General features: G+C 32.8%; 5 protein-coding genes, 1 long non-coding RNA gene and 1 pseudogene across 6 annotated transcripts; 4 read left to right on the forward strand and 3 right to left on the reverse strand.

Moving 5' to 3' along the window:
- The first annotated feature begins 731 nt into the window (after positions 1-731).
- LOC148207766 (vacuolar protein sorting-associated protein 45 homolog) lies at positions 732-2,669 on the forward strand. The gene is made up of 4 exons (XM_088118291.1): positions 732-955; positions 1,050-1,171; positions 1,675-1,806; positions 2,236-2,669. The coding sequence occupies exons 1-4, from the start codon at positions 836-838 to the stop codon at positions 2,294-2,296; spliced, it is 435 nt and encodes a 144-aa protein (XP_087974417.1). The 5' UTR covers positions 732-835; the 3' UTR covers positions 2,297-2,669.
- Positions 2,670-3,848: 1,179 nt separating this feature from the next.
- On the forward strand, positions 3,849-10,450 carry LOC148207767 (protein LAZ1 homolog 1-like). Its single transcript, XM_088118293.1, is given in 11 exon segments — positions 3,849-4,011; positions 4,642-4,762; positions 5,139-5,376; positions 5,829-5,885; positions 6,847-6,955; positions 7,420-7,604; positions 7,699-7,787; positions 7,985-8,076; positions 8,079-8,239; positions 9,382-9,639; positions 9,724-10,450. Coding segments are annotated over 10 exon segments (1,500 nt in total). The 5' UTR covers positions 3,849-4,011; positions 4,642-4,745; the 3' UTR covers positions 10,018-10,450.
- Positions 10,451-12,260: 1,810 nt separating this feature from the next.
- LOC111011793 (pathogen-related protein) lies at positions 12,261-13,517 on the forward strand. The gene is made up of 4 exons (XM_022285687.2): positions 12,261-12,449; positions 12,564-12,696; positions 12,766-13,064; positions 13,145-13,517. Exons 1-4 carry the CDS (start codon positions 12,276-12,278, stop codon positions 13,286-13,288), a joined length of 750 nt encoding a protein of 249 aa, XP_022141379.1. The 5' UTR covers positions 12,261-12,275; the 3' UTR covers positions 13,289-13,517.
- A 2,710-nt stretch (positions 13,518-16,227) lies between these two features.
- On the forward strand, positions 16,228-18,355 carry LOC148207768 (uncharacterized). The gene is made up of 2 exons (XR_015787674.1): positions 16,228-16,342; positions 16,477-18,355. It is a non-coding gene; the product is annotated as an uncharacterized LOC148207768 (long non-coding RNA).
- Positions 17,619-19,319, reverse strand: LOC148207769 (glycolipid transfer protein 3-like). The gene is given in 7 exon segments (XM_088118292.1): positions 17,619-17,654; positions 17,734-17,814; positions 17,816-17,878; positions 18,115-18,250; positions 18,762-18,892; positions 19,005-19,060; positions 19,163-19,319. Coding segments are annotated over 7 exon segments (660 nt in total).
- Positions 19,320-27,228: 7,909 nt separating this feature from the next.
- Positions 27,229-28,557, reverse strand: LOC148207770 (dof zinc finger protein DOF1.2-like). The gene has a single exon (XM_088118290.1). The coding sequence runs from the start codon at positions 28,187-28,189 to the stop codon at positions 27,452-27,454; it is 738 nt and encodes a 245-aa protein (XP_087974416.1). The 5' UTR covers positions 28,190-28,557; the 3' UTR covers positions 27,229-27,451.
- A 17,662-nt stretch (positions 28,558-46,219) lies between these two features.
- On the reverse strand, positions 46,220-48,377 carry LOC148207771 (L-type lectin-domain containing receptor kinase S.6 pseudogene; annotated as a pseudogene).
- Positions 48,378-50,541: the final 2,164 nt, after the last annotated feature.

The raw sequence follows: 50,541 nt of genomic DNA on the forward strand, positions 1-50,541 counted from the left end.
TTTTCATTTTTCTCAATGGAAGTGTAAGTTTTTGAGCATGTTAAACTTTTATGGGCCTCAAGGGTAACTGATTGACAAGGGTTTGAGGTCTCTTAGTCATACTAGCCTAGAGGTCTCAAGTTCGAACCTTTCAGTGAGCTTAACATAAAAAATCCTTGATGTCTCCTAGGTCCGGGCCTTGGGCGGGTGTGGGTGCCCCTGGGTATAGGGGAGCAAAGCATCATTTTCAGCTAGGTGTTAATTCTTTTGGATTAGTTCTTTTCTTAATGGGCGTCTTCTTGCAAGGCTATTTTTTTTTGTGTGCCCTTCTTGTTCTTATTTTCATTTTTTCTCCATGAAAGCGCGGTTTCTCATATAAAAAAACATTTAAACATCATTTTTATTAATTTTTCAAACTTCTACTTCTCTATTTAAAGCTTTTGACTATTTTAATCGGCCCTAAGGGGTAGCCTGATCGGCTAGAGCTTGGGGTCTCTTAGTCATACTAGTCTAGGGTTCTTTAGTTCGAATCTTTCGGTGAACTTTAATACCAAAAATCTTGATGTCTCCGAGGTCCGGGTCTTGGGGCGGGTGTGGGTGCCCCTAGGTGCAAGGGAGCAAAGCCCAGACTCCCATTTAACAAAAAGAGAAAAAAACTATTTTATGGGTATTATTCATAGACTCTGCATCCATGATATCCATCTTTCTCCTAGGATTTGAAAAGATTTGTTTCTTCATATCGTTTTTTTTGGTTAGGGACTAGTCGTTCTTTGGCAGACTGTTATAGCAATGTAGTTCAAACTTCTATGTTATATTTAGTGGTTTAGACTTCAATTATCTTGATGTGCTCAACAACATGATATGGCAGCTTGTTCAGTTTCTTTTAAAACAAGCTGGTATTGATAAGCGAACAGGCGATCTTTATGGGAATCGAGATCTTTTGAATATTGCTCGTAACATGGCCCGTGGATTAAAGGTATGCTGGAAACTTATATAAAAAGAAATTCAAATTTTCTTCTAGTTTGGTTTTAGGGTGCTTATATATTGTTCTCTCTTTACTTCTGCTCCAGGGGTTTGAGAATGTGTACACTCAGCATCAACCTCTTGTGGTCCAAACCATGGAAAGTATAACTAAGGGAAGATTGAGAGATGTAGACTACCCGTTTGTGGGGAATCACTTTCAGCAAGGAAGGTTTGTTGCTAGTGTGTGTCTCAGTGTCTCCTTTTTTCATATGTGGAACCACTGCTATTAAGAAGTAAAAAGCCTCTAAAATTGTGATTTTATTTTAGCTTCAAAGATATTGGGACTATGGACGTTTCATTTGTTTGCATTTGTTATTTGTCAATTGTATTGATCTTTCATTTTGTTGTTATGTTTGAATATTGATGGTTCTGATGCCTATAGCATATAGTAACTTGTTATGAACAATGATTTTTTATGAGGCGAATATTCAAAAAGGCATATTTGCATACAATCTTAAAGTATTCTTTACAAGAAAATTTGATATGCTGCTGCTTTTGAAATTGTTTCTTTCACCAAAAAAGATATGCCGCTTTTGAAATCGACCATTTTAGTGGTTTTCTTTGTGTATATATATATATTTTTAATTTAAAAACAATAGTATGTTTTATTTTTTAGAAAGAAACTTGAGTTAAAATTTATGAATTTAACTTGGCTACTCCGTTATGAAGCAGGCCACAAGAAGTTATCATTTTTATTGTAGGTGGGACAACATATGAGGAGTCGCGTGCTGTTGCTTTACAAAACGCAGCTACTTCTGGCACACGTTTTATACTGGGTGGTTCTGTGGTTCTAAATTCTAAGAGGTAAGCAATATTGGTTATTTGATTTCATGATATTGGCAATTTCCTAAATGAATTCAAGATGGGAAACGTGTTAATATTTTATTTTATTTATTTTTTACCAAGGGATATTGTCACACTCTGTTTCTTCTGTGTCTACATGACTAGATTTATGTCTACTCATGGTTATAAATCTTATTGATATAATTTAATAATTGTTCCTATCTGATAAGTTAGATGAGGTGATTGCAAGAGGTAATTAGTGGAAATTCCTACAAGTAGTAACTCCCAAGTCACAAATCTCCAACCACTCGAAAAAGGAACAAGGACAAGGCAGAAGAAATCTCCCATCACACAAGTTTTATTAGTTTCCATATTGGAAACCTACTATATATCCCTTTGCAAACACTTTGAGCAAGTCGTTATTGTCATGATTTCCCCATTTGGTTGCAGGTTTTTGAAGGACTTGGAAGAAGCTCAGCGGATATCTCGTTCGACCGCAACTGTGATATGAATGAAGCTCAACAGCCACCCTGCAAAGTAACAACTTTCCTTTATGGGAGATTTCCATTTGGTTGCAGCCAGCCACCACATGATTTGCAGAGAATAGAAGGAGAGCGGGTTACAGGAACGTAGTTTGCTAATAGAACCCCGAGAGCCGCCTGGCCTCAGTCTCATCGATGTCGTTATTTGTTACCAATCTGCACAAGTGGTAGCAAGTCAGTTAAGTTTGTAGCTCAAATGTCCCATCTGTCGCATACATATAGATAAGCTGTCATTCTTTTTGTATATTTGGAAACATGAAACTGAAACTCATGCCAGATGTAGTACTACTTCTCCTTAAGAGTTTTGCAGTATAAGAAAAGCCAATGTACTCTTCCACACCACACCACACCCAACCAGTTGGTAAAAATAATTGATATGTTTAGCATTTAGACATGTAGATTATGGAATGTTAGCTAATACATTTTTGTTACTCATAATCCGAGTTGTATTATTTCTCTGGTTTTCCTCCATTGCCACTTCTTTTTCTCCTCCTGTTCTTTGTTGGAACTGAAGAACTCTTGTTGTAATGGAAATAAAATTTCTTTCAGCATGTTAGTTGTTAGGTGTCTTTGCTTGAACAAGAGATGGACACGTTTAGAAGTTGTTTCTATTTCTGGAGATTTGGAGCGGTAGAACGAGGAGAGTTTTCTTTTGTGTTTATTGAACTTTTTCCAAAATTTATATTATTAAATTAATAAATAAATTAACTTAAATAAAAGCCTAAGTATATATTATATTAGTGGAATTATGATTTTTTTTTGGTTGACAATAAATATCGAATTAACCGAATGGATAATAAGTGTTTTTTAGTTATGAGAATGGTTTTTTTAAAATAATATTCCAAATAAAAAAGAAGAATTTTGAACTTAAATAAATTAAAGTACAAGAAATTTATTATTATTAAAGTTTAAATTAACCAAAATATCTATTTAATTCGTAAATTTTTAAATTTTGATTTTATGATAGACGTTAAGAAAACTATTTTAGTCTTTAGCTTTGAAAGTATATGTAATAAGTCATATTTTTAAATATTTAGAATAAAATAGAATATTCTTGAAATTTATAAAATTGAACCATATTATTATTATTATTCCTTTTTTTTGAACAAAATCCTGTTATAGAGAAAAATAAAATACATGATTTTTGTTAGTTAAAAGTTTAAACCCATTAATTAAAGGAGGTTGGTCTGTCAAAATTTATAAATAATTTCCTTTTGGACCCCACGTCCGTAGGTAGGTGACAACTCCGATCCTACTTTGTCTTACTCAATGATGACGTGGAATTACAAATAATTCCATGCAGCCACGTCACACGTTGGCGGCTTGCCTCGTAACGCCGTTGCAAATAAAGCGAAGAGGCCGTCAAACTCTAAGCCTCGGAGTCGAAGGTTGACAAGAACGGCAAGGCAACGTTTTCCCACCCTCACCGCAGGTGACAGACAGCCCCTCGGCGCCCTCCTCATCTCCTGTGGGACCCGGGGTAGCCGTCAATCAACGGCTGAAAACGCTACTGTGCTCATCGATTTCTCACCGACTCCGTCGCTTTAGTCGGTTCATTTCATTTCATTTTACTTCGTGGAACACGTTTCCGACTGCCGAAGCAATTTCCGATTTCCTTATCGCTTCGTCGTACTCTGGTACCATCAGCTGATATTTCCTCCGCCGATTGAAATCTCCTCTGCAGGTTCCAATGGATAATCTATCTCTTTATCTTCTTCTTTTTTCTGTATAATGTTTGTTGTACTTTGTTTCCTTGTATTTCTCTCCTCTATTCGATTTAGTTTTGGTGTTTATGGTTGTTATTTGCTGTGTGATTGGAGTTTTAGGGTTTAACACCTGTGTAGACTTTTGAAATTTGGATGTGATTACCTGTGTGCGCGGGCAGGCAATTATCCTTTAAGTTTCAGTTCTTGTGAAGTGTAACTTGAAGCATCTTTTGTCTCTGAGGTGGATTGTTCCATTAGTTGGCACTAGCAGTAATTGGATTCTTCTTTTGTCATGTTTGAACTTGTGGAGTTCATGCTGTATAAGATTGCTAGCTTTCGTGTAATCTTGTTGAGGAATTCATCTCTTTATTGACTTGATGGTCATATGCAATGTCGAAACGCGCTTTTTTCTCACAGAGGTTTGTATCACTTCTGATTGTTACTAAAAATGTCATATGCTAATCTAATCTGTGAGGGACGATTGCATTTGCTGTTCACTAACGACTGTCTTAAGTGATCGATTACCTTGATCATATTATGAACTGAACATATTAATTTACTTTCCTCGGGAATCTTCTAAGTCTGCCCAACCACTGCATTCCTTATAGGTGAGGAGGACCATACTGGTTTAGAAGTGGAGGGGAAATAGTGATCGGAAGAACTCTATACTGATTAAATATATGCATTTTGGGAGTTGATATTACTTCAAAACATGTGTCAGTGTAGCCTGTGAGTCTAACAAATTTATATTAGTTTCCTCTCCACTGTTTTTTTTTTTCTCTCTCATCCTAGGCGTCTTTTTCGTTCTCTTAAGTATGAGGCCTCAATGGCTGCTCATTCCTGATGTTTATTTCAGAACATTTTGACTTAATAGGTCTCGAGTATATTGTTTTGTGGGGTTCTTCAATCCTTAGACTTCTGTATCTTCATTCTTAGAAGTTAGAAGTTCAATATCTTTTTTTCATAGACGTGCTAAACTCTCAAGATAATTTGTTCCACGCGAATCTGTATTTTTTTTTACCCCGCAAGGGCTTTATAGAAGAATGAGACATTGCAAGGTTGATTTATTAGTTGGTTTTGATCGAGCATATTACCATTTAACCAGATTTTTTCAAGAGTTTTGCTTGATGGGATGGAGGATGTTCTTCTACTCTCTGTTTATTCTCCTCAATGTGGTTGAATCCTCCAGTAGATCAGGGAAAATGTGGTTACTAAACCAGAGTTCCGAAGCAACATCTGACTTCAGCTGGACAATACTCAGTGCTGGTGTATTTGTCCTTGTCGCAGTTGTTCTTTCCGTGTATCTCATCATTGAGCATTTAGCTTATTATAATCAACCAGAGGTTTGTTGCATTCCTTCACTTGATTGGAACTCAAAGGACTAGTTATATTATCTTTCTTGAAGCTTTTGTTACTTATTTGAACTCTTCTACTTTGCTGCTTGGATGGGAAGAGATGCCTATGTCCAATCATACTTATTGTTAAAGCATCGTGTTAGCCTTGGTGGATTTTGTTTTGATGTCTAATATGTATCTGGTATTAGTTTAGATGATTATCTATGATTACTCTCACACGAAAAATGTTAACTGTGGTTACATAGATGTCTAACAAAATATCAAGTGTGTAGAGTGAAGCTAGTTAGTAGTTGGAGTTTTACTCTGTTGATTTCTTAGTGTGGGCTGTATGTCAACTTGTGCATTTTCCCACTTTTGCTTATTTTGGGAGATTATACTACCACACTTCTTTATTTCTATTGACACCATGTAGATTGACAGGGTATCTTCCCTTATTTCAGGAACAGAAGTTTCTGATTGGTATTATATTGATGGTTCCTGTTTACTCTCTAGAATCGGTGAGAGAAATACTACTTTCCCTATTCTTTTCATTATTCATTCTTTTTTATTTTATTTTAGTTGCTCGTATATGGTTGGGAATCTTTATTTATGGTGTCTTGAACACATAGCGTCCCATTCCTAGTTTTTTTTTTTTTTTGACAAAGTCCCATTCCTAGTTAAAATAGGGCTTAAAAAATTCTGCAGGTTTGTTTATTTTAAGTAACATGCTTTCCTTGTGGTGGCGTTATTAAGTGACCCATTCTTGTGTGTCCCAAGAGATATATTTTTTCAGGTTCAAATTTGAAGATAAATGTCATTTTGTCCTGGAGTATACTTTAAAGAACCCAATGGGCAACTGAAAATTAAGCAACTCTTACCCAAAAAAAAAAAAGCCAACCTAACAAAAACCCAAACTTTAATAATCTAACTTAGAGCTTAAGATATTAAACACAACAATGAGCAAAACTGAAAATTAAACAACTCTTACAAGACACCAACCGAACCAACCCACCACCCAATCTTTAATAATCTAACCCAGACTTAAAGATGTTAAACACAAGACAAAATCCAAGGAAGGCATTCTAATTGGTCTCCCACAGCAGTTGCTTCATGTGCAAAAAGGATTTTGAATCTCAACGTCATCGTTCTTGCCAGTTTACTACACAGTTTTGGGACTTAGTTTCCAGTCTTCCCTTAAAACACGAACAGACTCCCTATGGATATCTTTCATGGCATTCTTTTGGAAGAGACAAGATGATTTTGTGGTTGAATTTCATTAGAGCTCTCTTTGTGCCAATTCAGTGTGTTTTTCTTTTGTAATTTCATTTATCTGACGAAGTTCGTTTCTTATTATTTTTAAAAAGAGGTTCTGTCTTATGTGGATATGAGAAAAGTTTCTGAATGCATTTAATTTGTATTTGGCGTATTTCTACATTTTGTGCCGCTAATTTATTTATTTATTTAATTTTTTGGCTTCAGTTCCTGTCGTTGTTAAATTCAGATGGCGCCTTCAACTGTGAAGTGATACGGGACTGCTATGAGGCTTTTGCATTATATTGCTTTGAAAGATACCTGATTGCTTGCTTGGGTACGTTATTAGTATTATTGCAGTGATGTTTGTAGGAGTATATTGGTTTTTTTGTTGTCTTGGTGCAGGTTGTCCAAACATTTTTGTAGCTATGACTTTTCCTCTGTTAATTATATTGCTTTGAAGTCAACTCCATCTTCCTCTCAGAATAAAAAGGATGATTATAATTTAATGAAGATAAAATGTTAATATTTCCTTCTCTCTTTCCCTGCTTGTTATATGTCCAAGTTTGTAAATCAGCAGAAATAGCAGTCCGTGATATTCCTCAATGGAAGTTGACGTTCTCACCCACCTCCTGGGGGGGGGGGATTCTGCTGAGCACCCTCTTCTTTGTTGCATGTGTTAGTTGTATGCATGTTTTATGAGATGCTAAAATGTTTTGATGAGTGATTAATTCATCTTACAAGCTTCGTTTAATGCCCTCAAATTATGGTGAAAATTTAACATTTTTATATGGTTGAAAGGTGGTGAGAAACGAACAGTTGAATTCATGGAAAGTGAGACTGTTGTTGACTCTAGCACACCTCTTTTGAAGGAAAAATATGCATATGGGGTTGTAGAACATCCTTTTCCCTTAAATTGCTTCATAAGGGATTGGTATCTTGGCTCTGACTTCTATCATGCGGTGAAAATTGGTATTGTTCAATATGTATGTGATCATCTTTTTGCTCTTTCTTTCTTTTGAAGTAAGTATTATTTTGTCAAATTCATTTCATGATTTTGGTTCTTGCTTAACGTCTCAGATGATATTGAAGATGATATGTGCGCTCCTAGCTATGATTTTGGAAAGTTTCGGGGTTTATGGAGAAGGAAAGTTTGACGGGAGATATGGGTATGTGTCGAAATTTATTGTGTGGATCTTTTAGAATTTTTAACATCACAGGTACCCTATGACGTTGGTTGTCTATAATATTGACAAAAGTAGTCAAACCTCTCTGCAGGGTTTAGGTGTTAGAGCTTTTAAGTTCTAACATACTTTTGCTGGTCTTTGTTATTTTATTTTGACCTGTCTTTCTTATATTCTTACAGTTATCCCTACTTGGCGGTTGTACTTAATTTTAGTCAATCGTGGGCCCTATATTGCCTTCTCCAATTCTATTCCGTCACGAAGGACAAACTGGAACCATTAAACCATTGGCAAAGTTTCTTGTTTTCAAGTCAATCGTTTTCCTCACTTGGTGGCAAGGTGTTGCCGTTGCCTTTCTTTTCTCAATAGGAGCTTTTAAAGGGTCCTTGGCTCTGGAGCTGAAGACACGTATACAAGATTACCTAATATGTATTGAGGTAAGCTGAGACTACATTTCTTTACCTTTTGATTCATTTATGATTTATCTTACAGTAGTGCCTAGAACTTTTTTACAAGCCAAAACGCCAAACTTTCATTCAAAAAGGCACCAACTAGGCCGAAACAGCCCAAGGGATAAAAGGGACAAGACCTCTCTTTCCAAGAAAATGAGGGGTTACGGCTCACCAATCTAAATTGATGGGCAAGTTCCAAAAGTGCTTGTGTTGAGCACTCCAATTAGCCGCGAACCATTCAAGGTCACAAAAATAATAAAAGGAATTAGACTTAGCCACATAATAGCTTTGGAAGCGTTAGACCACAACATTTTGGCTTTTTTCTATAAACCACCACCAGATAGCACTTCTGAAAGCCATCCTTAAAGTTGGATACGTCTGCACCATTGAGATAGAAGTGCTTATAGGCATCTCTTTTCATTGAGATGATTGATTAGTTCAAACTTTGCAATCTGTTCTTGGGATGGTTGAGATGTCATCAAAGTTAAACTTATGTCCAAGTGTTGTATGGGCATTGGCTAAAAATTGATTGGGATGTTTGGATGTTATTTTCTGTTGGTACAATTGTGTAGATTGAGGTGGCTTCGGTAAGTTGGTTCTATTGCAGAAGTGTGAACCATCTCTGTTTTCAAGGGGAAGATGGTAACCTTTTTAAGGGTTGTTTGAGAACTTTTTTTTTTAAAAAATAATAGCTCTCTGTTTTTTAGGACAAATTCTGTAAAAACACGTTTGAATGCCTGCTTAATATATGCATAACAGCCCCATGTTTTGACCATCTGGATCATTACCATTATATGTATGGGGGAGCTTTTTGAAAGATATCAAACAATAAGACTTTTACAAGGCAATTACAAGGGACGGCAGGATGAGTACTTCAAGTTTGGTCAAATTATTCTTTGCAACTGTGACATGGAATTTTTTCTTGGTTGTTATTCCTTATGGCCAGATGGCTGACACTCCCCATGTGGTCTGAAATTAAACGAGTTTGATTGTTAAGAGTGTCAAATCTCTCATTGTATTATATTGTGAAAACTTTTTTTTTGTTCTCTGCCATCCTTTTGTAAGTTTGAATTTCATTTGCGGATCCTCGCAAGGGTTATAAATTAAAATTATTGCATCTCATTCAGATGGGAATTGCCGCTGTTGCACATCTTTATGCTTTCCCAGCAGTACCTTATAAACGTGGAGAAAGATGTGTTCGCAATGTTGCTGTGCTGACTGACTATGCATCGCTAGGAGCACCACCTGATCCAGAGGAAGTTAGAGACTGCGAACGGAGAACTAAAATACGCTTGGGTCAAAACTTTGGTCGCCATGACGAGAGAGAGAAGCGTTTGAATTTTCCCCAGAGTGTTCGAGATGTTGTTATTGGAAGTGGTGAAATTGTAAGACCCCTTATTCTTTCAATCCTCTTCTAATTTATTTCTGGTATTGAGAACTGACAAGTCCGTGATTCGTTCCCCCATCAGATTGTTGATGACATGAGGTATACAGTCACACACGTGGTAGAACCAGTGGAGAGGGGGATTGCAAAACTTAACAAAACAATCCATCGGATTTCTGAAAATGTTAAACGGCACGAAGAGCGGCGGAAGAGTGCCAAGGATGACAGTCATCTGGTTCCTTTGAATTCCTGGTCAAGAGATTTTCCTGAACTCGAAGAAAATCTTACTCAAGGCAGCTTAAGTGACAGTGGAATATCCAACGGTAAGAGACAGCATTCCCAATCTAAAGCCGCAGCTTCTCGTATTAGAACCGGCTGATAACATGGCATCTGTGTATTAGGAATGTAAATCACGAAAACTCAAATGTTGGCATGATTATTAACCATGCTGATATATACTTAGCTTAGAAATGTGAATGGTGGGACGTTAACTGGCATAAAGTTCTGGTCCCCATGTAGAGAGCTAACCCATAACCAAAACTCGTGAAATTAGCCAATTAGGTACAAACAAAGGAAACAGAAGGGGAATCCACAGTGGTTTTGGATTTATCTTCTGTTGGAATGATCTGGTGACTTTGAGGTTTGAGCCATCACTTAAAAAGAATGAAAAAACTCCACTCTTTCCACTGAACAATTGTTTGGAGGGGATGTAAATGGCTGCCAAATGTCCCTCATGTGTAACTCTACGTTTACTGTATTTTTTATCGACTTATGAACAGGAAACTTACCACAAATACGATCTTCTCTCTCTCTCTCGCGTTCTCTGATTTATTTTTCTGTCGTCTTTGGATTATATAAATGCAATTGATATAAAGTTGGGCAACACTGAAATGATTAGTAGGTTGTAGGTACGAATCTTATATTTAAAACAATGGAGTATTGGTGACTTTACGGTTTTTTTTACTCGTTATATGGTCGTACGATTAGTTTAAACTTTAAAGAACAATGCTTTATTGAATATTTTGATAAATATGGAAAACAAGGGAGAGTGATTATTATTAATTGTCATGAAGTGGAGAAAAATTAACAAATACACTCGTCACATGATTATTGATGCATTGAAGAGAGCCATATAATTAGAAAAAGTCAAATGCATTTTAATATTGAACTATTCTGTTAGTCATAATTTTCCCAGTAAACAAATCTACATTCAAAATAGTGTTGGATAATTTAATCTAATTCCTTGAAAGTGCCTTGTACCTAACAACCCTTTGGTTTACTAATAATAATAATAATAAAAAGCCCTTTGGTTAAATTTAAGGGGAAATAAAAAAGACTCAGATATCTATTTTTGAAACAGGAATTAAAAGTAGTAGATCTTTTAGCCTCTTATCGTCTTGGAGGAAATTTAAGGTGATGTCTTGGAAAATTTAAGGTCATTTCTTCAATTTGCTCTCCATTTCTAAGTTCGTAGCCTTTGTAGTAACAAGGTTGTTTAAAAGGGTAATCTTTAGTGGGTTTTTTGTCGAAATGGAATGGCCTTGGCGGTCCCGTTTATGGGGTCAAATCAATATGTTCAAAGAAGAAAGAGCCCTTTGGTTAAATTTAAGGAAAAAAAAAGACTCGGATGGTATTTGGTTCATATGCATGGCCTGGGAATTAGGATGAAATATTTAGTATATGAGATTTTTTTATTCAAGATATACGTTTGTTGATTTCATGTGCCATACAAATTTTAAGTTACATGAATTTTAGATTTATAAAGCACATATTTTGTATAGTCAAGAATGTTCACGAAGTAATTTTAAATTATGTGATTCGAAATCCGAAAAATGATTTAAAATTTTTTGTCTTGTTTGAGACGAGAATTATTTGAAATGAATATAATTAAATTTCTTTGTTTGGACGTTAGTTGGAAAAGAGAAAAAAATAAAAAGTTTAATAGATTTTTGATATAAATTTATTAATTAGAAATTAAAATACAACAAAAGTATTTTACTTCCAAATCCTAAGAAATTCTATAAAATTCGACCATTTTGATTAGAATTTTCTTTTTACACAACTGGTAAGATTTCAAATCATTTTAACAACAAAATTCATTTGAAATCACTCAAAATAAAAAAATTAAATAAATAAGACTATTAATCTCTATTAACTTTTTCTTGGGCACAATCCAAATACATCATACAAATCTAAACTTTTTAACCCCACCCTCTAAATTTCGAACCAAACATTATTTCCAAACTGTATTTAGAGCAGTTCGAGCCTAGTTTAAGTAATCAGATAATGGATGGTAAATTCGAATCCTTTGAAAGAGTATCATACATCTAATTATTTGTCATCATTCTCTTAGTCATAACAACTTCAATTACTCTCGAGAAATCGAGACAAATCCATTAAAAAAAAAAGAAATAGAAACGTAATATCCACTAATCTCTGTTGGTAGTTGATCATAATCTTTGGTTGGTTGGTGAGTACAAAACTAAAATTAACAATGGAGGTTCAAACTTCAAAGTGTTGCAATGTGGCCAACCGATTATGTCAGTGATGATCTCAAGAACACCGCCATTGGAAACCAATACCCATCTTTCATTTTCTTTTCCTCCTATATAAGACTCCAATTCCATCATACCCAGAATGCAATTCCACCCCCAAAATCTCGATTCCCTCTTAATACACAAAGATTTCACTATGGAGAAGTATCGTTCTCTTTTGAATGAAGATGAAGAGATCAAAAACACCCAGTGGAGATTTGGCGTTCCTCCTAATTATGCTGTTGTCAACAAGCTCTTTGAAGAAGAGAGGACTAATGTAATTTATCTGTCTCTCTTTGATTTCTGGTTGCAAATTTATTATTTTTGCACTTAGATTGCAAAAGGGTTAATCCCTTTTAAGATTTTTGACTAAAAAATCTTACTTTGGAAGGTATGGGCTGTTGGGTCACTTGAAGAGAGAGTGCAGAGCCTAGTGAAGAATTTTGAAATGGAATTGTTCCATAAGGTTTCAAGCAGTGACTTCAAAACAATAGATTTAAGCAAGTTTACTTTCTGTCTCAATGGTAAGCAACCAAATCCCGAATGCTTGATGTGTTATTTCATTATGTTGATGATGAACAAACATTTCTCAGGAAGAGAGGCTTTAACTATTGAAGAAGTTAAAAAACTTGGGGGTTACAATCCCTTCCTTCAGACCTCCCTCCCTGAGGAATACAGGTACTACAATGCTGCAAATGAGACGGCGGAATCGTCTCACCGCGCATTCACGACGACGTTCCCTCGAGGATTTGCTCTTGAGATTGTCCAAGTTTATGCAGGGCCCCCTGACATTGTGTTCAAGTTCAGGCACTGGGGCTACATGGAGGGGCCTTTCAAAGGCCATGCCCCCACGGGGGAGAGAGTTGAATTCTATGGAGTAGCCAATTTTAAGGTGGGATTCAACATCAGTTCTTGTTTGTATTTTGCCCCCTTTCTTTGCTTTTCATTACTGAGATCTTTTTGATGAATCAGGTGGATGAGGAAGGTAAAATTGTGAAGGTGGAGTTCTTTTTTGATGCAGGGGAATTGCTTGGAAAACTCATGAGAGGTCCTGGCTTGGATGGCTCGGCGGAAGAGGCGGCTTCGAGCTGCCCTGTGTTGAGAAACACAGGGTAGTTTTTTTTTTCCTTCCTCTTGAGTACAGTAACGTAGGGATATGGAAAATTGAACCTCTAATCTTAAAGAAAGGAGTATATCCCAATTACCGTTGAACTATGTTTATGTTGGCAAACACTGCATAGAATTTTAAGTTATGAATCCTGTAGTATTGTATTGGCTGAGATTACAAGTTTAATCATGAAATAATGAAGCAAACGTATGAACAGCATCTGTTTCTTGGGTTAAAGCTTGATCTTTTTCTTTCTTTTTGCAGATTCTCTTGTTAAAACTTTAAGCTATTCTTTTCCTTTCCAACTCAAGTATTGAAACTATGATCACCATTTTGTACCAAAAATCAATAGAAACTAACCATGGAGATAAACCAGTACAATAACACTCTACAAGTATTTCAAGAGACGAGAAATGACTTGATGAATCGTTCTGTTCACCACACAGACCATTTACTTATTGACTAAAGAAGTCAAAATCTTAGAGTTGGAAACACTTTTTATGGTCCGAGAATAAGTTAATATCATTAATCTTCCATTCAACTACAAAAGTAACATTTTTTTTTTAATTGGATTAAACTTCAAATCTAATTGCTTGAGCACGTTGTCTTGTTTGATTGAGGTGTTGCATTTTCATAAGTTTAGGTAACTTAATGGGGCCTGCACATAGAAACAACCTTAAGTCAAATCACCAGGCCATCTAAATCATCCAAATAATTGGTTGAAAACTTGGAAAATCCAAATCATTTTCAAGGGTCTGTTATGGGTTTTCTGCATGATGGTAGAAGAGGGAAAAAATCTAGGCCATGGTGTATTTAGATCATTAATACAGTCTCCTGATCGATCTTTATTTATGAACTTTCTAGTACAGAACTGATTGCTTCTTCTTCATCTTGAACATCCGAGATTGTTCCTTGTACACGTCTTATCCTTTTCGACGTAGGTATCAAATCACTGCTAAACTCAAAAGGTTAAGTGGATTAATTAGGATATACTTAGCTTTTTGTTCAACCTCTTAAATCACAGTCCTCACACTTGTGGTCTTAGAATTCAACACGAGAAGGGAATAATATTTGATATCATATTAAATCCCTACTAAATTCAAAATTTTAAATTTTAAGTTGATAATGAGAGATTAGATTCTATATTTAATCTTTTGGTGGTAAGAGTGATTCATTCTCCTGACTCCTGAGGTTTTAAGCTATAATTGAAAGCTATGATAAGCATACCTAATGGAGAGTTAGGAAATGGAGCTGTGCGTAAAATATGTAATTACGGCTTCATAACATTTGGCCGAACAAATTTGATTTTCATTCATAACATAAATACTTGCATAAATCTATTGAAACTCATATGGGATATGATTAATTTAATTCTACAGAGATAACCAAATCTTCTAACATCAGTATTGAAGAACCAAAAAGGGTAAATGTAGGCTATTATATTTGCAAATTGAGTTTTTTATTTTTTATTTTTATTATTTTTTTTTTAAGATTGAGTTGCTATTGCAGGTAACAATTATCGAAAATAAGATGTTTGAAAATAAAAAATAATTTTACTTGGTTATTCATGAGAATGTTATTGTGAGAATAAATGTTAGTATGCAATTTTTTTTAATAGAATTGGTCTAAAAAATGTTATTTAATTACGATACATTCATGAATGAATTAACCAAAATTAATGCAAAGAAATAAGTATAAATTAATCGATTATATAATCAATAAATAATTTTAATTGAACAATTAATTATAGTTATTGAAAAATTAATTCTTATATTAAATTAACTTAACCAATAAAAATTAATTAATTAAATATATTATTAATGAATTAATATTTTCAGTAAATATTCAATTGCATTAATTAATTTAATTTACTAAGCTAAACATAGAATTAAAAACATGTATTGTTCGGACCAGAAATTCAACAAAGAAAAACCTCGAATTAATGAACTTGATTTGTATCAAATCTATGTAGTGCTACAATCGGCGTATTGAATAATCTTTAAAGTTTTCAATTAAGAATCTTTAGTTTCTGGCGGCCGATTTTTTGATGGAGTCTGAAGAGTCTTGTTGGTTCTGGATGTTTCCCATGATTGGAAATGACTCCGAATTCTCTGAATCTCCAATACTTCTAGATATTCCCGAATTTCACAAATGAGAGACAACCTCTCTATTTATAGAATTTTAATGGGTCTTATGGGTCATGAGCTTAATGAGTCAGAGGTTTTGGCCCAATCTTTTTATGTGTATGGTTCAATCTCTTTATGGATTTAATCCAATTAGTTGATTTTATGAGACGATCTTAAGGGTGACACATGATATAATTTGATTCATCAATTTTAAAATTAATTTAGGATACATGTAAATTTAGGATCGATCTTAAATATAATTTTAGATTGATGACGTGGCATTTAATCATTGACCAAATTTTATCATTCAACATATACATCCAAAGATTATTATGATTTTATCATTAACATATACATCCAAAGATTATTATGAATTTGAATCTCCGCTCCGAGATGCATTAAATTTTTTAAGAACGTAAATTTAAATACATTTTATCAATAAAAATGTACTAAATATATTTTTCAATCAATCAATAAATTAATTATATTTATTTCATCTAATTAATTAATAGTATTAATATATATTTAACTTCATTAATTTAATTTATTTTATCAATCAAAATGATTTTTTTTGAGACACTCAATCAAAATAAATTAAGTAAATATTTCAATCAGTAAATTGATATTATTATTAATTTATTCTAGTAGATAATTTTTTTATGTTCCTTTGCAAAAACAAAAAATGTGAGTATCAATTAAAAAAAATGAATTTATGTATTATAATATTTTATTATTGAAATTTGACTTCTAATTAATTTTAATGTAGTTTTGTATTTAATAAATTTAGCTTAAATATATTAAGTAATTTAAAGTACTTAAATAATATAAATCTAAAGAGAAGAAAGAAATAAAAGAGCGAAGAAAAGCTACCTCTCCAGAGTTCATGTTTTCATCGCTCAACTGGATGAAAACTGAATCTTCTATGGAATTTTAAAGGTTACGATCCAACTTCATCTCTTAATATTTTAATTCCTTTCATAATTTATCCCAGTTGCCCTTGGTTTGGTTAGCAACTTTTAACTCATATCTGCTTTTTTCCTGATATATTGAATTGTTGAAACTTTCCGCAGGCCACGCATGTCGAGCAGAATTTGGTAGAACAACATAAGCAAATCTGTATAAGGTAATTGTTACTGCTTTTTTAATGAGGTAATATGACAATTGACAAACAAATGTGAACCCAGGATGAAGCATGAGTGATCGATGTTGAGCAAGCACGGAATCTGTTACCTGGAATATTAAGGGTGTGTTTAATTGAGAGTGATGGTAGGACTAGTGATTTTGAAAAAAGAGATTTAAGTATAATTAGTTTTCAAAATCACCCTCTAACTCATACCTTAAAAATCAATTTAAAGCGATTTTAAGTTTTCTGATATCAATTTTCTAATTTGTCAAACATGATTAATAGACGGGGAAGTGATTTTGACAATGACACTCCGAAACACACCCTAATAAGACTTCTAGCTCCTTTTTATGTAATTAAAACTTCTCATAAAACAAATTTAATCAATACTTTAAAGACTGTTGATACCCTAGTTATCAAGTTTGAATTGACATCCTTCCTGTGATTAACAGATATAGAATATGAATATGAAACTATGTATATTGAGATATCCTGCTAATTTTTCTTTGATGGCAGTCTGTTTTCAATTCTGTATACACTGGTTTGTTAGTTTTGTGACATACAATTTTGCTCAGAAACAAAGATTACAGACTGCACTTTTGGGAGAATCTGCTTGTTTGAAAATTAAGCAGAATTTGGTAGCATAACATAAGCAAGCCTTTATGGGGCACATAAGACTGTTTTTTTTGGTGATACAATGTTGCTTGGAAACAGAGATTGCAGATTGAAGATAAAAAGCACTTTTTGGCTAGTGTTCAATAACAACTTTCTGTATCATTCAGATAAAAGATATTTGCTTTGTTGATATTGACTAAACATAGCACACCATATTATATGCAGTAAAAGATTGCAGACTCGACACAAGGCTTAGAAATTCTACTAGTTACATTACAAGCCTAACCTTTTACATCAGAAATGTATGCATACACAGTAGCTGCAGTAAGTTTGGATGGAAAAGAGGGAAACTTTCCTGTGATAGCTATCTTTAGGCAGTGTATTTACATGTTTTCTGTATAGAAGAAAATGCAAATGAAACAAAGGGAACTCAAAACTGGAGGATCTGTTCTTCTTTTGTCCATTCATCTTTCTTTATGCAGACTTTAAGCGATCTAACCGGTACAGTCTCTGAAACAATAAGAACATGTCCATTAGGTAATCTGTGATTGAATGGGCTATAGTGCTGAAAGTAATACTAGAGTTTTACCAGAATTGAATGAATATCTTCAAGAAAAGGCGAGAGCATCAAAATGAAGGAGTCTATTTCCTCCACAAGGGTGTCGTTTTTTTTCATCTTTGGCCATTAGGAGATTGGCAAAGGTTTCAGTATCCGGCACGAGTTTCAGAGCTATCTGCAAGAACCATACTACTTTTTGTTTATACAGATGTATCATGATTATCAGATCAAAGAGAGTCAAATGAATACAACCCATTGAAACTATTTGGTTGGATGAAAGACTTAAATCCTTGTTTGATTATATTGGGAACTGATATAGGAATTCTGTTGACAGAAGTGGATTGGAAAATTGGGCAACTGATTGTGTGGTTATTTGGTTAGTTAAATAGTTTGATGAACAAGTAGAAATACTTTGAAAGCAGCAGATGAAATCCATCCATGCCATGGCTTTAAAGTAAGGTTGTAAGCATCCTCTACTGCTTGCTCCATGCTCAGCCTAGGTTCTTCTTTTGACTTCTGTAATAAGGCCACTGTAAAATCCAGGGTCCTATATCACAGTAAAACTCCATTATCAGTGTTATATATACTCTCTTTTATCTGTTATTCACAGGTGAAACAAAGGTTAAAATGGCCATTAAATTTATTCAGCTCCTCCTAGAAGGCAGACGCAAAACAATATACAAATTAGCCTCTTTATTAACTTTAGCTTTGTTTTCCTCCTTGTTTTCATTCATATTACAAAAACAACTTTAGGTTGCTTTATGTGTATCCCAACCATAAATCAACTCATTAAAAGAATATAATCAAAGCTAATTTCAACAACTCCACCGAGAGAGAGAGAGATGATATACAAAGCAAATAGATATTTTCTTGTCTTCTTCAGAGAATGATTGAACAGAAAACAACAAAAACAGCCAGAACAGAAAACAACACAACAAAAGCTGAGGAACCAGTTAACTTGAATCACAACCAGTTAGCAGTTGTTAAGGAAGGAGAAATAACATATAACAACATCACAACTGTTGGATTGGATGAATGAACATATAACATATTTTTACCTTGTCAGCCACAGAAAGGCTCTACTACAGCTAGTGAGCTTCCTTGCATTTCCTTCATTTGTCTCTTTCTTCAGAATTTCTACCACATTTGAATATACTGAAGGATCAGACTCATACATGCTCTCCAACCTCTAAATTTTATACCACCATTTGTAGAATAGACACAGAAAATCATCAGTATGAGAATGAAAAAGAGAAAAAGAGAGAGAGATATGCCATTTCAGTGTTGTTTATTTATAATACCTGAATATTCTGATGAATGTCTTGTCTCAGAACAGTCATTGTTGGTCCTACCTTATCTGCAACAAAAAAGGACCAAACCAATCTCATGTAACAGGAACATTACCTTTCAACAGTTCTCAACACAGCCACAGAGAAAAAAACAGAGAAGAAACAGGTACCAAGAAATTGAAGGATCCAATTACAGAGTGAGAGAAAGGGCTTTGTGGGGATGTGGGAAGCAGCTTGATCAACAGCTTTGAACTTGGCCAACTTACAAAGTTCTGAAGTTGCAGACATCATTTCAGATTCCTTATCCACTTCTCTCTTCCTCTTCATATATTTCGAAACCCCTTTTTCCTTTGAATTTCAAATCTGCTCATAAAGGAGGGACCTTCCCTTCTCCTCCCCAGTTTTTCTGCTTCTGCTTCTGCCTCTCTGTTGCTTAAATCTTCCCACTTCACAGTGAAGTTCTCTCCTTTATATTTTTCTTTTGTTAAATGAGAAAGCTAAGTTTAAGAAATGTTGATGGGGACTACAGATTTGACCTCAATTCTCCTCACTTACCTCCCTCCCCGCTTAAATAATTGCTTGAATCTATAAACAGGGTTTTTAATGCTAATAAATCCATCCACTTCAGCAAGTAGATAAGAATAAAGTTTCAGAAAATTTTATATTCCCATGAAAATATACTGTTTATAATAGTCTATCTAGTATTGTCCAGTTCCTATAGAATCTATTATTAAAATATCACGAGGGAGAATAGCGGTAAGTCGAGAAAAAATGATTTTCCATTTGATTGTAACCTGTTTGATAACTTTTTCATTTTTTACCCGTTTTCGTAACTTAGTTATCAAACCCATATCTTTTAAGTTATTTATCACTTATGTAAGATTCAATTCATGGTTAAAACAAAATGGAACTAATTTGTACCTTTATTGATATGAGAATAGATTATTGTTTGTGAATTGTGATAATGTTAGAAATGGTAAAGGTGGAAGAAAGTAGTAATAAAGCATGTTCTAAAAAAAAAGCAGCCAAATCATATCGTCTCCAAAAAGATGATGCTGCTAAATGCTCTAATGTTTATGGATGTATCGATCAATATTCTCATAACCCGAATAATTCTCTTAAAATGTCAATAAAATATTATTAAAAAAATATCGAAGAAAATATCACTATTGTAAATATTAATTACTAATAAAAAATATTTATGACTTATTTAAAAATGTTAAAAATATATATTTATTAATTTAATTAATTTGTTTTGAGTTTCTTCAATTTTCATGATTTGTTATGAGCATATTCTAAGTTGACATTTTCCATAAAATTGAGACAATTTAACCATTCACGGCCAGCTCCATGGAAAAGGAAAAAAAGGAAAAAAAGTTTAAATCTGGTTTGAATCTTAAATTTTTAAAAGAGGCTATTTTAATCTTTAAAATGTCAAAAAATAATCATTTTGGTTCTGGGAAAAACATCCTGGAGGAAACTCTTCTTGAATTCTATGTGGTCCAGTAATATATAGACAAATGTTTTTTTTTTTAATTTTTCATAATTTCTATGTAGTCTACTTGTCTATATGTTATTGGACCAATTCAGGAGGAGCTTTTTACTGAAGATCCGGAGGGAAGTTTTACCTTTGGTTTTTTCCATAAATTTAGTGACAACCTCCTCACTTCTTTGGAAATTATATCCTAATTTTTTAGTACAATAACACATGAGGATAGAGATTCGAACCATGACATTTTGGTCGAGAATATATGTCTTCACTAGTTGAACTTTGCTCAAGTTGACATAAAATCGACCTTAATTGATATAATAACAATCTTTATTCTTTTTAGCAATAATTAGGTCACATTTATACACTTCAATACTTGTTTTAGCTAGCTAGTTTATATGACTTTAATTCATGTCCACCGTGGTACATTAATGATTCATGTATATATATCTACGACCAAGAGATGTGTGAGAGGCTAAGAGCTTGGTCCACGCCGAGTTTGTGAACCAACTAAAATCAGCACATTTTTAGTTAAAATAAAATTTAATGTAATTAATTTGTGCTAAATCTTACTTTTTAAGGAAAAAACTTTGAAAAGAAGGTTAAAAGTTTCCAATATCTATCTCACAGAGGAAAAAAGGGATGAATTAACAAATAATTATTTTGAAACATGTTACATTAAAAAAATAAGATTCCAATGAGTTCATTGATGTCTAATTTCTCGAATAATTTTCATATCCAAACACTCAAAGAATTAGACTGAGTTTTTTTTTTTTAATAATCAATTATGTAAGTATTTTAATGGAAGTTAAACCTTCAATTTGTATTAGAAAATGAAACAATTACATACGCATATACGTTGCTAATGACGAAGTGATTCGCCATATTTTTACATTATTATTTCATTAATTATTATTTTTTTATTTTTTTAGGTGATGTAATGGCAAGAGATAATTTATTTATTAAATTTTAGTTTTAAGTCCAACACATTGCTAACCGGAACGAATATCAGGTGCCACGTAATATTTTAAATAAATAATAAAGTTATATTAGAGACCAATTACAAACTTACACGTATTTTTAAATTAGTTTTAAAATCGATGAATCAAACATGTCACATGTCTTCCTCCCGATAACATTAGAGATCAGCCCATGTAGTGAGTTGGCTCAAGACCCACTAGAGTGTATAGATAGAGGACGTCATGGTCACCACTCATTTTAAGGGAGATCCGAATTCAGAGACAAGTAGAAGATTCACTACCAGCATTCAAAATCATTCACAGTCACTCGGAGCTAAATAAAACATCCAAGAGTTGAAGACTTGAAAAATTGAAGACTCAAAAATTAAAGACTACCAAACTTCAAGAATTAGATTGTCTCTTCATTAAGCTACTAGTTGAAGAACTTCGTCAAACTACAAGTCGAAAAATTTCGTTAGACTGCAAGTCAAAGAGCTTCATAAAACCACAAGTCGAATAGACTTTATCAAATTACAAGCTGAAGATTTTATGAAGCTACAAATCGAAAACTTCGTCAAGTTAAGTCGAAAATCTCAAAAGATTTTCAACAAGTTCAAAACGGAAAACTTCATGTTTTTCAACAAGCTTAAGGTATCAACCTCCTTGATCCAAGAAAAGGCTCACTAGCTATTGAATCAAAGTTTACTTCCAAGAAAAACATCATAGGATTATATATTAGGGTATTGTAACACTCATGCATAAATACAAATCCAGTTCAATAAATTCAAATTTTTCTTTCTCAAAATTTTTGTTGCAAACACACTGTTTATTTAAAAATAATAATTACAACAAAGAATATTTTCATAATAATAATAATAATAATAAAAAGAAAATCAAGTGTACATGAATTGATAGACATCGAATGTAATTCAAATTTATTGGTGCTCGAAGAAAATTATATTTTATGATTTTAAAAAGTAGAAAAGTTATAAAAACTTTGAAACTCAAAAATCAGGAAAAGTCATATAAGTAATTATAATTAAAGATAAAATATTTTAAGAATGTTAACACAACTTTCTATATCCAACCTCTTTAAGGCTAAATTAATTAAGCATTTGTCTTATTTTTTTATAAAATAAAATATAAACACGTCAAAGTTAGTTTTAACAAATTATTAATGTATTTTTAATTAGAAATAAATTATTAATTAATTAAAGAGATAGAGAAAATAATTAATTGGTTATAATTAATTAATAGTGACATGCCTAGTAATTTAGAAATTAAGAGAGGACCATATTAGTTTAAAAACAATTTTTTAAAGATTTTTTATTTTAATATATTATAGATTATAAATATATATAATTGGGATATAGAGTAAGCTAATGTTGATTAATTCTCTCACTACCAACAAGCTTGGATGTTCTGGGAATATTCTTCTACTCAAAATGGATAGAGCCTAATATAATTTTCAGAAAAAAATTTAAAAACCACCCTGAATTATATTTACTTATAACAATAATCTTATCTCAAAATTTTAATGTAATCAATTATCCCCTCCCCCAACTTAAAGAAAATTGCTAAACATGAGACTCTAACTATTTGTTGGATACGAATTATGGCTTGCCACGTGTCAGGTTCGAAGAGGCGAGTTAAATCAACGTGCACGTAAAATATAAGGATCGAATCCAAAACACTCAGGTCGGCAGTCAGAGTATGAGTTAAGAGACCGAGCCGACCAATGACAAAGTCCGTAATGCGGTCTCTTCCGAACCCGACAACACGCCGTGTTTTTAGGGTGTGTCAGAGTTCCTGTCGGGCCTGGTTTCTATAAATAGAAACCATGACCTTAAATGCAAGGTATGCAATCCTAGATAGACTCGGCACGTTAGCTCGGACTAGAACTAACTTGTTCATCGGAGTGCTAACTTTATTTTGCAGGTCTCGCGAATGTTCTGGAAAGGTGTTGAACTGTGAGTCATAGCTCATCCTGTACCATCCGAGTTCAGCGATTTCGAGCTCAAACACTATTCTTAATCACCATTAACTTCATCTCTCTGCATATTTAGCTTTGGAGAATTCCCATTTAATGGTTGTTCAAGAAGAATTTTCTCTAAATTTGTTCAATAAAAAAAAAAGATTAAGATTGTGGATAGAAGATATACGTTTCTACACCATTCCAATTTATTAACGCATTTCTACTTTTCTTCGTGAGTACTAGAAAAAAGTTAGGCGAGGTGGAATCAGAAGTTTAAGGAGAACATATTTTTTTTTCAGCTTTACTAATATTAATATTCATCCCTCAGGATCATGATTCTTTTGGTTCATGGATCCTATAGCACATCAATATTCACGAGGTTCTATTTCAAAATCAATTGACAAAGAGAAGAGTAGCTCATGTCTATTATAAACCATTATTGTTAAGTCTCTTATCTTTTCAACGTGAGACCTTTAACAAGTTCTATACTTCATAAACTCAAATATGTTAAAATTAAGAGTAGAAGATTCCATTATAATTATAATAAGTATAAAATAATGTTAGATATATGTGTATATATTCAGCAAAATGTTGCTTTCTGGCATATCAAGTTGGGCAGCAGCACACAACTTGACTAAATTTAACTGGGTTGTTTTCGATTAAATTAAATCATTTTAAAATAATTTTTGGAAGTGTGAACTGAATTGATACTCCTAGTAAACAAGCATTTCTGGAACATGGTAAATACAATGCTGCGGATCTAGATAATTAATGTGCAGGGAAGGTGGCTCAAGGCATGCTTCATGAATGAATATTCATGCCTTTTTTTTAATATCGAATCCTCTTTTCCTCTTATTTTAAAATCAAAAGTGATGGCGATATGTCTAACCTAATGTTTTAATACTCTATTTCTAAAATGGTGATAAAGATATATCTTTTATTTATATATACACTTAGTTTAATAATTTTAATAAAGCATTTAACATATTAATGACGCATTTTAAATTTCCAACCAAAGGTTTTATATGTCCAATCAATTTCCCTCCTGAATCCGCCATAATGTTGGTGAGCTAAACTTAAAATTTAGTCTAAAAAATAAAGTTGACTCTTAAGTTGGACTTAAGGGGGACACTATGTGTCAATTACAATTGGGCTTGGGCCTCAAGAGCTGTTGGGCTTGGATTCCATGAAGGGAACAATTAAATCAATATTATTTTCTTTAAATATGTTATTTTAATGCAATATAAATATCAAAGAGTAAAATTGAATGGTCTAGCAGGATTTTTTATTTTTATTTTTTTAATTGAAGATTCCAACCTTCAACCTTTTAATCCAGTTATGTTCAGGTTATCATGGAACAAGGTTTTTAAATTAGATAAAATGTGTTGTCGGTCTTGTTTTAAACTTGTAACATATTGTAAAAATAAAACTAAGTAGAAAAAGTGATTAATTTTTTGTTAGACATATATGAGTTCATCTGGATACAGTGATGATTTTACAATTTTTCTGGAGGTTTATAAAACATAAAAAAGAAATAATAATAAATAAAGAAAAAACTTGAGACAATGCAAGTTTACAATTTTATTTTCTCTGAGTTTACTTTTCATGGGACAAGTTTCATATTTTTTTTAGTACATATTCTGACATCCAAACTTAAAACAAACGGTGAATATCATTTACCGTTGAACTATGCTCGTATTGATTACTATATATTTGATAGTTACAATAATATTGTAATAAAATTTTAAAGTTACAATAATCTTACCAATTTGAATATAGTTTGACTCGTTCAAATTCTTCCCATTTTTGATACGGTCATATATAATATTAAAGAGCGATAATATTTGTAAAAAAGAAATCATGAGGAACATATAAGGAACCAAAGAGGGTGGTGCAAAATTATTATTGTTGATGCAAAATTCTGTCAAGCTGTCGAGATCGACCACGTAGCAACTGGTCGAGCTAACGAGGTGCCAGCTCATGCAAGGTAGGACATACAAAAAGAAAGTAAACACTCTGACGTTCAAATCAGTATAGGCGTGAGCTCAAATAGATCATTCTCGGAGCAGAATTGCATACCTGAGAAAGAGGAATGAATATCTTTTTATAGATAGAGTAAAATGACACATTCGTTACGGCCGTTACGTACGATAAGGCGATTAGATTTCGGGCCATAGGTCCGCAATGATTGAAATCAACTATGGATGAGCTTAGTAGCTCGACCCTAGATGAGCTTAGTAGCACATCGGTAGGTGAGCTAAGGAGCTCGGTGGTAGACGAGCTAATTAACTCGGCCATAAGTGAACTTGGGAGCTCGACGGTAGATGAGCTAAGTAGCTCGACCATATCTCGCCACGTGATAGGTCATATTTTTTTCTCCAACAATTATAATTAAAGAAAGTACGCTTTCTAATTACTAAAGTTTGAAGTTAATATTTATTTAATCTATCTTTAAATATTAGGTATCAAATACAGTCTAAACTCAAATTTGGTGATGGATTTCTGTAATAAATATATTGTAGTTAGAATGTGAGATCCGGTGGGCCCGGGATGAGGTGGCTCGAAGACATTCAATGAAGGGGGAGGGAGTTTGTTGTTATGAATTGATATCTGCCACAGCCACAAAATAGGTTTTGGAAAACGTAACCACACTGCCATTAATTTCACACATTTATGAGCTTCCTTTTTCAACAATCCCCATGTGATTTCTTCACATCACCACTTTGACTTTTTCTTCCTCCCTATGGATGCTAAAACCATTCCCCATTTCTTATTTACACCAATCAGTTTCCTACTTCAATGTCATAATGCATCAAATGTTTCAAAACAATTCATAAGAATAAGCTCATGTTTATATGAGACTCATGAAACATATATGCAACTTTAAATGAGAAAACATATTTTAATTTTTGGAGATTAAATATAATTAAACCATTACTTATTTGTCCCTTGGTCCAAATATGAATGTATTAGGTAACGATTGCTAGCTCAACCTAAACCTAATTCAACATAGGTAGACAGTTTTCATTAATTTGTTGGATTATAGTTGTTCAATAATTTGGAGAATGCTAAATTGAGTTGGCATATTTAATTTTGGAAAATTGACACAAAATTTCCCTTATATCAGACACTGATATTAGTAGTATATCAAATGTATGTTACATACATATTTCAAGTAGTATATCATATACATATATTACAAAGGTATATTATTTGGGTAAAATTGTCATTAAAATTAATGTTATATTTGAAAAAATTAAATGTGATTGTTATTTTACGAATTTTACTAAATATTTTGGTCATATATTTGTAACTGTACATTTAACTTTGTGATAAAACGAGCTGGATGGCTCGCTATAAAGCATGTGTGAATGGTAAATGGACTAATCTACCAAACTATGGTAAGAGTTTGGCTAAAAATGAGCAATTATAGAAAATAATGCCATGCCACTTAAAATTGTGTTCACATATAATTATGGCAATGAACTAACATTATTTTATAAGGATCTATATGGTGATTTAACTTAATCTCAAAGGATCTATATATGCATAAATATACATACAAACTGCATACAATTAATTTGTTTATCATTCTTTTCCCTCACTCTTCGCGAAGCAGTAGCTGTGTATGTTAAAAGATCATTTTCAATTTATTTCTGAGATTTCTTGGCAATTAAAACTTAGCTTTTGACTTTCTTTAGCTTTTGTAGTTGTAGGGTTATAATCGCAGAGTTTACTATACAGTTAATTTGACTCTTCCGTAAACCCAAGCAACCATATTCAACTAAACATCCAAAAAGATCATCAAGACCATGAAAAATAAAACGAGAAATCGTATTTGAAAATTAACTACGAGTGTTTATTTTAATATATAGTTTTGAATGTAACAGTATGGAATATAATCCCATGTACTATATATCTAGCATGGAAAATTTCTTGGTATCAATATATATATATATTTTAATTTTTTTGTTTGACGGAAGAATAAGATGGAAAAATGTATATGATGTAAATATTATTGGAGAATTATATATATTTACGGCGTGGAAAGAACCTCAAAACCAGGTGGGATGTCGAAGGAGCTCCAATTATCCCCAACTTGGCAGAACTGGTCCGTGACCCGCACGTGACAATTCGCAAACGGCTCCAATTCCAATTCCGGCCATAGTTCATCATCATCTACGCCCAATTCAAATGGGAAATTCTGGTAATTATTTCCCGTAATTTCCTGTTTTTTGTGTTGCTCGTCGAGAATTAAATCGGAGAGCCCGTCGAAGAAGATCTCGGAATTGCTCTCCGGCGTCAGATTATCGGGCAATGGGGAGCTGGTCAACGCGTGGGGCCCAGTGGGGGGCGAGTCGTCGGAGTTCAAGAATCGGGCGAAAACGGCGGCGAGATCGATGTCAGATCCAGTACTGGATGAGCTGGCATCGTCAGATTTAGTGGAATTTGGATTTAGCCGGTCGGAGGAGTGGGGACGTGGCAGGGAGGATTTGGCGCGGCGGGCCTTGCGGCAGCCACCGCCGACGGGGACGTTACGGAGGGAGCCGCCCTTGGTCCAGTAGCGGCGGCAGGCTTTACAGAAGTATCTGGGCTGGGAGAGGCTGTAGTTGTTGTAGTAACAGAACTTGGTGTTGGCGGAGGCGCAGCGGGGGCAATTGGGGGCGGCTTCGAGGTGGGGCTTCCATTTCCGCTGGAGATGCAGCGGCGGAGGAGGAGGAGGGAGGAGAGGCGGCGCGTGGGGGATCTGGTGGTCGGAAATTGGAGAGAACATTATTATTATTATTATTATTATTATTCAGAATCAAAAAAAGAGAGGAAATGGGGGTGTGTGAGCCTGAGGAGAGAAGAAGGGAATAATGGAATTTATGTAGAGTGAAGAGGGTGTGAAGAGAAACGTGGGCGGTTGGAGAGCCGTTAGGACCAAGGAAGGGTGTGAGCGTGTGTATGGGAAGAAACACAGCTTCAGTTCATGAGATCGGAGCTGTATAACAGGCGGATTGCTCTCACACCCCACGTGGCTTCTTCCCATTCGATACAGTACATGAATTGAAAGTGATTGACGTTGATTAGTCAAACCTCACTTGGTTGTCTTTGAAATTTTGTCCCCCAAATTACTCTTATATCCTTCCCCCTACCCCCTCTTTAATAATATCACACCACTAATCATCCAACTTCTCTAATTTCCAAATCATCATCATTTTAGTTTATGAATTATTCAAATCAACTTAGACTTTTTTTGATTAGCGGTGATTTAACATGTTTAAAATGGTATCTTATGAATGATATTACAGGAATTTGAAATACAATGTAACATCGTGTGTTCTAATATCATGGATGAAAAAATTAATCATTTATATTTTATTTTTCCTAATTCCCTCCCATCCTCTCATATAATAGTTTCATTTTTCTATTTTATCTTCCTTTCTTTTCTTCTCTGATTGAAGTTTTCTGAGGAGAGGGTAAAAATATATACGATAATTTATATTACCCGAGTAATTATTGAAAGAATAATTTAAATTTTAGTTAGCTAGCCTAAACTTTTAAACAGCTTTTTAATGATTTTCAATAGAGGAAAAAAATTATAAACAAAGTATGCTTCTAATTAATTCTTCCAATTTTAATGGGAGAACAATCTCAAAATTTATATAGAGGTAATAGGATTTCTCATTGTTAAATATTTAGTCTCCTCTGCACAGTTATTTATAACTTAACATTTACAAACATAAATTAGTTTACTGATATAACAACTCAATCACTTTCCAAGTCTAGAGAAAGAAAGCTAGGTACAAATAACAAACACTCAAAAAATGACTCAATGTGCTGCCTTAATATTAACAAACAAAAGCATTGGTCTTCATTATTGTTGATTTCCAAAAAAAAAAAATGCAAATTAAAAAAAAAAATTGTTGCATCATCAATGCCAATTAATCCAACTAGTTTTTGGTTTCTTAATTGATTATTATTGTATGCTTATACATCGTGTAAAAGATAACTTACTGTTTGACAACAAATTTTGATTGGACAATTATGAAAATAAGTCATGAATCATTGAATGAGTTCATTAATCACACCACCATCTTCAAATGCTCTACACTATACCCTCTCTTAAATATTTTCTCAAGTTGCAACAAGTATTTATTTTAATCATTAACATAAACAAAAAAAAAACTTATATAATAAATGGAATAAAAAAACTTATATGAACTTATATTTTATTTTTTTTGGTTCTATTTCTGATATTCTTTAGTCATTTGCATATATTCCTTACATGCAGGTTAATTATATAATAAATGTTTATTTTGGATTTTGTTTTAAAAAAATGCAATTTCTTATTTCATAATATTAAAATAAATAAAATAATATTTATTTCTCCACTTGTAGGTTTGTCTGATATTTAAGGCAAGGATAGAATGGTAATTTGCAGGGGAAAACTGAAAATGGTCGGCACGAATGGGAGTGATACAGTGAGCTTCCAGTCGTGGATTTAGGGAGAAATATGAGGAATAATACAGATTATTAAAATTAATTAATTAATTAATTAGATGCAAAGCGTAAGAAGGCATGTTGCCATGCACGTGATCAAACGGGTTACGTGGCGTATCTTCGTTAACTTAAATTAAACTAAAACTAATTTAATACTCTTAATGATTTTAGCTAGCTTACTTATATCTAATTAATTAAGTTTTTAGTATAATTAATTAAGTTATTTAATCCTAGGTTGCGGACACACTTGGTCACACTCCTCTCTCTCAAATTAATAGGTCAACTAATTTCTTTTTAAGGGGGCTGTTATCATGGTTGACTTACTTTATTATAGATTAATCCTTAATTCTTTTAATGTTAAAGTAAAATTGAGTTTAATTTTAATATTTTTTTTAATTACATATTAATGAAATATCCTTCCATAAATTACTGAGAATGCGACACGTCGTGGATGGGTGCTATAAAATTGAGGAACCTTTTTTAATATTTAATTCCAGTTTTTCAATTTTTAGTACTAATTCGAGTTCACATCCAGTGCAGGAAACAATTAATTCCCATTTATGTGAAATAAATTTTTTTTTTTTTTTTATCATTCAAACCTTTACCCTCGTTTAATGGAAGTTATATATCTTAAACAAATCAACTATATCCAGATTGGCAAGTAACATTTTATTGTATTTTTTGGCCATTTTTAACAAATCTTCTACCTCCGATCATGGGTAAAAATAATTTATGAATTGTTGTCTTTTAATTTCGATAGGATTCTATTCAATACATGTAAGGATGGATTCGAATATACGATATTTTAGTCAAGGGTACATACCTTAATTCTAGCATGTAAAATGGGTCTATTAAATACATTATTTAATTATAACATAAATAAAATATGATATCAAATATTGCTGGTGAAATTTTGAAATTACTAATAAATTTTTTTTTTTTTTTGGGACTACAGATCACACAAATAATTTAATAAGGTATCATACGTACAAAATTATTTAATATATTAATTATTCAAACATGATATTATTAATTATATTTCAATAAATGATTGAATCTTAAGATAAAACTAAGTGGTTTTTGTTTTTGGTAGATTTTACTAAATCGATAGGTTATATCTTAAAATCAATTGATACTGGAAATAGTAACTATGTATATTATAAATCTTTATTATGTAATTGGTTTTCAATTAGAAAAAGTGAAAAATAATAAACTAGGGCTTCCATGGCTTTTCTGTTTTATGACATAGAAATTACTCGCTTATTAAGATATAAGGTTTTATATGTATTTATTTTCAAAGGGTATATTCATAGTTTTAAATTTTTAATAAGCATGATTTTACAAACTTTGAAGTCATACCATATATATACTTATTTCAATATTTATGTAAAAGAATAAGTTATAAAAACTTGAATTTGTGTAATTACCTATACTTTCAAGTATAGGGTTAATGATTAATATTATTGTGTACAATTATTATTAAAATTAAGTTAGAACGTAGTATTTAAAAATATTAGTTTTTTAATTTATGCATAGCCTATATGAGTAATAGATCTCATATATATCAAACATAAACTTGGGTACATCCATCAACAAGATGGATAAAAAAAATTTGGATAATTTTGTCGCAACAAATAATTAGTATAAACTTGACACTAGGTATAGACTTATTTTTTATGTCACATAGATAAAAAAATATGATACCTTAGAAATGAATGATCTAATATTTATAAGTTACATAGATTTTATAGCAACAACCAATTTATAAGGAACTCTATTTTAGTTTGATCTCCATATGAAACAAAGGTTAAAAACCCCTTTGAATTTTAAAATGTGATATAACATTTAACCAAGAAAACACTCTTGAGAATTCTCCGGAGAAGTGATCCGTAGGAGTGGATTATTTGGAGAAAAAATTAAAATCACGTGGTGGGTTTTGCATCATTTTCATGAAATAATATATATATATATGTCACTTAAGAAGAATAGAGCTTATAATATAATATATGTATATATAGCTTATACGCCTCAAATTAAATCCCCATCGCCATCCCTTACATATCATATTTATCACAAACCACATGCTGATTCTCTCCCCCTAAAATTCTCTCATTTTCTCCAACCAAACACACACTTTTCTGCATTATTTAATCCCATCAACCATATAATAATATTTTCCTCATGTTCAATATGCTTTATTTCTCTTTGCAATTTCTAAGCCTTGTCTTTCTTAAATACGTCTTTTGCAATTTTTAATTAAAAAAATAAATTCTCTATTTCTTTTTTTCTATGGAAGGATTCAAACAGGGAGGGTGCAGAATAAGTCAATAATTCAGTTTTAGAGATATTTGAAGAAATATAAATCTTTGATTATGGATTAAATAGTGAGGGGAGGAATCTTTGAAATATATATACTATATAGTACTATACCTAGTAAGGTTATTGACTATGTATTTTAACCATTTTAAAAACGTTTGGACCTTCGTAGTTATGACTTATGAGAAATATTTTAACCTCTTGTTTTCTGTTTTTCCTTTTCTTCAATTAAAATAAAAAGAGTGTTTTTAATAAGCAATATTATATTTCTTAAAGGTTATTAAACATATTATATTAGTAATGTATTATTCCAAGTCTTGGGCCATCCGGTCATACAAAATGGTCCATGATCCATAGGTTAATTACTTACTGACGTCATTTTCTATTTCTCATTTTTAAGTTAAATAAAACATGGGTGAAGATCTTTCAAATTGACAATTAACTTTCTTAGTTAAATATTAATTAAACATTTCACCCAAAATACCGTAAAAGAGTTTTCGAAAATTTTAAAAATACTTTTAATTATAAAACTAAACATTATTAATAAATTTTAAACCAAATTATAATAGTTTCTATAGTATTAAACTTTTTAGCTTCTCCATATTGTTTGAATTTTAACTTTAATTAGGTCTTTATAAGTCTTTATAGTCCTAAGATTTACAATGTGATCACTGTGATTTTATTAAACCTTACCAATCGTAGCTAAATTTAGAAAACATAAACTTATTGTCATGTAAATGGATAACTAACCAAATCATAAAGGCTAATTGAAACTTCTAAAATCATAGACAATTCATAGGCTCTAAAAACTTATCTCCAGTAATCTTCGTAATAATTTATTTTTATATATAAAAATTAAGTTTAGGAATATTACTCATACTTAAATTTTCTCTATTTTGATTTTTTAATTTGATAAGAAATCTAAAAATCTTACCCCCTTTTTTTTAAAAGAGGGAATAATAATAAACACTCCAATTCTAAAAATCGGTGAGATACACGCGTATGTGGCAGCAGCAAGTAAGTTTGAATAATTCTTCATATATTTCAACGCTCGGAATCAAACAAAATGATCTGTAGCCACATCTGGCGGGAGTTAAAAAACTAAAAAAATTTATCTTTCCTGGATGAACGTTACATAAAAGTCCATATGATAAGGTAGAATTTTGGGGGTAAATTATGTCATATATTTGAAACTTTGATCCATTAGCGTTGAAATTGGGTGCCAAAACCGAATCAATTAATTGTTTGTTGAATAATGGGCAACGTGGATCTGCGTGACATATATATTATATTAACTAATTTTAAGCCTTGTTCAGCTATAAATACTCAGCAAAATTTTGTATAACGTAAACTAATTACCATTGGTTTTTTAAAGCCAGCACTGGAAAATGGTGAACTCTAAGGTTGCCGGAGCCGTGGCGATGGCTGCTTTCCTTGCTGTCTTCCTCCTCATATCCACCAATGAAGTGGCTGCCGCCGGTCTGCAAGAATCCGCACTTGGTCGGTACAATTTACACCTAAATTTTTAACTCCGGTTTTTTTCTAAATTTTAAAAAGTTTGATACTATACTTTTTAATTTGTATCATCCACTAGGTTTAATTTTAATTGAGTTGGATGCTAAAAGTAAAACTTTACCCCTAACTTGGTCAAAGTTAATAAATTTTAATTACCTTAAACTACCTTTTTTTAATAAAAAAAATTGGTGTAGATCCGGGATAATCCTTTGTTCCACTAGATCTATTTCTAACTAGCCAATTAAGAATTCTCAGACTTACTAATACTAACTAAGTGCATCTTTGATACAGTCATCGATTCTCCCGAAAGATCACATATATTAATGATGAGGAACACATTTTTATTATTCTACCGATACTTGTACTTGCTCTGCTATTCTGTCTAAGCCTAATTGAGGAAGAATTATGGACCGTAAAACAAAAAAATATGCTGATTCGGGTTGGGTATACTATTTTTTATTTATAACAAAACTTTTGCTATAAATTTATCCACTAATTTTAATAAAATACAATATAAGAATCTCTACAACTCCCCTCATTTTTTGGTAAGTCAAGCCTCACATAAAATTGAAATTGATAATGTGTAAAATTGACCCTAGATCAAACAAAAGATTTAATAATATTGGATGAAATTGAAAGTTTAGGTTAAAAATTTATTAAGTCAGGGAGGGTAAAAGGGACTATTTTCTCTTAAATTAATGATCATGATATGTCAGCAATCTACTATATCTATTTTGTCGTAGACATGCATATTATTTCTTTTTTAATAACTTACAGGACGAAAAGTTCTTGAAGCTAAATATGAACCTACCGGCAGAAGTGGCTACAACAGCCACGAGCCCAATGGCAGAAGTGGCTACAATGGCTATGAACCCAATGGCAGAAGTGGCTACAATGGCGTCAAGCCCACGGGAAGGGGAGGATACAACTAATTAACTTTCCGCACAAAATAAATATACTTGTTGATACGTGGATTTCGGTCCTCCGATTCTCCTCCTCACACCTACCAAACTTGTTGATCCGGGATTAGTACCTGCAAAACCAGATGAGCTAAACCGGTACGACACTAGTCACACGGGCGATGTTTAAGTTAGCAAGAGGATAATGTGAAATGTAGCTAGTTTTAGATGCCCTTACCTCTAAGGCTGGATCGTTACTTATAGTCGCCAGGTTGTTCCAGAACATTCCATAGGTAGCTAACTCTAATTTCGTTGGCGGGCCTGGCGAAACCGTGGATCGAAGACGAAGGGCCGCTGGAGGGCCGTGGGCCGAGCCCCGCAGCCCAGTGGCTTCCTTCCGATCTTCACCTGTACCTCGACTTTCGGTTTCCATTGCATAACAATACTCTATGAATCCATTTATGTATATATAATATATATGTGTGTGTATATATATATATATATATATATACGCGCGCGCGGTGTGTCGTTCCAGCTTTATAAATAAATAAATAAATGTTTGGCTTTTATTTTGTGAATCTGATCAGCACGTAAATTACTTAAAAAAAGGTTAATAATATTTAGGTATTAAATTGGCTAGTGAACATCTCACGCCGACTACTGCTATATTTTTAACCATCAAGAGAACGAGAATGGATAAAATAAGAAAGAGAATAGATATTTTCTATTATTTTTAAAAAAATAAATACTTATCAACTTTTGAATTGTCAGTGGAAAAAAAACTTTAGAAAAAAAGTTTATCCAACCCCTGTTGGCACGAAAAATTTAATTCGTGAAGTTAATATAATTTTATTCATCTTTGTATTAGAATCTCTTCTAAGTGCTCTAACAACTTTTTAGAAATCTTACTCCTCCACGAAAATGAGGTTAAGACCTCTCTATTTATAGTCTTCGAGAGTCACTTGGACTGATTACTAGCTATATACGAGCTTTACGCTAACTTGAGCTAACTCGAACTTTGGCTTTGGTTGACCTTGGACGTTATGTCCGATTTTTGACTTTATTCAAGTTTGATACAACTTTATTTAGTAGACTTGAGTTATCTCTATTTTAGACACAATCTCCATATGCATAATCTAATTAGATATTTTTTACGGTGACAAATAGCTTTATTTCATTAAACAATTTTCATATCTTTTAATTTAATTTAGATATGCATGTCTACCTGTAATAGCTAGGTTCCAAAAACAATGACATATTTGATAATGTTTGGTGGGCAGAAATTTATTATTTAAAAGCCATATATTATAATAAAAATAAAATTAATTATTTCATCTGTTTAGATATAATCAATTTAACTAAATAATTTCTTATTTACCCAAACAATATTTTAGAAAAGTGAAGCTCCTTTCCAATCACTTCAAAAACAAGGGACGAAAAGACGAAAAAGACAAAACATTCTGAATTTAGAGTGATAAAACCTAAACCCTAAAACAACCCTTTTTTTTAGAACCCTAAAACAACCATTTATCTTCAAACACTATTTTTTTTAATAATAATAATGATGATGAAATTTACTTAATCTAATTTCCCATAGTTCGAACATTTCAGACCTATAGTAATTTAATAAAAGTATTAGAGCATAATGTTAAAACATATTTAGTATTTTAACTTTTTTTTCTTTTTGATAAACAGTATTTTAACTGCTTCCTCGATGTAGGATTAATTTATAACCTAGGATTTTTGCGTCAAAAAGTAAACTACCTCTATATATTATTTATATCAAATATTTGGGTTGGATCAGTAGATGTTATTGTGGTCACTCATTTCAATATTGTCTAACAAAAAGAAAAAAAGGAATGTTAATATCTTAAAATAATTATTTACATATTTTCTAACGAATCAAAATTAATAAGAAAAATTACCCTCTATACACTTAAAAAGTTATTTTTAAAAGTTGTTAGAGAATAGATAATCGACAAAAGAATTGTTGAATGAAGTTAAATAAAATGAAAATAAATATATCCATATATAATTTTTTGGTAGTAAAATAAATGATTTTAAAATTAAGAATAATTGGGGTTATAAGTTTCAATTCAGCCCAAATTTATTTTAGTAGAAGCATTGAACCAATCTCGAGTTTATAACTCAAATTTTTTCTAGTTATCGAGTTTTTTTTTTTTTAATATCTTTAACTACTAAAATCTTTTGAAAGTATATAGGCTTAAAAGAGAGATACCAATTAAAAAATTTGGAGGTTTAATATAACTAAAGAACATAATTCTAAAAGTTAAGAATACAGAGTATACTTAATAATTCTAGTATATCGTTAATAAATATAAATATTCTACCATCGTAACGATCACTACATAACAAAAAGAGTTTACATGGAAGACTTCTTAAAATGTCAAGTACTTCAATAACAACAACCTCAACGATTTGAAAAATTTCAAAAGTACATACGTGCTAAACCAAGAAAAGTAAGTCTTGTTCATAATATTCAAACGATCAATATTTGAGCCCACACGTAGGTGCGCCGTGACTCGGTCAGCAAGGCACACACTTGGTCCCAAATTCCATGTTTTAGACAGCAACTTATATCCTTTGCCTCTTAGGTAGGTAAGGTATATTTATGTTAGTTTGCTTGGGAAATTAAATACAAATTTGTTTGTATAGTTATTGCAGGTCGCGCTGCATACTTGAATTTGTCTTGTGGTTGTGTTGTGGCCCAAAAATATAATGTCAAAGTCTAGTCACGCGCTAAGACTCAATCTTTACAAATTTCCTCCCCTTCCCCCACCTTTGAATTTTCCCCTTCCTCTCAAATTTCTTAGGTTTTCAATACTTTTCCATTCACCGGCTTTTCAATTGACTTGAGTTTGACGGTCCAAACGGTTTCGTTTAACTTCCACAATACATGAACTCGTCCTAATTTTTTTTTTCAAATTCAACAACACATAGAAGTGAAAATTTGAACCATCAATTTTTTTGATGGATGATATATATATATATATATATATATATATATGTCTCAACCAGTTGGTTAGTTCGGTTTAGATGGTTAACTCGTCCAAATTCAGTATGTTTCCATTTTAAGAAAATTTAAATGTTCTAAGCCGTATAAATAATTTATATAGTAATTAGTTTTCTCTTACCTTATCTTATTATATGATCTTCTAAGCTCCACTGCAAATTAGTGGGGATGAGAAAAAGAAAAGGTAAAACTGAGTGGGAAATCTTGATTGGTTGTGTTGTGTTGTAGAGGTGGTTGGACCATAAATTTAATAGGGATATTTTAAATATGACTTGAAATTAAACACACTCAACCACATAATTAATCATAACAATTGTATTAATTTAGAATTTAACTTTTTCTAAAATTTAATACAACTTCCAAATTCCTCTTCCATTTACATTCCTATTTTCATTAAATATCACTAAAACAATCCTTATTTTTATCCAATAAACAACTACTTGCAAGTTTGACAACTCGAGATTGCCTCGCATAAGAATGTTGTGAACATATACTTTTATTATTTAAATGCATTCAAGTTGAAGCATGGCGAAAAAACCTATATGAATTTGTAGTGATATATTACCGGCAATCTTTCATCTAAAAAACGACTTGAGATATTATGTTGTCCTTTAGATTGTATGAGATGCAATAGAATATTGGGACTAACTAGATCCGAAACCTTAGACTTCGTCATCATATTAAAATATATAATTAGAAAATGTTTTATATACATTCATTTGTGTGGCGGGTAATAAATAAGGAACGCTAAATCAAATTCTTTAATTTATTTGATTTTTTTTTGTAATTATACTATTATAGACAATAAACTTAGAATTATAAATTCATACATTAGTAGATTCCTCTAATACAATTTTTTTCCTAAATAATTTCAACAATAATTAAAATTGAAACTAATCGAGAAGAACTTGTGTTTGACGACTTCTAATGTAATGAAACCCCAACAAATCATGTAATAAAATAAATTAGTCAAAATTAATCAAGTTGACTGAACAACTAATGGTGTGGACGTAATTACTTACTATATTAATTATGTTCATCCATTTTGACAATTAATAATTTTTTTACAGCTTTCTTTTTAGTAATTGACAATTCCACGTGGTTTACCGAGAGAGACTTATGACTTTTCTTATTTCCATACTGTTTGTGAAAATGTATAAATTCACACGTATTGAGTATTTTATTATTATTTTTTTTTCTAAAAAAATAGAGGGCTTCTTTTTTAAATAGTTTTTACAAATACAGTTTTCTTTTAATATCCTAATATCTCGATCAACTTATACCCACTTCGACTAATTTTAAGAGACAATTAATTTTTACCCTCCATTTAGCATCAAGAAAATTTAATAAAATTATTTAAATTTCATGATTTGAAATTCGAAAAATGATTTTAAATTATTTATCTTGTTTGGAACACAATGATTTAAAATGAATTAAATTAAATTTTTTTATTTGGATGTTCCCTAAAATAAAAATTTTATTGATTTGAACTTTTAATATAAATTTATTAATTAGAAATTAAAATATAAAAAAGGTTAAATAAGTTATTTATTTTAAAATGTGATGAAATCCTGTACAAATTTGATCATTTTGATCCGAAATTTTTTCATGTAGAACGGGATTTGAAATCTGATAAAATCATTTAAAATCATACGGTACCAATAAACAACATAATTCCATTTGAAATCCATCATGATTTTGGACCAACAACAATTAAAACTTCCTGTTAATTTGAGAATGATCAAGATAATTTTTGGTCACTCTTTCTATTATCTAATTTTTAACCTTTTGGAGCGCATTCCAACACTTAATTTTTAAAGAACAAGTATCAACAGTGCCAATTTAAACCAAGTTCAAGAAAAGATAAATAAAAGTATCAACACTTATTCAAAATTTTAATCTTTTAATACTTATATTTAAATTTAAATTTCATGAAAATAAAAATTTGAGATTGATAATTAATTGATTTTTTGTTGGAATACAATAGACAGAGAGGATCGAACTTACGACCTCGTAGTTGGAAATACATACTAATTACTGTTTAACTATGTTCGCTTTGACGATAATTAATTGATTGAAGTTATGATTTGTGTATTTATTTAATATAGTAATGATTAATTGATCTAGTTGTACGTATTAGACCCAATTTACCTTCAAGTGTGCTTAATAATATCTATATCTGATAATAACTTATCAAAATTAACATTGATTAAATTTAAGAATCAATTGTATGGATACTTAAATCTTGAATTAGCATATCCTTTATTTAAAATTACAAATAAAAAAATAACAGATAAGAGGGTAGTTGAACCTACGCACGCCAAATTCGAAACAACTACCATCCATAGTACTTAGGTAAAATATTATTAAAAAGAAAAAAGAAAAACAAAACATTACTATTTATTGGACAAAAATGTACCAATATATATTTTAGGAAAAACTTCCATTTTAACCCCAACTTAATTAAGCAAATCAATTTTAACCTTAAAGCTTTCAATTTCATCACTTTTAATACTTATATTTGAATATGTGCTGCATCTTAATTCTTTTAATAGGTTAAAAATTTTAATATTTGTAATTAACTATAGGATTATTATAGTTGAATGAGATTATTTATATAGGCATTCTTCTACATGGGATACTTTTAAGTTTTAACTAGTCTATTTTGTTGCTAGTTTAAACATTTTTATTTGTTTATAGTTAGATTCGAATATTTTTATGATTGAGTTTGAACATCTCTTTAACATGATTTAATCTTTTTGTGTTTTGTTTAGTTATATTTTATTTGATTTATATTTATTCGTTTCATTAATCTTCAGATTTAATTTTAAATTATTAATTAATATTTATGTTTAATATTTCAATCGATAAAATTGAAAATTTTATGGTGTAAACTTTCAACTCTTTCCCCTATATATATTTACATTATGTTATTTTCTGACACTTTTTAAAAACGACTTGCTTTGATTTTTTTTTCCCTTCTTTCAATCAAGAATATATCATATATCCATCCATCAAAAAGGAATTAAATATTGTCAATAATCCATGGATAGCTTTTTAAAGGGGCATATGATCAAATCAAAAAAACATACAAAATTAATTGAATTTAATATGTAAAAATATATATATGAACTTGCTTTAATTTTTTTTTTCAATCAAGAATATAATCCTCCAAAATAATTAAGTTACTAATACCAACCGTCAAGTTATAATTAAATTGACCATTATCAATACTACTTTATCATGTTTATCTATTATCAACGTTTCTAATATTTCATAAATAGTTTTTAGAATTTGCAAAATGAATAATTAATAAAAAACGTGAGGATTTAAACTTACAAATCTATAAAATGAAAAATACCATATCTCAAATATCTAATCACTTAAACTTTACTCAATTAACTTAATGTTTTCTTAAAGGAAGTTGACTTAATGTTGAAATCGCTTCGACAAACGTAACATTTTAAGAGTGTGATTAGAAGTGATTGGAAAATTAGTGATTTTGAAAAAAAAAAATTCAATATAATTGATTTTTCTAAATCACCATTCAAACAATACCTTAAAAATCAATTTTACCAAAATCACCCACAAACACCCTTACCTATAGGTAACTTTTGACAAGAAAAGAAAAACTTAATTATAAAAATTAAAAATCAATACTATGCTACTTACTTATGTGCTGCAAGTGATTTTCTGACATGATATGTATTTTCATTAGCCTATAGTTTTATTAACTAAGATTTTTAAGCATCTAAGTAAGGAATACGCTGCATTACATGCATAGGAAAAATATTGTTTTTTTAGTAAAATATATGGGGTGGAGATCGAACCCACAATTTTTTGTTGGAGATATATGTCAACTACCACTGAGCTATACTTGTTTTGGCATAGGAAAAACTTTGTTAATGATATAAAAAGAGTGTGAGAGAGGAAATTGTCGTGCCACGTGTAGATTCACCCGAAGAAGAATTATTCAAACTGACAGCTCCACCTCGAACCTGTCGAGGTGGGGGACTTAGCCGCTTTCCTGACTTGTATGTTTGTTCAATAGTTCGATCTACTCGGGTTCAATTTGAACAACCCGACAGGTTCGACCTGCAACTCGACAATAATAATCGCCGGTCGTGAGGTTTGTCGAACCCCACACCTATAAATAGAGGGCCTCAGTCTTACCCTGGGTATCAAATTTCTCCTCAAACTTGTTATTAAGTCCGAACTATTAACTGACTCGAGCGTCAGAGATTTTGCTCACTTATGCAGGTAGTTCGAGATTACTGACATCTGAGTTTAACCTTGATTAGGTCAAACCTTGTGCAAATTCTTGCATAAACAAAGAGTAAGCTCAATTAGTTAACAACAAATCTCCAACAAAAAAGTAACGAGTTCGAATCCCTACACCACACATTGTTTTAAAGGAAAAAGAAGAAGAAAAAGAAGAAGAAAAGGAAGCAATGAAATGAAGTGACGTGGATTGAATTAGGAAAATATAATGTAGATACATACCAGGTCAGCATGAAAAAATGGGATGATGTGGCAAAGAAGACTTGGGTTGGACTGTTTCAACTCTAATGGGTGGGCTGAATCAGAATCAGAAATCGGAATGGGTGTTTGTGTTGTGTTATAAAAATATAAACTTCAAACAAAAGAAAGAGACAGAGAAACCCATTTCATTTTGATTTTACCCCTCAAATTAAATTCAATAATGGGTTCCCCTCCGAGAAGAAAAGAAATTCCACTGAATGGCCCCCGCCCCGCCGCCCTCTCCGTCGCCAAAGACTCTCTAAAGATCAAGAAGCCGCCGCTTCCGCCGTCCCGTGCCCTCCAACTCCGCCACCACCACCAGCAACGCCGGCAACCGCCCCTCGTAATCTACGAACTCTCCCCACAGGTTAAGAACGTCCCCGCCGCTGACTTTATGGCCTACGTCCAACAACAAACCGGCTACCACCCCTCCGCCGCCGCCGCCGCTTCTACTTCCTCCGTCGACGTCACCGAACCCGAACCCACGACGGCGCCTCATTCTCCGCCGGGGATCCTCTCCCCCACCCCCACTTCCCTGCCATCCATTTCCCCCAATATTTTCACGCCGACGCCGACACCGCCGCCGCCGCCGCCGGATGATGTAATTTCTTATACGTGGCGTACTGTGGAACCGCCCCCTCTTCCCACGTTCAATCAAAATCCTGTTCATCTTCCTTATGGTTTACCCAATTTTTCACCCCAAGATTTCTTCCACGACAACTCATTCCCGGATAACTTCCCATAATCCCAATTTTTCATTTCTCTGACCAAATTATATTAATTCTCCACCCATATTTAGAGATCGCCAAAAACACTACACACCCATCTGGGATTCCCTTTTTTGTAGGCTAATTCGAGATTCTTTAATGGAAGTCTGATCCTTCTTCTTCCCTGGTTGGCCTATTTCTTATTTCTCCTCTTTTTCCATTTGGTGGGAAATTAGATTAGATATTGGATTGTAGGAGCTTCTTTTGGTTTTCATACCCATTTTTTGAATAATATTGACACGATACAACAAAATGATTTTTTTTTTCTTTTTCTTTCTTCTTCCAGTTTTGCAATATTAGTTGTACAGGCTCTAATGATTGAGCCTTTCAAAACTTCTTCTTTTTCTTTTTTTTTTTTTCTGGTTGACTTGGAATTTATGGCAATAATACTTCCAATTCCCAACATTGTGATCTTCTTCTTCTTTTATTTTCCTTTCTGCAGATTTTTGTTTATTTTATATTGTCAAATTACAGAATGTGGAGACAAGTTTCTGAAAAGTGCTCCCTATGTGGCAGTGCAAATCAAGCCTGTTGGCCCACGGAGAAATTTATTGTTTAGTTTATTTGTGGAAAAGAAATATCAGATAGAAAAGAAAAATACTCGGATAAAGATACTTACAAAAACTTGCTTTTAGTGAATTTAAGGAAAATAAAAAGAAGAAGGAGAAATTGTGAAGTTTGGATCTTAAATTTTAACCTAGGAAATTTAGGTGTGTTTTGAAAAATTTCTGATTAGATCCCAACTAATTAGTTGAATCTAAAATATTTTTAATTTATTTATTAACATATTTATTATAAAATTTTATATAATTATTACTCTACACTATTATATAATTTATAATATATTATCTTTACATGATTTAATTTGAACAAAAATTAAATGAGCTTTTGAACCAAAAAAATAATAATAAATGAGCTTATAAAATGAAAGAGTATATGTATCACATTTTTTAAATGTAATTCTATCCAAAATTAATATTTGAAAATATTCTAAATTTGGATCACATAATTCACAAGCAATTTTAAGATACAAATCTGTAAAATTATAGAATCTATTTGATCCAATGAATCTAAAAACAAGAAACGATTGCGTATCAAACATGACATTTTACATTTCTTCTGTCATCTCTCTTCCATCTAGTTCACTATTGTCGTTATTTAGATAACATAGCAATAAAAACAAATAGCATTTTCTATTAATAATTGGTCATTTAATTAAAAATGTTATTTGCTTTTTTCTTCCTTTTTAATAGATTGACAGAAGTGATTGAGCTTGGTTTCTTTAATTTGGAGGTGGTGTCGGATTCTCTTCAGGTGATCATGAAGATTAAGAACTCTCAGTCTGACGATTCGGAGCTTGATTGGTTGGTGAAAGAGATTGTTGATCTTACACGATTCCTGAAATTTACAAGCTTTTCTTATTACCCTTGACCTTGCTCATGCATTAGTAAGGATGGCTGTGGATGATGAGGTTTCTGGAGTGTGGTTGGAGGAATGTCTCTCCCCTCTTCTTCTTGGGAAGACGACTATCGGACGCTTAGGGTCCTCGTTTTTAGTTTCTTTCGTGTTTTGTTGAATATATATATATATATATATATATATAGACATGCTTTTACTAGAAATGCCACCAACTTCTATCTAATTGACCAATTACTTAATTTTACTGAGTTGATATTTTTAACTACCAAATAAGTTGTTAAGATAAAAATTTATAACTCTCAAATAAATTAAATTTAAATTCATTATCAAGAATTGTTCTTTATTGTATGCACACATCCTTTTTCATTGATGTGTTTTTAATTGATCAGAGATGTGAAAAGGATATGGTGTAATTATAATATGTATAATTCTTATTATATACGCAAGTAAACAATATGAATAGAAATTGAATGTCAAATTCAAACACTTTAAGTAAATTCAAAAATGAAAATGAATGTCATTATCATTTATATTGCTTTCCATTTCGATGCTTTTTCATTTTTATTATTGTCAATAAACAACAGGGATTATACCATTTCTATAAAAACTAACAAAGAAAAATAACAATTTGTACGAAGAGGCCAAATAAAAATGAGCACCATTTTTTTTTTGTCATAAATTATGGTTTGGTTTCAAACGTAGTCTTCGAAATACCAAACATTTTAATTTATTCTCAAAATTTTGTAAAATACATCCAGACATCAACGACAAAAATGCACTTTTAGTTTGTACAGAACTTCCAAAATAAAATTTTAAAAAATAGATTTTGAATATCTTTTATTTTATATTCATTTTAGTCTCTATATTTTCAAAACGTTCATTTTAATTACGTTTAATCTTTATTTGAAAATTTTTAAAACATTTAATACCTAATACATGACTCTATTTCAGAAAAAAAAAATTGAGTGAAGTGTCGTATTAATTCATAAACGAAATAAGTTTCACAAATTAAAGTCTTCAAGTACACATTTGTGTAGGTCTTACTGACCCTCATAGAATATTAGGGAAAAAAAACAGCTAAAATTTTGTAATCTAGAAGATCATAAACTTTATTTTATGTGAAAAGGTGAAGATTATTGCAGTTGAAAAAGAGAACCCTAAATAAGATAAGACCCACATCTTCAATCTTTCTTTATGATGCAAAGTCTATAAAGTTGAGTATAATGATAAAATGAGACTTGCCAGTTGCCCCCCATTTTTCTGTATGGTTTCAAGTGGGAGTAGTTGTGTAATCAGAAGCTCTTTTTGCGTATCTTTTTAAAGAGAGAAAACCCACAAAAATGGTGAAAAGAAAGAAGAAAAGTGTCTCCAAATTGCAATAATAATGGTTGACTTGAAACAGAGCCACAACTTGAAGAAATTTCTTTGAACAATTTGCAGAATTGAGTTATTTAGACGCAGTCATGACGCGTTTATATGGCATCCAAACTATTTAGAGAAGGAAATTCACTCATGTAAAAGTCAAAAAAAGACAGTATATATAAATTGGAAAGTTTCAAAGATGAAAAGAGAGAAGCAAGAGAAGCCCATTGCTACACTTTACTTAACCATTTATATGTGTGCGTTTTTGGGGTCAATCTGTTTGAATATTTCATGAATAAATTCAGTTTTGGGGCCTACAAGTCTACAACAAATCTATCTAACACCATTATTCTGGTTTGAATTCTTATTCATGTGATGTGAAAGTGAAGCTATCATTGTCTTCTTTAATGTAGGAATATCTTCTGATACCAAACAAAAACATACCTGTCTTCCTTTTAAGACACTTCCTTGAAGTTTGACCAGAAACCATACAATGTCCCAAGGTGACTGCTTCTTCATTGGCAACATTTGAAGTCTTTGATCACTTTCTGGTTCAGCTAGCTAAATTGGCTCTTGGGGTCATCCATGCCGACTCATCGAGCCCGAGATAACTGCCACAATAATTCTCAACGTCTTCGACATCGTCGGGATCGAAAACGGGCCTGATGCTTACTCTTGGTTTCCTTGATGGCAGTGGAGGGAGTGGTGCTTCCCCTCTAAGAATCCTGCAGCCTCTTTCACAGTTGGCCTATTTTCATGATTTGGGTGTACACAGAAAAGTCCTACCATTAGCATTCTCTCCATTTCTACTATATTGTACTTTCCCATCAACCTTGAATCAGAAGCTTCAATCAGTCTCCCAATTTCCCATAGATCCCAAACCCAATCGACAAGCACCGTCCCGTCGTCGTTTACTGGCCTCCTTCCCGATGCAACTTCAAGCAACACCACGCCGAAGCTGTAAACGTCAGTTTTGACGGTAGGAACGCCAGAATAAACATATTCAGGGGCAAGATATCCCATTGTCCCCGCTGGTATGGTTGCTTCCCTAGTGATCGAGCTGTGTTCATACACTTCTGCTAAACCGAAATCCCCTAGTTTTGCGTTGAACTCTGCATCAAGCATGATGTTGCAGGTCTTGACGTCTCTGTGGATAACTTGGCTCTCACACTCTTCATGAAGATAAGTCAGGGCTGAAGCAACTCCAAGAACTATGGAGAATCTCTTCTTCCAAGGAAGGATAAACAGTGAATTGGAGGAGCTCTTGTGAAGTAGTTTGGCAAGGCTTCCATTGGGCAAGTACTCATAAACAAGGACCAACTCATTTGCCTCGCAGCACCATCCATAAAGCTGAACCAAATTCTTGTGTCTTAAGCAACCCACCATTGTTGCGAACTCCGTGGTGAAAGGATTGCAGAGACGATCGTTTCCCGATCGCTCAAACCGCTTAACAGCCACGTCCCCACCAGACGGAAGAACCCTTTGTAGACAACTGCAGAACCACCTTCCCCAACAACTCTGTTTTGATTAAACCCCATTGTAGCCGACTTTATCTCCCCCAGAGACAATCTTGTTGGAACCCTGTTCATCTCAACTTCACAGGTTCTATCGCTTCCTCGCTCTGCTCTTCTCATTCTACCTCTCAGTTTCTTTATCAAAACAAAGGTAGCCAAACCAACAATTGCAACAATGGAGCACAAAAATGCAGCTAAACCTCCCAAACCAAGGGCCATCTCTCCAATCTTCTTCCTCCTTTTCCGAGGATCAACGATCCGACTGTTGTTAGCGCTCGAATCCTCCGTCGAGCACATGAAACAGTCTCCTCCATTAACCGTGTCAACAGGAATGAGAGAAGGGACTAACCCAAAAGTTTTGAAGCGCCATCTATGGACCATGTAAAGTGCAGAGCCCTGTCCATTGGAGGCAGAGAACCCCACATACATGAACTCCTTGAATTGCCTGGAGAGGTCAATCTGCGAAACCAGAATTGGGTTTGCGGGTCGGGTCTGCGAATACCCGACCCAGACCCGGATCATCTTGGAGTCGTCCCTGTACTCGATCCAACAGTAACCTGTCTCCATTTTTCAGAACAATGCCCCTCGACCCAGCATCCACAGAAGCCAAAGATGTAGGTGTATTCACATCAACGGCGATATGGTTATCGTTAATGTCACCGAGAGTTGGGTCGAAATTGGTGTCGAATTCGACGGCGATGAAAGAGTGGTGGGAATTTGGGGGCGGGTCAGGGAGGCCCATGTAGCCACGAGAAGGGGTGAAAGATTTGGAATCGGAGGTGAGGAGAAAAGCGATTCCATCGGGGAAAGGACAGAGAGGGGTGGGGAGGATGGAGAGGGAGAACCGGGAGGAGAAAGAGGCGGTGGAATTGGTGGCGAAATCAAGAAAGCGAATAGGGTTTATGTAGAAGGCTCTTCCGACGCCGGAGGAGGAGGAGGAGGAGGGGGAATTGGAAGAAAAGGGAAGGCAATTGAGTTCTTGAGTGAGAAGAATGGCGTTGTTTCGGAGACGGGCGTCACCGGAGAGGGTAACGTTCTCGGCGGGCAAGAAAGCGGAGGCGAAATCGGAGAGGATCAAGAAGAACAAATGAAGCAAAAAGATCGGAGAAGAAGACGAGTGCATCGTCATCATCGGAAGAAGACGGGTTCGAATTCCGCCGGATTATCGAAAATAAATCTTACAGAGAGCTTCCATAACTGCCCACCGGCCGGCGGCCACCACTCACACTCTGACTCAGCTTCCTTTGCTTCGCCGTTCGGCTCAGAGAAACAGAGCGGGAAAATCGTATTGGTATTGTAGTTGATTTCCGTACTTGGACAATTTTCGAAATAGAATGTTTTTGTTTTAAGTATTAAATTAACATCATATAAAATCTTTCATCCTTCAGAAAACAAAAATAAGTATCAAAGAAAAACAAAATATACTTACAGTGTTCTCTACTTCTTAGTTCTTTAAAATTAAAATAAAGAATTGCTTAACAATTGTATCTTTTTTGTCGATCATACAACATGTATACTCAAATTTTATTATTATATTATAGTTTAGAATATTAAATAATAAAAAAGTAGATTATTTGCCCAAAGCTCGACTAATTAAGCTTATATAGATTTGGACGAAAAAGTCAAAATCTCCACCGTAAAGGAAAATTAGACATTAGAGAATATGTTAAAAAGAGAGAGAAATTAATATATTAGAGAGATGTTGAGATAGAGTGAGCTTTTAAAAAATTTATTCTTATTTAAATTTTATTTTCTATGTTTTAAAATTTATTTAAAGCCAACTTGAACTGCTAAATCGGTTAAGACATATATGATTATGAATTTAACTCACACCTGTTAAACTCAAAAAAAAAAAAAAAAAAATTACGACTATAAAAATACCTTGTGAAAATTGAAATTGAAATTAAACATATAAATCGAATTACACCTCAGTGATCCATGTAATAAAGTTAAAGTAATTCAGTTCACTGTCATTTTCAATTACGGTACAGAGCCCAGGTATTTTTATCATTATTGTATAGAAAGCCAAGAATGTACTGTAAGATGATAAAACCAAATTGTGGGATCTAAGATTTTATTTTTGAAGGGCAAATCATAGAAACATCATTCTCAGTTTCTTGGAAGATAACTTAAACACTACAGGAGAGAGAGAACAAGAGACTATTATCCAACAAAAAACACATTCTGTAACCAAACTGTCCTTTGTATCAGTTCAACCTCCCAGCAAATGAACACACATAAAAAAATATATGATCTACCAAGATTTGAAGTTGAGAGTTGAAACTTCCAACGAAATTGAAAGTGAAATTAAGCCAATATTGAAAAGAAACATCAGTTGACACACAGGGAGAAGTCTTGCCGTAAAACGCCTAACTCCTACCTCACACAGCTGCCTTCGAGAAGTCGATTCAAAGCTTCTTAGCAGTCTCAACTCTGAAGGACATCAAACATTTATTCCTGCGATTGTAAAAAAAAAAGGTACATGACACGAGTTTTATAGTGAATTGGGACACATCGAACCAGAACATGTGAACTATGACAAGTAACATTACTACAATGCAAGGGTCTTGTCGCCCGAGAATGCCATGCTCGTAAAATGCTATCCTTCTAGTATAACTCTATCTCTACTGCAGAAAAGTTTTGACTTCTTTGTTCTACACTGACCATGATTTTCCCTCGTTGACCAAAGAGTAAGAAAGAGGGCTTTGTGGTTGCGTATAGTTTAAATATGCAACTCAAACTTCTTCCAGTAATCCAGGCTTTCACAGAGAGTTGGAATGAAATAATAATAACACCTAACACTAAAAGATTGTTAATGGAATATGGAAAAGGAGAGGGAAACATATCAGAGAGTCAATCATGTCTCGTACCTTTCTGGGATAGTAGTGATTGCTGGGATGCTGGCACAGGGGATTGAAATTTGATCCATACAAGACTCATTTAAAATCAAAGGCTATGTTTGCGGGTAGCTAAAAGCACTTTTGTAAAAACCAAAACCAGTTCCACCAAAAAAATTCTACTTTCGGAGCAATATAAGTGCTTGACAAACAAAAAAAACGTTGCTTGTGAGTTGAGTCATGAGTGTAGTAGCGATGGAGAATTGGATCATCATCTCTCGTATCCTTGCTCAGAAAGATGATGGCTCTGATGTTTTTGTTTACTTGGTCAAATCAGGTTTTCGAGGTTTTATGGCCCTTGCTTTGTCCGGGATGAAATGGTACAAAGTGCAAATAAAAAAAAAAGGAAAGACTCCAAAATGTGAAGGTGTACTTGTGTTCTTTACTTGGTCAAAA

Source organism: Momordica charantia, unplaced genomic scaffold (genome assembly GCF_013281855.1).
Source record: "Momordica charantia cultivar OHB3-1 unplaced genomic scaffold, Mcharantia_2.0 BLBB01000088.1, whole genome shotgun sequence".
Lineage (NCBI taxonomy): Eukaryota > Viridiplantae > Streptophyta > Magnoliopsida > Cucurbitales > Cucurbitaceae > Momordica > Momordica charantia.

Coding starts and splice junctions, on each gene's coding strand:
- LOC148207770 (XM_088118290.1), bottom strand. CDS start 28,189: ATGTTCTCTCCAATTTCCGACCACCAGATCCCCCACGCGCCGCCTCTC.
- LOC148207766 (XM_088118291.1), top strand. CDS start 836: ATGATATGGCAGCTTGTTCAGTTTCTTTTAAAACAAGCTGGTATTGAT. Junction 956..1,049: donor ACATGGCCCGTGGATTAAAG/GTATGCTGGAAA, acceptor CTTCTGCTCCAG/GGGTTTGAGAATGTGTACAC. Junction 1,172..1,674: donor AATCACTTTCAGCAAGGAAG/GTTTGTTGCTAG, acceptor GTTATGAAGCAG/GCCACAAGAAGTTATCATTT.
- LOC111011793 (XM_022285687.2), top strand. CDS start 12,276: ATGCAATTCCACCCCCAAAATCTCGATTCCCTCTTAATACACAAAGAT. Junction 12,450..12,563: donor TTGAAGAAGAGAGGACTAAT/GTAATTTATCTG, acceptor TTACTTTGGAAG/GTATGGGCTGTTGGGTCACT. Junction 12,697..12,765: donor GTTTACTTTCTGTCTCAATG/GTAAGCAACCAA, acceptor AACATTTCTCAG/GAAGAGAGGCTTTAACTATT.